At 60.6% G+C, this 66,074-nt stretch overlaps 7 protein-coding genes across 9 annotated transcripts; 4 read left to right on the forward strand and 3 right to left on the reverse strand.

The window, feature by feature from the left end:
• The first annotated feature begins 10,157 nt into the window (after positions 1 to 10,157).
• Positions 10,158 to 17,427, forward strand: LOC133776304 (olfactory receptor 6B9-like). Its single transcript, XM_062215147.1, has 3 exons — positions 10,158 to 11,095; positions 16,950 to 17,065; positions 17,369 to 17,427. Exons 1-3 carry the CDS (start codon positions 10,158 to 10,160, stop codon positions 17,425 to 17,427), a joined length of 1,113 nt encoding a protein of 370 aa, XP_062071131.1.
• A 263-nt stretch (positions 17,428 to 17,690) lies between these two features.
• Positions 17,691 to 18,125, forward strand: SPRN (shadow of prion protein). The gene has a single exon (XM_062214075.1). It carries the CDS (start codon positions 17,691 to 17,693, stop codon positions 18,123 to 18,125), a length of 435 nt encoding a protein of 144 aa, XP_062070059.1.
• Positions 18,126 to 20,590: 2,465 nt separating this feature from the next.
• Positions 20,591 to 31,070, reverse strand: MTG1 (mitochondrial ribosome associated GTPase 1). Of its 2 annotated transcripts, none has more exons than XM_062214503.1 (11): positions 30,895 to 31,070; positions 30,665 to 30,714; positions 29,106 to 29,177; positions 26,289 to 26,372; positions 25,424 to 25,480; positions 25,116 to 25,206; positions 24,771 to 24,832; positions 24,565 to 24,661; positions 24,152 to 24,233; positions 21,024 to 21,136; positions 20,591 to 20,793 (listed from the first exon to the last, which is right to left on the reverse strand). In XM_062214503.1, the coding sequence occupies exons 1-11, from the start codon at positions 31,004 to 31,006 to the stop codon at positions 20,654 to 20,656; spliced, it is 960 nt and encodes a 319-aa protein (XP_062070487.1). In that variant the 5' UTR covers positions 31,007 to 31,070; the 3' UTR covers positions 20,591 to 20,653. The 2 variants fall into 2 exon arrangements, with proteins under 2 accessions (XP_062070487.1, XP_062070486.1); XM_062214502.1 differs by having other exon boundaries at positions 29,106 to 29,208; positions 30,648 to 30,714.
• Positions 31,071 to 31,447: 377 nt separating this feature from the next.
• On the reverse strand, positions 31,448 to 37,453 carry PAOX (polyamine oxidase). The gene is made up of 7 exons (XM_062214585.1): positions 37,256 to 37,453; positions 36,444 to 36,930; positions 35,911 to 36,110; positions 33,239 to 33,491; positions 32,244 to 32,356; positions 31,863 to 32,020; positions 31,448 to 31,733 (listed from the first exon to the last, which is right to left on the reverse strand). Exons 1-7 carry the CDS (start codon positions 37,434 to 37,436, stop codon positions 31,590 to 31,592), a joined length of 1,536 nt encoding a protein of 511 aa, XP_062070569.1. The 5' UTR covers positions 37,437 to 37,453; the 3' UTR covers positions 31,448 to 31,589.
• Positions 37,454 to 38,030: 577 nt separating this feature from the next.
• On the forward strand, positions 38,031 to 43,969 carry ECHS1 (enoyl-CoA hydratase, short chain 1). The gene is made up of 8 exons (XM_062214857.1): positions 38,031 to 38,141; positions 39,338 to 39,535; positions 39,855 to 39,982; positions 40,260 to 40,359; positions 40,994 to 41,098; positions 41,387 to 41,506; positions 42,226 to 42,293; positions 43,665 to 43,969. Exons 1-8 carry the CDS (start codon positions 38,054 to 38,056, stop codon positions 43,728 to 43,730), a joined length of 873 nt encoding a protein of 290 aa, XP_062070841.1. The 5' UTR covers positions 38,031 to 38,053; the 3' UTR covers positions 43,731 to 43,969.
• Positions 43,970 to 48,658: 4,689 nt separating this feature from the next.
• FUOM (fucose mutarotase) lies at positions 48,659 to 51,035 on the forward strand. The gene is made up of 6 exons (XM_062214152.1): positions 48,659 to 48,780; positions 49,124 to 49,192; positions 49,338 to 49,408; positions 49,532 to 49,630; positions 50,210 to 50,283; positions 50,535 to 51,035. Exons 1-6 carry the CDS (start codon positions 48,696 to 48,698, stop codon positions 50,599 to 50,601), a joined length of 465 nt encoding a protein of 154 aa, XP_062070136.1. The 5' UTR covers positions 48,659 to 48,695; the 3' UTR covers positions 50,602 to 51,035.
• Positions 51,036 to 53,477: 2,442 nt separating this feature from the next.
• PRAP1 (proline rich acidic protein 1) lies at positions 53,478 to 56,755 on the reverse strand. 2 transcript variants are annotated; one of them, XM_062215311.1, is made up of 5 exons: positions 56,648 to 56,755; positions 54,758 to 54,824; positions 54,380 to 54,432; positions 53,909 to 54,018; positions 53,478 to 53,777 (listed from the first exon to the last, which is right to left on the reverse strand). In XM_062215311.1, the coding sequence occupies exons 2-5, from the start codon at positions 54,794 to 54,796 to the stop codon at positions 53,572 to 53,574; spliced, it is 408 nt and encodes a 135-aa protein (XP_062071295.1). In that variant the 5' UTR covers positions 54,797 to 54,824; positions 56,648 to 56,755; the 3' UTR covers positions 53,478 to 53,571. The 2 variants fall into 2 exon arrangements, with proteins under 2 accessions (XP_062071295.1, XP_062071294.1); XM_062215310.1 differs by lacking the exon at positions 56,648 to 56,755 and adding an exon at positions 56,180 to 56,254.
• Positions 56,756 to 66,074: the final 9,319 nt, after the last annotated feature.

The following is a 66,074-nucleotide window of genomic DNA, read 5'->3' on the forward strand; positions in this document are numbered from 1 at the left end:
GCTCCCCCCACCCGGCGCAGTCGTGGTGCCTAGAAGAGGAGCCGGTGTCGCGCTTAGCGGAAACGCCCGAGACCCGCGGACGCGGAACGTGCGCCGAGAGACATCCACGCGAAGCCGCCCACGCGAAGCCGTCCAAGTAAAGGAGATTACAGCGATCAGTGCAGAAGGCGGCGACGCGGACACCCGAGAGGCGGTGGTGGAGTCGGTGAAGCCAGAAGCTTGTTCCTGGAGACTGGCACTGAGGGATCGACTGCTCATCAGTCTGATCAGGAGAAAACGAACGGAAACAAGTTGCTGATCCCCGGAGCCGGCCTGGCCCCATCAGCTCTGAGTCTGCGGATCTCGAAATACTGTGTCAGCTTCGTGCCGCTGCATCGACAGAGTGCTGGAAAGACAAACCTCAGAAACGCAAGAAGTACCCCAAAAAGCCCTGTGTCTATGGAACTCCTATATTAAATTCATAAATAAAGGTTTCCCACAAAAGAGTACTTCAAAAGGAATGGCTTTTCTGGTAAATTATGCAAAAGAAATTAAGGAAAAAATAATTCATACTCTCCAGAAAAGTGAAGGCTGTTCTATGAAGTCAGCATTATTTTGACCCAGAAACAAAAAAAGGAAAACAAATCTCAAGAACAATTGCAGATAATATTTCTCATGAATATGCAAATTTTCTAAAGTTTTAAGCCTGCAGAATGCAATGATTCACACAAAGCATAATACGCCCTGACCCATGACCTATACCAGGGATGTATGACTGATTGACTTACCATTCTAACTAGGCATTCTAACTTACCCGGTTAGTTCACCCAGGAACAGGTTTAAAGAGACTGGCCAGAGCCGTGGCTCACTAGGCTAACCTCCGCCTGCGGCGCCGGCACCCCAGGTTCTAGTCCCAGTTGGGGTGCTGGATTCTGTCCCAGTTGCTCCTCTTCCAGTCCAGCTCTCTGCTGTGGCCCGGGAAGGCAGTGTAGGATGGTCCAAGTGCTTGGGCCCTGCACCCCATGGGAGACCAGGAGGAAGCACCTGGCTCCTGGCTTCAGATCAGCGCAGTGTGCCGGCCATAGCGGCCATTTGGGGGGTGAACCAACGAAAGGAAGACCTTTCTCTCTGTCTCTCTCTCTCACTGTCTAACTCCGCCTGTCAAAAAGAGAGAGAGAGAAAGAGAGAGAGAGAGAGACTGACCAATAGCAGTAGAAGCACAGACCAGGACCGGGGGTTCTCCTGGTTAAGAACACAGCCTGCTACAGGGCTCCCACAGGAAGCCTGGCTAACATCACACTTGACAGCAGCATCTCAGTACCTCCAGCCAAACACGGTGCTTCCTGGGCAGGCTGTGTGACCTCTGTGACCTGTAGACGCCACAAGGTGACAGCAGGTGACCTGGCTGAAGTTGCCACTCCCCAGAGAGCCCTGAGACCATTGGCCAGGAAGATGCTGGGTGAAAGATGTGCAAAGAGAGGCCAGCAGCTGGCCCCCTGGCCCTCCCTACGGCAAGGCCCTCTGACTCCATGTGTCCGGCTGGGCACCTGCTGATGGCAGCCGCGTGAGTGAGCCATGCCAGAGCAACCTGCAGAACCATTAGAAATGTTAAATCACCATCATCTTCAGAATCTAACCTCGGGAGCTGCTCATTGCGCAGCCCTCAGGAATACAGGTGGGAGCCACAGGAAGCACTCACAGCCTGCGTGGGGGCAGCACTTGCTCCATGGAGGCAGAATTGCCTCTGGGGCAGTGCCGGAGTCCACAGGGATACCCACAGTGTTCCCCCCAGCTAGGGTGTGGTTTCTGGGGTGTTCCCTTTATAACAGTCTTACATGGCATGCATTCCAACATGCATATTACAATTTGTTTCAAGTTTGAAAGTATTGTTGAAATAATAGCCTTTCAAAATAATAAATCTTTTAAAAAAAAAAAAAGAAAAGAAAGCAATGGGAAGGAAGGTGAAAGCAGTGGAGAGTGTGTGAAGTGTGGCAGGCGCACACGGAAGTACAGAGGATGAGGACACATGTTTAAAGTTATAGAACTACTTGCCTTACAGCCCATGAGTTAGCACAGAATGAAGTGGCCACATAACAGCCATTGAGTTAAGAAACAGAAATGCAGGCCGGCGCCGCGGCTCAACAGGCTAATCCTCCGCCTTGCGGCGCCGGCACACCGGGTTCTAGTCCCGGTCGGGGCACCGATTCTGTCCCAGTTGCCCCTCTTCCAGGCCAGCTCTCTGCTGTGGCCAGGGAGTGCAGTGGAGGATGGCCCAAGTGCTTGGGCCCTGCACCCCATGGGAGACCAGGAGAAGCACCTGGCTCCTGCCTTCGGATCAGCGCAGTGCACCGGCCGCAGGCGCCTACCGCGGCGGCCATTGGAGAGTGAACCAACGGCAAAAAGGAAGACCTTTCTCTCTGTCTCTCTCTCTCTCACTGTCCACTCTGCCTGTCAAAAAAAAAAAAGAAAAAAAAAGAAACAGAAGTGCTGGGGCCAGCACTGTGGTGTTGTGGGTAGGGCTGCCACCTGTGGTGCCTGCATCCCGTGTGGGCACCGGTTTAAGTCCGGCTGCTCCACTTCCAATCCAGCTCTCTACTGTGGCCTGGGAAAGCAGTAGGAGATGGCCCAAGTGCTTGGTCCCCTGCACCCACATGGGAGACTCAGAGGAAGCTCCTGGCTCCTGGCTTTGGATCGGTTCAGCTCTGGCCATTGCGGATCACTTGGAGAGTGAACTGGCAGATGAAGGACTCCTCCCCCCCGCCCCGCCTCTCCCTCTCTGTAATTCTGCCTTTCAAATAAATAAATAAATATTTAAAAAGAAAGAAAGAGGCTGGCACCGTGGCTCACTAGGCTAATCCTCCACCTGCAGCGCCGGCACACCGGGTTCTAGTCCCAGTCAGGGCGCCGGATTCTGTCCCAGTTGCTCCTCTTCCAGTCCAGCTCTCTGCTGTGGCCAGGGAAGGCAGTGGAGGATGGCCCAAGTCCTTGGGCCCTGCACCCACATGGGAGACCAGGAGAAGCACCTAGCTCCTGGTTTCGGATCAGCGTGGTGCGCCGGCCGCAGTGCGTCAGCCGCAGCGGCCATTGGAGGGTGAAAGGAAGACCTTTCTCTCTGTCTCTCTCTCTCACTGTCCACTCTGCCTGTCAAAAAAAAAAGGAAGGAAGGAAGGAAGGAAGGAAGGAAGGAAGGAAGGAAGGAAGGAATAGAAATGCTGAGGCATTGTGACAACACGTGATGCCCGCAATTGCTGGTTTCTGCAAAGCGGGAATTTCACTCTGTGCTGCTAAGAAGACATGACATGGCAGTGTGATGGCCAGGCTGCTGTGCAGGTGAGGAAGCCATGTGGCTCAGAGTCTCAGAGCTGCTGGGAGCTCAGAGCTGCTTCCCCCAGCCACGCACCCAGCCACAGAGGCCTGAAGCAGCCTGGAAAGCAGCCCAGGGTGTCAGAGGAGCCGCGGGCCAAGCGCATCCATTTCACGTGGAGAGCTCTCGCAGGCATGGCAGAGCCAGAGATGACACTGTCTGCACAGCCCGTGCCATCCCGGGCACCGTTGCAGGGCGGAGCGCCGGCCTCTCAGCTTCCCCTGAAGCTCTGCTCTGTTCCCGAGACCACGATCAGGGAGACTGACCCACGGCCCAGAAATGCTCAGCACGCTGGCCGTGGAGAAAGCCCAAACCCAGACCATGGCGCAAGGCCGGGGCTGGGCAGCGCGGAGTTAGCTGGCAAGGCGCGGGCACCGCCACACTCCTGGAGGCCCCGGGAGGCCCTCTCCTGGGTCGACTGTGCTGTCTCTGAAAGCTGAGCACGTGCACACCATGGCCCAGGAATTCCATCCTTGGGTGTGCAAGGGGGCATTCGGAAAGCTCTGGGAAGGTGAGCATTATGAAAAAATTATACATGAATTTTAAAAAAATTGCACCAAAATAAGGTTACTCTTTAATTTCATTCCCCATGAACCCTCTGAAGAACCTCACATACCCCAAATGCAAGCACATTTCCCCAAAGACACATCTGAGGGCACTTCAGACACCTGCGGGAGACAGAGTCAAAAGGCTTCACTGTGTCACCGAGAAGCTGGGCTCAGGCACACTCCTCACAGTCAACATCGCCATGAGCTTCTTGAGCACTGCTTGTATGCAAGGATTCAAGAATCTGCACCAGACACAGCGCTGCACACGGATGACTGAAACAGTGTTGTTTGTAATAACCGGGAATGGAAGCAGCACAGATGCCCACCGCAGCAGCATGGGGAAGCCCCGGTCGGAACACAACACCAGCAGAGGACGAGCGAGCTCTGTGTGGGGCCCCAGGCAGTGGCTGGCAAGCAGGCTCCGCACCTCCTGGGTGTGTCGGGATTAAGAAAACACCAAAAAGCACATGCTTATGACTTGGGCACCTCGATATGTGGGTGTTGCACGCCAGTGCAAAGTGTACACACCAAATGGGCGCGCAGCCCCTTCAAGGCAGACTGTGGAGCGCACAGCAGCTGAGCAAGGCCCCTCTGCACAGCGGTACAGGAGGGCCGCGGGGCTGGGGTCTCACACAGGGCAAGCTCACAGCTGGTTTTCAGGAAAAATCCCACGCCACAAAAGCAGGGGATGAAGAAGTCTCCGAGTAGGGCCTCCTCCCCACAGCCTCCCCTGGAGAGAATCTGGAAGGAGGAGCCTTGTCCAGGGTGCCCGAGCTCACCTCTCTCCTCAAAGTCTCCGCCGTGACACGTGTCCCCTGGGAGGGCAGACTCTTCCGTGCCTGATGGCTTCTCTGAAATTAATGGACTCCTCCGAGCTGAACTCCGTGGGGAATATGAAGTCAACGTTAATTGGGACCAACTTCAGCATCCGTGTTGATGCCTGCCTCAGTGGCTGCCTAACGAACTTGCTAACAGATCCCAGCCAAGCGAGGCCCCCACAGGCCTCCTGCCTTCTTGTTAGCCGCGCCCCGGGGGAAGCAAGCACTGGTCTCCTGGCTCCCCAGACTTCCCCAGCCAAGTTGGCTAGGATCCTAATTAGCAGTCAATGTGATTGGGCACCAGGAGGTTTGGGCGCTCTCTCCCAATGCCCCGGAGAGCACAGAGTTTCTCTCAAAAACTGGAAGCATTCCTCCCTCATGCAGCGCTGGGCCCCTGGGGTGCAGCAGAGCCAAGGGGGTGCCTGGGGCCAAGGTTGCTGTACCGGCAGAGGCCCAGAAACAGCCCCGGGAGGACGAGAGGTCTGTGACGTAGCCCCTCGCAGGGCAAGCCCAGCCGCCGTGCCCCAGAGGCCTGCGGGACAAGACAGCAGGGAGGCAGGGGTTCCACGGCATGAGAAGGGACCATGAAGACATGACAGGACCTGGCCGCCATCAAGGAGCAGGTGCCCCTCAGCCGGTGTCACCTCAGCAACTGTCCCCTGATGTGGGCAATGAGTGTGCTCCCGAGATGAGAGTGCTCAGAGACAGCTGGCATCAGAATGTGTCAAGCATGAGAATCAACACTCGTTCCCGCACATGTGTGGCCATCCCTGCCCCAGGTGGGAGCACGAGGCAGGTCAGAGGGGCGCGCCTCCAAGGTGGCCTGCAGTGGGAACAGAGCTCCAGTCGGATGTGACAGGTGCACCCTGGGGAGCTGGGCCACAGAGCCAACAGAGTCAAGCGTTACTGGAAACCATTTTCCACGGAAACCGAGCGCATGGGGCCGATGTAACCGCGGCCGCCGCTCAGGAAGGAGCCTGGGCGTCCCAGATTCCCGCGCAGCCTTGGGCTCTGCCCTGTGAAGATTCCAGAATCAGCAAATCCGCAGGGATGGCGCTCGCTACGGGGAGTGGGGAGGTGGGCATGCGCGGGCGGGTGGAGGTGTTGCGGTGGTGAACATGAGCAGCAACAAGACAGAGATGGGGCTGCGCTTCGCAGGTTCCCCACGCACCTCTGAGCCGCGCTCTTGGAATTGCCAATTTAACGCGATGTGCATTTCACCACAAGGAAAGAAAACCAGGAAGCAAACCGTGCAGCATTCCTGTGAACATGCGGTTGAGTGTCACTGACCCCAGAGCAGCCAGGAGTGCGGGTGCCCAGCAAGAAGGTGGGAAAGCTCAGTGGTCAGTGAAGACCCGCCAGGGACGCACCCAGCACGTGGTGCCTGGCAGCTCACACGCACTCGAGGTGGGCTGGGGTCCAGCCCTGCTTGGACTGCGTCAGCCTTGGCCCCAGGAGATGCTTCCTTCCTGGAAATGCTTGTCCACCGTCACCACATGCCCAGGCTCCCCTGTGTGTCTCCCGCCCCTGGGCTCAGCCATTTCTCAGGAAATGAACTGTGTCTCCTTTCAGATGGTGATGCTGGAAGCCAAGATCTGGGCACCAGGAGGGCCCCTGACCTGGGCAGGGCTGCTGCTTCCAGGCCAGCTGAGGGCCCGGCGGCACGGGGAGCAGGGCGGTCACCAGACCTGAGGGACTGTGCAGGGTGCCATCACGCCTGCAAGGCAATCTCTCTGTGCGTGCTCCCCGATTCTTCCCCCCACTTCCTTGGGGCCCCCCAGTCCCCAGGTAAAAGCCTAGCTCCCAAAATCTGCCCTGAGTTTCTTTAATTGTCCAATTCCAGGACACATGCAAAGCAGTATCAGAATTGCTAAGATGGACTCTATTAGGAATGTTCCAGAAAGCTCTGCAAAGCTGCCATTTCCAAAGCCACCTCCTACCCTCCTACCGGAGCCCTGAGGACCCGGGACCGGCCCGGAGACTCCTGAGCTTGGGACTCCCTGGGCCCATCAGACCTTCCTCCCTGAGGTGCCGTGTGTCACTGCCATCCCTGAATCGGAAGGAGTAGGGAGAAGGACTTCTGAAAGCTAGGATCTATTAGGTCAGAATTTTCGCTGACTTAAGAGGCAGAGAGAGAACTCCCGTCTGCTGGTTCAGTTCCCAGAGGCCCCAGCAGTTGGGCCTGAACCACGGCCAAAGCCGGGAGCCAGGAACTGAGTCCAAGTCTCCCAGGCGGGCAGCAGGGTCCCTGAAGAAGCTGGAGTTGGCGGCAGGGGCCAGGCTGGAGCCCCTGCTGTGGACGTAGGCACCTGAACTGGCACCTTCGTCACTGGGCTGAACACCTGCCCCATCTCAGATGCAAGTGTGCAACACAGCCAGCTCTGCATCTCAGGCTCCCAGGTAACCCCTCCAACTCTCAAGGACAGGGACCTGCTGGCCCGGGGTTCCTCCCCTTCTCGGCAGCAGCAGGGCCAGAGTCCAGGCGTCATGGAGGCCACCCCCATCCGCGGGGTCCGTCCCCGGACCTCTCCACCTGTCCCCTTCCCAGCGACATCAGCCAAGAAAGGGCTGCTCTGGTGTCAGAGGGAGACGGCCCCTTACAACACAGCAACACCCAGAACTCCCTCAGAAGGTGAGTGGCCAGGGGCTGGCGGGCTGCCTCCCCAGAACCCCCAGCCCCCTTGGCTGGGTCAGGCTCAGAGCAGAGTCAAGGCCCCAGAGGGTAGAAGCACCTTGCCTCAGGAAGGAGGTGTCACTGTTTTGGACACAGCTGCTGCTGCCTGGGACGCTTCCACCAGGGAAGTCCCCCAGGACGGTGACCTGCAAATCCTAGCCCGGGCTGGGGCTGCAGGCCATGGAGGGGGCAGTGTATGGGCCTGCAGCAGGAAGAAATGTCCCTTTCCAGTCTGTCTCCTAACTCCATCTCCCAGGAGTTGTAGATGAGGGCACTTCCAAAAGTTTGTGGGAAAATGTACATTATGAAAAAATTGTGCATGGTTTAAAAAATCGCATCGAAATATATCTTTTATTTTTTTTTAATTTATTTGACAGAATGAACTTGCATCTTCTGGTTCACTCCACAAATGCCCATGAGCCAGGACTTGGCTGGGCTGTCAGCTGGGAACTCAATCCAGGAAACCAGCGGCTTCGGCCTGGCCCGGCCCGGCCCTGGAGGAACCGCCATGGCCACCCCAGCCGCCTTCGTGGCTCACTGAACAAATGGGCATAAAACCGGCGCCGGGGTCCGCGCTCCAGGGGAGGACCCAGGAGAGAACCAGCAGGGGGCGCCGCGCTCCCGCAGCACCGTGCGGGCCTTTCGGAGTCCTGGGCTCTGCCGGCCCGCGCCCAGCCGGACTTGAAGGAGCAACGAGGAGCTGACGTGGCGCGCGGGAAGCAAGTCCAGCCGCCGCCCCGCACCGCCACGCGCCTGGCGTTCCCGGAGGAAAAGAAGGCGGCGGAGACTCGGGCCTCCCGGGAGACGGCGGAGCCCCCGGGGCCGCAGGGGCCGCGCGTCCCCACAGCCGCCCTGAGATGGGAGCGCGGGGCCTCGGGGGTCCCACGGTTGGAGCGGGCTGGGACAGAAGCCGCAGCGCTCAGCCCCACGATGCCAGCACGCCCGGGGCCTCGGCTCACCGCCGCGGGAGGGGCTGCGGCTGGGGAGGCGTAGGTGGGTCCGCGGGGACGCTGCCCGCCCGCGGGATGGAGCCAGGGAGGAGAGGCGGGAGCTGCACCTTGGCTGAGGCCGCCCCGGGCGCTCCTGGCGCCAGAACTTCCCAATGCAGGCTGATTGGAGCGCAGAGCCAACGGCTTACCCAGCCACTTAGAAACCACAGAAGGCCCTCAGAGGTGGGGCCTCCTCCCTTCTCCCTGCAGCCCCTCCTGAGCTGTGCTCACCCTGCAGAGGCCTGGCATCCCTCTCTCTCTCCCTCTCCCTGTCTCCCTGTCTCCCTGTCTCCCCCTCTCCCTGTCTCCCTCTCTCTCCCCCTCTCCTTGTCTCCCTCTCTCTCCCTCTCTCCCCCTCTCCCTGTCTCTCTTTCTCTCCTTCCTAAGGGCTGAGGGGGCGTCTAGACACAAAGAGCCCCAGCTGTCAACAGAGATGAGATCAGGGGCTGCCCCAGGTGATGGCCCCAAAAAGGCACAGCAGGCAAACTGGGTCTTCCGGGTGCTGTGTGTGCGTGTGTGCCCTGCGGGTGCCCTGAGTGTACACCTGGGGTGTGCGTGTGCCCTGCGGTGAGTGTGTGCCTGGGGTGTGTGCGCCCTGTGGTGAGTGTGCATATGGGGTGTGCATGTGCCCTGTGGTGAGTGTGTGCCTGGGGTGTGTGTGCGCCCTGTGGTGAGTGTGCATCTGGGGTGTGCATGTGCCCTGTGGTGAGTGTGTGCCTGGGGTGTGTGTGCGCCCTGTGGTGAGTGTTCATCTGGGGTGTGTGTGCGCCCTGTGGTGAGTGTTCATCTGGGGTGTGTGTGCGCCCTGTGGTGAGTATGTACCTGGGGTGTGCATGTGTGCCCTGCGGTGAGTGTGTGCCTGGTGTGTGTGTGCGCCCTGTGGTGAGTGTGCATCTCGGGTGTGTGTGCGCCCTGTGGTGAGTATGTACCTGGGGTGTGTGTGCACCCTGTGGTGAATGTGCACCTGGGGTGTGCATGTGCCCTGTGGTGAGTGTGCGCCTGGGGTGTGCATGTGCTCTGCAGTGAGTGTGCACCTGGGGTGTGCATGTGTGCCCTGCGGTGAGTGTGCGCCTGGGGTGTGCATGTGCTCTGCAGTGAGTGTTCATCTGGGGTGTGCATGTGCTCTGCGGTGAGTGTGTGCCTGGGGTGTGTGTGCGCCCTGTGGTGAGTGTGCACCTGGGGTGTGCATGTGCCCTGTGGTGAGTGTGCGCCTGGGGTGTGCATGTGCTCTGCAGTGAGTGTGCATCTGGGGTGTGCATGTGCCCTGTGGTGAGTGTGCACCTGGGGTGTGCATGTGCTCTGCAGTGAGTGTGCACCTGGGGTGTGCATGTGTGCCCTGTGGTGAGTGTGCACCTGGGGTGTGTGTGCACCCTGTGGTGAATGTGCACCTGGGGTGTGCATGTGCCCTGTGGTGAGTGTGCACCTGGGGTGTGCATGTGCTCTGTAGTGAGTGTGCACCTGGGGTGTGCATGTGTGCCCTGTGGTGAGTGTGCATGTCTGTGTGCACCTGGAAGTTGGGCACCTGGGATGTGTGTGTGTGCCTGGGGATGGGGCTGTGCCAGGGGTCTGTGTGTGCACCTGGGATGAGTGTGTGCTTGGGGTGTGCACCTGTTTGGCACCTGCGGTGTCTGGGTGTGATTGTGTGTGCCCACAGTGTGTGAGAGTGCTTCTGGGACATGCACCTGCAGCTCTCACCAGTGGAGCAGAAGGCCCAGCCTGCCAGGTCACATGGCTGTCTCTGCCATTCCAGGTGCTCAGAGGTGACTCTGCCCGCCCAGGAGGGCCATGAGCAACTCCAGCAGTGCCTTGGTGACCGAGTTTGTTCTGCTGGGCTTCCCAGAGCTGTGCCACCTGCAAGGGCTGCTGCTTGGGTCATTCCTCACCATCTATCTGGTGACTGTCCTGGAGAACCTGGTTGTCGTGGGAACCATCCGTGCCAGCCGCCAACTGCACACACCCATGTATTTCTTCCTGGGCAACCTGTCGGTGCTGGAGACCCTCTACACCTCAGTCACCGTCCCCAAGCTGCTGGCCATCCTTGCCGGGGCCAGAGCCATCTCCTTCTCCAGCTGCCTCACTCAGCTGTTCCTCTTCCTCTCTCTGGGCTCCTCAGAGTGCTTCCTCCTGGCCACCATGGCCTGTGACCGCTACCTGGCCATCTGTCGCCCACTACAGTACCCAGCCATCATGGGCTCCCGGCTCTGCCTGTGCCTGGCCCTCAGTGCCTGGCTTGGTGGCTTCCTGGCCTCCTGTGTGTCCACAGCACTCATCACTCGCCTCAGGTTCTGTGGCTCCAACATCCTCAACCACTTCTTCTGTGACATCTCACCCCTGCTGCAGCTCTCCTGCTCTGACACCACTGCCATTGAAATGCTGGACTTCGTGGCAGCCCTGGCAGTGCTCGCAAGCTCCCTTCTGGTGACCGCCTTCTCCTATGCCCACATCCTGGCCACAGTGGTGAGGGTTCGTGGAGGCGCCGGCCGCCGGAAGGCCTTCTCTACCTGTGCCTCCCACCTGGTGGTGGTGGCAATCTTCTACACCACCACCATCTTCATGTATGCCCGACCTCGCGCCATCAGCTCCTTTGCCCTCAACAAGCTGGTGTCTGTGGTCTATTCGGTCATGACTCCCCTGCTCAACCCCCTCATCTACTGCCTACGAAACCATGACATCAGGGAGGCCCTTGCCAAACTTCTCCGGGCCCCCAGCTCCTCAGCACAACTGTAAGAGGAATCCGGCTGACCCCTCGCCTGCTCTCCTCCCCACGCTGTCATCCACAAGTGCAGACAGCAAGGGCTTCTCTTGCTCAATTCACTCTGAGTCATAGCTTCCAAGAGTACAGTGGCCATGAGCAAGCTTGTGAAGGAACAAGAGAGTCAGAGACCTGGAGACTCAGACCTGGCTTCCAGAAGCTCTCCCAGCCAGCGTCAGCGCTGACCAGGGGACAGCTCCTCACCCCAGAGCCTTCCCGGCCAGCATCAGCACCAACCAGGGGACAGCTCCTCACCCCAGAGCCTGTCATTCCAGCATCAGTACCAACCAGGGGACAGCTCCTCACCCCAGAGCCTTCCTAGCCAGTGTCAGCACTGACCAGGGGACAGCTCCTCACCAGAGCCTGTCCAGCCAGGATCAGCACCGACCAGGGGACAGCTCCTCACCAGAGCCTGTCCAGCCAGCATCAGCACCGACCAGGGGACAGCTCCTCACCAGAGCCTGTCCAGCCAGTGTCAGCACCGACCAGGGGACAGCTCCTCACCCCAGAGCCTTCCCAGCCAGTGTCAGCACCGACCAGGGGACAGCTCCTCACCCCAGAGCCTTCCCAGCCAGTGTCAGCACCGACCAGGGGACAGCTCCTCAGCAGAGCCTGTCCAGCCAGGATCAGCACCGACCAGGGGACAGCTCCTCACCAGAGCCTTCCCAGCCAGTGTCAGCACTGACCAGGGGACAGCTCCTCACCCCAGAGCCTGTCCAGCCAGTGTCAGTACTGACCAGGGGACAGCTCCTCACCCCAGAGCCTTCCCAGCCAGTGTCAGCACCGACCAGGGGACAGCTCCTCACCACCGCCTTCCCAGCCAGCATCAGTACTGACCAGGGGACAGCTCCTCACCCCAGAGCCTGTCCAGTCAGTGTCAGTACTGATCAGGGCACAGCTCCTCACCCGCAGAGCTTGTCCCAGCCACCATCAGCACTGACCAGGGGACAGCTCCTCACCTGGGCAGCCAGACTTCAGCTTTGCAGAGTCCAGCCAGGGGCTCAGAGGATGGCTGCTGTCCAGAGTCACTCCCCTGACACCTGGGGTTAGGTTCTGGGACAGGGTGAAGGCCCCACAGGCCCAGGCAGCACCACCTAACATGGGGCCACCCTCCCCAGAGAGAAGAGTGTCCCCTGACTTAGAACTGGAGAGGTCTGTGGAGGAGATGATACCGCGGTGCCTCATTTTCTGCCTTCCTTTTCTGGTGCCGAGGGCTTCCTGTCGTTGGTCAGCACAAGGTCGGCTCTCACTTGATTTCTGAGTTTTTCCTCACTCCAATTCCATTCACTACCTCAGAGCCCCTGGGGGACGGGTTCCGCGTGTCCCTGGGATGCGTGGTGCGGCAGGTGCGGCTCCACGCGGCGCGAATGCCTACTCTCATGACTTTGAGGCTGTGTTATCAGGCACATCCAGATTTAGAATAACTACCATCTTGGCAGATTTAACCTCTTACCAGTAAAATGTGTTTTCTTTATCCAAGTAAATTTATTCTGCCTTAACGGCGAAGGTTTAAAGTCTCCTTTGACGTACGTGGCTGCAGCCGCTTCCCGCGAGCCAGTGTGTGCGGGACCTGCTTGTTCATCCTAGCCGATCGCCGGGCTGCTGCGCTCGGCTCCTGGCGCCCTCTGCTGGCAGCTCTGCGGTGCTGGCGCGGGGACCCGGGACGCCGCGTTTCTGAGTTGCCGGCTGTGCTCTCCCTGGGAAGGGGCCTCTCGGCTTCATTTTGCATCTTTCGGAAGCCACTTAGGCTCCTGAACTGGAAGCATCAGGGTGTGCTTGTGCTTGGTTTCCGCAGTCTTGCTTGCGAACCGTTCACTGCACTTGGTTTTCGACACGCTCCTCAGATTCACTGCTGCTTCCCTCGTGGGCTCCCTGGGCAGTCAGCACCCCTCAAACGTGCCCCTGCCGCCCCCTCCCACCCCTCTTCCTTTGACCCCAACACTGCACCTGCCGCACCTTCCTTGGGGTCCCCACTGCTCCCAGCACCCTCTTGGCCTCTTTTTCCTTCTAATCTTCTAGTTGCTAATTCTCCCTTTAGCTGTGTCTAATCTATTTTAAACGTTTGTTGTTGTCATTGTTCTAGAATTTCCATTTCATTCTTCTCCACGCTCAGTTTCTCCTGCACCTTGGGGGCTTCCTCCCCAGACCCCAGCAGGCAGTGGATGTTGTGCTGATGCCGCGGGGGGTGCTCTATCCAGTTCAGTTCCAGCATCGCCACCTGGAGACAGCACGGCAGCCACGGTGCCCACACAGCCCCAGATGCTTTCCTTGTGCTGTGGGTGGGGTCCCCACAGCCCCTCCTGGTAGCAGCTGGTAGCACCTGGGGAGCCTAGTTTGCTGATTTCTGGCAAGGGGTGCAGCTGCAGAAGCAGGGGTGAGGAGTGGGGGCATGGGCCTCCGTGCCCCTGGGGAACCCCACCCCCCTAGGAAGCCAGTGGTCCTTGCTATCCTGGGTTCGGCAGAAGCTTCGTGACACAGGCATGAATGGTGACACCGCTGGCCTCTGTCCCCTCCACAGAGGTGGGAGTGGACAGGAAGTCCCTACCCTGCAGTCCTGCCTCCGTCCTTCCTGGGGCCCGCCCACCATGAGGCTGGGCACCCACTCATTAAAACAAAAAGCACTTGAGTTTCAGAGATGCTAAGGGTTTCAGAGCTTGGGTGCCAGGAGGCAGGAGGACACCAAATACCTGTCTCACACGACCACAGCGCCCCCTTCCACACCCAGAACTTGAGACCAAGGGCTCACTGGAATACAAGGTTACTGACCCAGTCCAGACACTGCTCAGGAAAGGACCAGGCCCTGAGACGCTTCGACCAACATCATGGCGAAGCAGGTGGTGCTGCCGTCTGCAATGCCTGCAGGCTCGAGTCGCAGCTCCGCTCCTGATCCAGCTCCCCTAACGTACTTGGGAAGGCAGCAAAGCATGGCCCAGGTGCTTGTTCCCTGAACCCATGTGCAAGACCCACGTGGAATTCTGGGCTCCTGACTTCAACCTGGCGCAGCCTTGGCTGTTGCAGCCATTTGGGGAGTGAACCTGTGCATAGAATCTCTCTCCCTCTCCTTCTCTCTCCCTCTCTCTTTCTCTTTCATTCTCTCTCTGCCACTCTGACTTTTGAATAAATAAATGGAAAGAGAGAGGAAAAAAAGAAAGATGTACACAGACCTGGAGCTAAGAGCATCCTTGAAGGGAAGCTGGGGAGGGCTCCATGGTTTGCAAGGACCTCAAGCTGGCCACAGGGCAGAGGGCCAGGGGCATGAGCAGAGCACACGTGCAGCACAGGAGGCCTGGAGGGAGGGGCTTGCTCTGCACCAGGTGCGTCGGGAGCTGGTGTGGTGGCATCCGGGGGTTGTCCACTGGGGTTTGAGTCCAGGTTTTAACATAAATTCAGGAACAAGGAATGGGGTTTTTGTTGGCTTGGTCCACGGCTATTAACTGAGCAACTCCCTCATGTGTGCCCCTGCCCTGCAGCCCTTGGGGTACGCTTGGGGCATCTTGGAATTCCACTCCCTGTTGACTGAGCCAGGACCCCTCTTGGGCATGGACGGCCTTTACAGGGTCTCAGGTGTACTGTACACCCACTTGCCTGCCATCACCTCTGCCACTTTTCCAAAATTATTTTAGGCTCTTGTTTTTCCATACAGACTTGAGAATCCCTTGGTTCTATGTTAGTTTGCTACTACCATAAACAGCCAATGCTGGGGCCGGCGCTGTGGTGTAGCAGGTAAAGTCCTGGCCTGCAGTGCCAGCATCCCATATGGATGCCGGTTCAAGTCCTGGCTGCTGCACGTCTGATCCAGCTCTCTGCTGATGGCCTGAGAAAGCAGTAGAAGATGGCCCAGGTGCTTGGGCCCCTGCACCTGCATGGGAGACCTGGAAGAAGCTCCTGACTCCTGGCTTCAGATCTGCTCAGCTCTGGCCATTGTAGCCATCTGGGGAGTGAACCAGTAAGAAGATGGAAGACACACACACTCTCTCTCTCTCTCTCTCTCTCTCTCTCTCTCTCTCTCTGTCTTTCTCTCTGTAATTCTCTCAGATAAATGAAATGAATCTTTAAAAAAAAGAAAAAACTTATGTTCTCACTGTGGGGCCTCCTTCCATGGTGTCCCATCCTCACGTGGCCACCCCTGTGTGTCTCTGTGCTGACCCCAAGGACCCTAGTCAGGGGGGCTTAGGCCCAGCCTAGTGAGCTCATACCCCCCAATCACACTCTGAGGCCCTGGGGTTAAGACACCAACACAGACGCCGGTGCTGTGCCGTGACGGGCTAAGCTTCCATTGGCAACACCAGTATCCTAGGTTCCAGCTCTGGCTGCTCCACTTCTGATCCAGCTTCTGGCTAATGGCCTGGAAAAGCAGGAGATGGCCCAAGTGCTTGGGCCCCTGCACCACATGAGAGACCCAGATGAAGCTTCCTGGCTTAGGGGGATGAGTGCTGAGTGGCTCAACCACGGCGGGGCTCCAGCAGCCTCCTTGTCTCCTGGGGTTCGGCTGAGCCAGGCCACCTGTAGTGACCGTCTCTCAGTGTCGCCATCACAGCTGTGCCAGGTCCTTCACTACAGCCCCTCAGCACCCAATGGGCCGGCACCTCCTCCTTCAGCCCAGAAAGGAGAGGATTGACTCTCCTGTCTCCCCAGGACACCTCCCGCCTGTGGTCAGCGCCCTGCCTGGAATTCTCATCAGGTCCGGGGAGGGGGGACACTGAACCACCTGCTTGGCCAGCCTCCCAGGGCAGGGAGCCCTGCCACTCTCAGCACCGCCTTGCCCAGCTCTGCCGACAGGGGTTCAAAGCTCCCTACTGTCCACACCCACCCAGGAAGAGCTTTCTCCCCGAGCCTCAGCCGCCACTAATGAGACGTTTGTTTTTTATTCTCAGAATGTTTTTGTTTAACTCATCCAGGAAGTCAGACAGAAACTCACTCGTCACTCACTCATCAGATGTTCCGGACACTTCCATGTGGAAGAGCAGAGGTCAGCAGTAGCGCCCACACGAACGGACAAGGACCTCAGGCCCTGAAGGGCTGGGATAGTGTGGCCCGTGTGGGACCCAGCAGAGGGGCTGCCCAGGGGCCAGGTGGAGTCAGCTGGGGGACAGGGCGCAGAGGCGCCCAGAGCACATTCACCCCACAGCCACCTGTGTCCCTGGGAGCGCTGATCAGCAAGCCAGGAAGCCAGAGCCCAGCTGGGCAGGAGCCGGTGATCACTCAGCTTGCTAACCGCTGAGGGCCCTTTGGGGTCTGAGCAGTGGCCACGGCAGGGAACGGCCTCATCGAGGGTCCCCGTGGGGGCACAGCAGGGCTGCAGAGGGCATCTGTAGCGCCAGGCCGAGGAGTTGTCCACGGGTCTGCCCTGAAGACGGGACCAGAGCTGGCGCCAGGGCAATGCTGGCCGCTCAGGCCCGCGGCGAGGCCCCTGCGGGAAGCCTCTGCACCACCCGGCCCCGCTCTGCTACCAGAACTGAGAATCCGCGGCCCTGGAAGATGGCCGGCTCGCGGAAAACACGCCAAAACGCCCCAGCAGCAGGCTTAGGGAGGACAGGGTTGCAGGGCATGGGGCGGACACCGCGGGCCCCAGCCTCAGTCCCCACCCAGGTGCGACCCAGCCACCAGCTCCCTGCGGTAGGGGCAAGGGTGTGGGAAGGTGGGGAGGGGTCGCCGGGAGCGGCGAGGGCACCTGCGTGAGGCTGACGCGCGCGGGAGCGCGCAGGTTGGCAGCGAGGGCGAGGAAGGGGCGGGCGGCGAGAGGGGCTGCGCCTCCCCCGAGCCTGCCTGTCTCTCCTCCCTCCTGTCTCCGGGGATGCGCCTCCGTTCTGCCCGCCCCATCCTAGGGCGGAGGCCTCGCGCGCAGACCCCGGGACCCGGCTCCGTGCTCCGGAGAGGGGCTCGCCACCGCCCGCCCCTTGCCGCCGGGCCGCGGCCCCTGGAGCTACCGAGGCCTGCGTGGGTAAGGCCCAGCGGTGGGATCCAGGCGGGCTGGGAGGCTGGGAGAGGGCGGGCGCCCGGCGCGGAGAAGCAGCAGCGGCCGCGCGGATCGCCGCAACCCGAGCCCGCTCAGCCCCGCCTGCGTCTCCGCTCCCGGCGCCAAGCGAGACAGGAGAGCGGGGCAGGGGTGGGAAGGGACCATCCCGAGGTCCGGCCTGCGCGGTGGGTGAACGGTGTCCCCAGCCGGGTCCTCTGTGCGCCGGCGAGGCCCGAACCTAGCTCTGGCCCCGCGCCCGGCGCGCGCCGCCAGGGCCTCTGCCCGCAGGCTCCGAGCCAGAGAGCCAGGCGCACGACCCCTTCCGGGGACACCCGCGCCAAGTATGACCGCCGCCTCCTGAGCACCCGCGTGCAGGGTGTGGGGCTCCTTTCCCAGCTGGAGCGCTCCAGCCGCAGGCGTCCAGCACCCCCATCCCAGGCGCTCCCCGCACCCCTGCCCAGTATTGGACCCCCCAACTCCAAGTAAAAGCCCCTCCCCCATACCCCCTGTGCTGCCGGGTGCTGAGCTCTCTGCGGCCCCCTGCCCCGCCTCCACCCCGCGTGGAAGCTAAGCCCCTCCCCGCTCTGCCCGCAGGCTTCGCCGCCGCAACATGAACTGGACGGCCGCGACGTGCTGGGCCCTGCTGCTGGCCGCTGCGTTCCTCTGCGACGGCGGCGCGGCCAAGGGAGGCCGAGGCGGGGCGCGGGGCAGCGCCCGGGGCGGGCTCCGCGGGGGCGCGCGCGGGGCCTCAAGGGTGCGCGTGCGGCCGGCGCCCCGCTACGGCTCCTCCCCGCGCGTGGCAGCGGCGGGGGCTGCGGCCGGGGCGGCGGCGGGGGCAGCGGCGGGCTTGGCCGCGGGCCCTGGCTGGAGGCGCGCGGCGGGGCCGGGGGAGCGCGGCCCGGACGAGGAGGACTTGGCGTCCGGAGGTAACGGGACGGGCGTCTACAGCTACTGGACCTGGACTTCAGGCGCGGGGTGCTCGCGGGGCCCGCGCCTCTACCTGCTGCTGGGCGGCGCCCTCGCCCTGCGGCTGCCGCGGCCCTAGGACAAGCTGACTTGGGGTCCAGTTCCAACCAGGCCCACGCATCCCGTAGCCCGGCGGGCCCACCCCAGAGGCCCCCAGCGCTGAGCGCCCCTCCCCTCCGCTGCCCACCCTCTTGCCCAGGCCCGTCGCGAACCTCCCCACCAGGAGCCAAGATGTTAGGGTGCTCCCAGCCAGGAAGGCAGGTGGCCCTGGGAAGAGCAGGCACCAACCCCAAGTACCCAAACCCCTGCTGCCCTGGGGCACCCTGAACACAGGAGGTGTGGACTGCGCTGATCTCCAGGCAGAGACGACCTCCAGTAGGGCTGGCGGTGCCCCTGGGCATCCCTCCAGCAGACCTCAGCATGTGGGCAGGACAGGGGAGAGGCTCAGCCTCTGTAGTGGACGGCTCAGGGGCCTCTGCCCTCCCAGAGCAGGTGACAAAGAGGGTCTCAAGGCAGGCTCATCTGAAACGTGGGCTGTCAGGGTCCCCGGCACACGCCGTGCCCACCTACAGAGGCTTCTGCACCGGCGACTCCCTGCCCCTGAGCACTCGGCTCTAATGTTCATTTCACTTCCCTGGAACTGCTGGCCTGTGCTTGGGCAGCAGCGGCCCACGAGACGTCTCCCTGGGCATAGCCCAAGAGGCTCCCACATCACCAGGGGCAGCCCCTTTCCTGAAAGCAGGACCAGCCTGTGGCCAATGGGCCTGAGGCCAGGTGCGAGGCCCAGCTGAAAGGCTAAGGCCAGGCGCTCACCCAGGGCACAGAACCACCATGCCCTCCAGCAGGCTCTGGGAGGCGGCAGCAGTGGGGCCCAGGCCACAGCAGGTGCAGGGTGATGTGGGAACCAGCCTTGGCCCAGCACCACAACCACGACCACGACCATCACCACGGTGCCTGACCATTCAGGGACATGACAAGGCCAGGGCTGATGCCCCAAGTGGCCTCCCAGAGGCACATGTGCAAGGCTCCCCAGCTCCTGTCCCCTGGCCACTCTGAGGCAGGATGGGCAGCCCACAGCCCTGACCTCACTTCTGGTGCTGCGGCGAGCGCCTGCTCTCACTTGGCTCCTGGGACCCAGCCTCACCCCCAGGACCACGGGGCCTGGAGTCAGCTGGTGGACACAGCCTCTCCTCAGCCGGCTGTGGCTCTGGGCAGGAGGGGCTCTGAAGCTGCCAGCTGGACCCTGGGCCACTTCCTCCTCCAGGTGCCAGGACCCTGAGCTACAGGCCAGTGCCCTGCCCCGTCCCCCACATAACCAGCGCCTGGTGCCATGGCCGCAGCTTCTCCAGCCCTCCCAGACAAGCCGGATGCTACCCACGGCCAGCACCCAGGGACTTACACAGGGAGACCCCGCCCAACAACTGCACAGCACTGCGAGCCGTCAGTGTTCCAGACCAGTGGAAACACCACTCTCTGGTGACAGTTTTGCACAGCAGCCGGACGTCAGCATCTGGCACAGTCGCGAATCTGAGCACCTCCCTCTCCCCATGCTGGTCAGGGCAGGAGGACCAGCCAAGATGCAGACAGCCACCAGGTGGCCAGGCCACTTACTGGGCCAATGAGCCCAAAGGAACTGGCGAGGTCCAGGCCCCAGCAACACCGCTCCACCTCCTTGCTCTTCTCCTGGAGTGCAGGCTGCTACGAAACCAGGGTCCCACCGTCCGGGGCCACAAGTGCTCGCAGGCCTGTGGACTCTGCTGTCCGTGCTCACCCTCCCACCTGCAGGCAGCAGGGAGGCTGAGGCCCCAGGGCACCCAGGGGTCCCCATGTTCAGAGGCTCTGTCTGCTCTTGTGCACACTTCATAGTAACCTTGATCGTGAAATAAACTTGTGCTGGCGACTGGAGGACTGCTGGCCACAGGTCACAGCCGAGCCCCCACCCTGCTCCCTCCTGGCTGCCACTGCTGGGTGACGCGCACAGTGACAGGGCCCCCTGCTGGGTGACAAGTGCAGTGACAGGGCTGTCACTGCTGGGTGACAAGTGCAGTGACAGGGCCATCACTGCATGGTGATGCGCACAGTGACAGGGCCGTCACTGCTGGGTGACACGCACAGTGACAGGGTCCCCTGCTGGGTGACACGCACAGTGACAGGGTCCCCTGCTGGGTGACAAGTGCAGTGACAGGGCCCACACTGCAGGGTGACGCGCACAGTGACAGGGCCCACACTGCAGGGTGACGCGCACAGTGACAGGGCCCAGACTGCTGGGTGACGCGCACAGTGACAGGGCCATCACTGCAGGGTGACGCGCACAGTGACAGGGCCGTCACTGCTGGGTGACGCGTACAGTGACAGGGCCCACACTGCAGGGTGACGCGCACAGTGACAGGGCCATCACTGCAGGGTGACGCGCACAGTGACAGGGCCGTCACTGCAGGGTGACGCGCACAGTGACAGGGCCCACACTGCAGGGTGACGCGCACAGTGACAGGGCCGTCACTGCAGGGTGACGCGCACAGTGACAGGGCCAACAGGAGGCAGCACTCAGTTCAGAACTTTATGCGAGCAGGACCGCTCAGAGGGCTCATGGGCCAGCAGGAGCTCTAGTCAGGCCTCTGTCTCAGCCGGGGGACAGCCATGCAGGAGGTCCCGGTCCAGCATCACAGGACCCAGCTGCCCACTGCGGAAGGCCTGGAGGAAGTCACGGGCTGCGGCAGCATAGTTGGGCTGCACGACATTCACGTCACCTAAGGACAGGGAAGGGGGTGAGGGAGGACACCCCAGAGGGTGGGCTCAGCCCCTACGCACTGAGCCTGAGCGGGGCTCAGCCCCTACCCACTGAGCCTGGGGAGGCCCACAGGGCAGAGCCAGTCCCACCCTCTGAGGCTCACAGCACAACCCCTCCTCTCAAGAGCCACTCACAGCTCAGCCCCCCACAGCAGCCAGGGTCCCACTGGGTGACGGGGGCCCCACTCACCTGTGCCTGTGAGCGCCTTCACCTTCCGCGTCTTCCCCAGCCTCATGGCCACGCTCTTCAGCAGGTGCTCTGTGTCCTGGCAGGTGCCACCCAGCCCATAGTGCTGCACGTACCTGCACAGACACAGCCCAGTCAGCTGGCCCAGCCCCTGTCCCCAACACGCAGGAGGTGCTGGCCTGAGGCAGACTCCTGCTGACCACTCCCCAGACTTGGCAGCAGCCGGGTCTGCCATGAGGACCAGACTGTTTCCCAATACTCAGCTGTCCCGCTCCGGAACTCTACAGGTCAGGGATACCCCGCACTAACGAGTGCCTGGCATCCAATCAAGAATCACGAGACCTGGGGCCAGCACCGAGGCACGAGCTAAGCTGCGCCTGAGAAGCCCCCACCCCCCAGCAGAGTGCTGGTTCGACTGCTGGCTGCTCCACTTCCGATCCAGCTCCCTAATGGCCTGGGAAGGCAGCGGAGGACGGTGCAAGTGCTCGGGCCCTGCACCCGCGTGGCCTGGGAAGGCAGCGGAGGACGGTGCAAGTGCTCGGGCCCTGCACCCGCGTGGCCTGGGAAGGCAGCGGAGGACGGTGCAAGTGCTCGGGCCCTGCACCCGCGTGGCCTGGGAAGGCAGCGGAGGACGGTGCAAGTGCTCGGGCCCTGCACCCGCGTGGCCTGGGAAGGCAGCAGAGGACGGTGCAAGTGCTCGGGCCCTGCACCCGCGTGGCCTGGGAAGGCAGCGGAGGACGGCGCAAGTGCTCGGGCCCTGCACCCACGTGGCCTGGGAAGGCAGCGGAGGACGGTGCAAGTGCTCGGGCCCTGCACCCACGTGGGAGGCCAGAAAGAACCTCCAGGCTCCTGGCTTGGCCCTGGACCAACCCTGGCTGCTGTGGCCATGTGCGGGGTGAATCATCAGACAAAGATCCGCCCCCATCTCCCTCCCTCCCTCGATCTCTGCCTTCCAGATAAATCAATCAATCTTAGGAAAAATATTTCCAGGACACAAAGCAAGAAATCAGACGCGTAACGAGGAACAGCTCAGCCACTGATGTCGACCCAGAAGCGGCCCAGGCGTCGACAGACACCCGCCTGTCACTGTGTGCACCCCACACAATGATGCCATGCACCAAAGGCACTGTGGAAGACAACGGGGGCGGAACTCAGGCGTTCCAGGAGAGAACGAGCAGACCGAGGACAGCCCCAAAGGCAGGACGGGGAAGCTGTGGGGCACAAACGTGGTCAGGGTTCTCTAATCTGAGGAAGCCACGAGGCCACAGAGCCCAGAAACTCGGGAAACACAGAGAAAACCGCGCCGGGCCCAGGGTCCTCGAGCTGCTCACGCCGGGATGAAGAGAATCGAAGATAAAGAGAACATCTCAGAGGGGCCAGGCTTCCCGCCAGAAACAAACCACTGAGGGCGAGAAACCCGTCAATGTAGAATGTTCCACGAGAGAAAGTGCAGGGGAGCAGCAGAGGCACCAGTGGGCGGGCTCTCCCCAGGCAGCAGGGGCCCTGCAGGTGACATCAGGGCAGCTGCGTCTCAGGTCTTCCTGTGGCCTGGAGCTCTCTGACAGACTGCGTGGGGACCCCGGCACCCACAGCAGGGGCCTGGTCTGACTCCCGGCTCCTCTTCTCGCCCATTTCCGGCTTACAAGCATCCTGGGCAGCAGCAGGTGATGGTGGCCCCCGTACTGGGTCTCCCCCACCTTTCCTGCCTTCCTGTTCTGGCCTGGCCCAGCTCTGGCTGTGGTGTGAAGTGGGGAGGAAGCCAGCAGGTGGGGATCTCTCCCATCTGTCTCTGCCTCTCTGCCTTTCAAGCCAAACGAAAACCAATGAAGGAAAAGGAAGATAACTGTATCAACAAAGAAAAGTAACAAGATATCCGGGACTTAGAAACTATTACAGACAGCTGACCGCAACCCACCCCCACAAACAACTGTTCTCACACACACACACACACACACACAACTGACCTGTTTCTCAAAAGCAGCTCCAGATATGGAGGGGCAGGTGCACAGCCTAGCAATGATGCCGGCGTCCCCATCAGGTGCCTGGGGCAGTGCCCAGCTCAGCTCCTGCCGGTCCCCTCTAGCGCAGACCCTGAGGCCTGCACTGCCTTAGCTCCATCCACCTCTCCCCTGTGGGAGGCAGGGACCCAGCCTCTGAGCCATCACTGCTGCCCCCAGAGTCTGCACTGAGTCAGGAGCCAGACGGGACTCAGCTATGGGAGGTGGCATTGTGGCCGCTGGGCCCAACCTGCTCCCTAGGTGGGCGTGAGTGCCCTGTGTGCCTGCTTCTCCCTCTCTCAGCCTCTCAAATAGAGTACATGTTAAAAAAATAAATAAATAAATAAGAGCTACTGACTCAGAGAAAATATTTACAAATCATCCCTCTGATTAAGGACTCAAATCCAGACTGTATCCAGAACTCCAACAATTTAAGAAACAAAAACTTAGTTTAAAGGCAGGAAAAGACCGAGCATGTCCCCAGAGGGGATGTGGGTGCTCTCAATGGACAGACGCTGCCCCTCCTCTGGGGTCAGGGGCCGCACAGAAGCACAGGCCACACCAGTGCTGGGGGTGGGAGGAGGTGTGGGGAACCCACGTCCCAATTCCCTTCTGCTCTGCAAACAACTCGGCAGCTCTCCCCGTGATGCAGACACCCAGGGAGCAGGCTCTGGAGCCCCACAGCCTGGCGTTTACCCAGAGAGCGCCCCACCCGCACACAAACGGGCTGAGCTTGACTTGCAAGGTGAGTGGGCAGCAACTACGGGGACCCACAAGACCCTGAGAGCAGCGCCAAGGAGCTTCCAGCCCTGCACCAGCAGATGCCCGGGGGACAGAGCGCACCCTGTGTGCTCAGATCAAGTTCTAGAAAATGCAAATGACCCTGCAGCAACAGAAATGGAGCGGGGGCAGGCAGCAGCCAGCCCAAAGCAGCACAGACCTGGGGGCGGGGGGACTGTTTTCCACATAGTGTGATGGTTTCACAGCCGTGTCCCATGGTGAAAAACCTCTCAGGTTACAGATGTTAGTGTGCAGGTTACCGTATCAACGCAATGACCCGGAATGCTGTCTTAGTAAAAGTGCGTTTGTCCAGGACGGGAGAGGAGGGGCTGCCTGCCCCACGCAGCAACTCACCCTAGGAGCCGGTGTTCGTTGAGGGTGTGAAGGAGGTAGTCGGCCATGGTCTCCTCCCCGACCAGGTGATCCAGTAAGGTTCCTGGGAGCAGAGGTGAGTGTGTGAGACGGCCTGGCCCGGAGACACCACGCTCCAGAGGAAAAGGCTACGCAGGGCAGGAGGTGCTGTCTTCTGGAACCTTCTCCCTGGTGCCTGCCGTGGCCTCGTGGCATGACCCCTCTGCCCTGTGCTCTCTTGCCGGTGAGGCCACAACTGTGAGCACTTGGGGCAGCCCAAGCCACTTAAGCTCTCACCTTAAGCTCTGAGAAGCATTCCCACCGAGCAGGGCTAAGCGTCCCACGCCACAGTTGGCAGACAGAACCCTGAGGAGCGGAGAGGGACCCACCCTGGCCCTGCCCTGGTCCTGGCTCACCACACAGGGCCAGCTTCAAGCCCGTCGCCACACTCTCGATTCGAGGAGCCAGCACTCCAGGGGTGTCCAACAGGTACACCAGCGGCCGCTCAGACACCTGTGGGGGTGGGGGGAGCTGCTCAGCAGCAGGTGGCGGCTATGAGCAGTCGGCAGGCGTGGTGCCTGCACAGCTCCAGGCACGCCCCAAGCCTAGCCAAGGGACCCACCTGAATTCTGGAGGTCACAGCTCTGGTGATTCCAGGCTCACCACCCACCCGCGTGGCTTTTCCTGCAGGACAGAGGGCTGTGGCTGGGATCAAACCCACACAGCAGAACCTGCGCACCTACAGGCCAAAGCGCAAACTCCCAAAGTCCAGGGAGCTCCCAGGCTGTGGTCACTGCACACCCAGCCCCACACTCACTCACAGAGGGGCAGCTGCTCGAGCCAGGCACAGTGGCCACGGGGACTCAGCACACACACCACTCTCTCTGGTGGGCAGTGATGGCAGGCCAGGGCCGCTCCTCCCCCAGCACTGCACAGAGGAGGACCCAGCTGGGCGTGTCCCCACTACCTTTCCTGAGGTGCTGCCTCCGCAGGGAGTTGATGAGGGAGGACTTGCCCACGTTGGGGATCCCGGCCACCATGACGCAGTAGTCCGTGTTCTGCAGAGCGGAGACCAAGCTGCCCAGCCTCGCCCCGACAGGCCATGGAGCTCAGCCCCGGGACAGCAGCAGTCAGGGCTGGGGCCCTGGCAGCAAGACAGGACCTGGCCCTTTCCACGGAAGGAAGACGAGAGGGCAGGCAGGCTCCTGGCTGCTGCAGCATGTGCAGGGGAGGGGGACCCCTCGCACACCGCCCCCACCTCCCAGCCCCACCAACCTCTCCTCGGTGGTAGCGGTGGCTGCTCCCAATCAACTGCGAGACGGCTGGGATGACCTGCAGCAGAACAGACGCGCCCAGGGCCCCGAGTGAGGTCCCCAACTCTCCCCCTTCTCACCACACAGGGGACACAGACCCCACTTCTGGGATTCACCCTGCGCCTCGTATGGAAACACAGCTTCTTCCTCGAGTCCTGCCGTTCTTGTGCCCAGGTCACAGATGCCGGCCAGAGCCACGGGTGCTGGGCCTGCGTGTGCCGTCCCTGGCTGCCCACCAAGGACCAACAAGGCAGCTCCCCGGGGGCTACAGCTTCACCCTATCTTCTGACAGACACGTCACCCTGTGAAACTCCCCTGAGAAAAACCAGCTACTTGGCCAGCGCCGTGGCTCAACAGGCTAATCCTCCGCCTAGCGGCGTCGGCACACCAGGTTCTAGTCCTGGTCGGGGCACCGGATTCTGTCCCGGTTGCCCCTCTTCCAGGCCAGCTCTCTGCTGTGGCCCAGGAGTGTAGTGGAGGATGGCCCAAGTGCTTGGGCCCTGCACCCCATGGGAGACCAGGAGAAGCACCTGGCTCCTGCCTTCAGATCAGCGTGGTGCACCGGCCGTGGCGGCCATTGGAGGGTGAACCAACAGCAAAAAGGAAGACCTTTCTCTCTGTCTCTCTCTCACACTATCCACTCTGCCTGTCAAAAATACAATAAATAAATTAAAAAAAAAAAAAAAAAACAGCTACCAAACTGCAGAAGGTGCTGTCACGGCTGGACTCGGCCTGGTGTCTCACGTCCACCCCGCCCTCAGCACAGGAGACCCCTGCACCCCCGCAGTCACTGGAGGCTGTTCCTGGTGGGGCCCTGAGCAGCCCACCTGCCTCACGTTCTCATCCTTGATGCAGTTGGTGAAGATGACGTTTCTCAGGCCTTCTCCTTCTTCTAACTGTTGCACAATTTTCTGAAAGAAACAAGATATTCCCAGGGCCGACGCTGTGGCATAGCGGGTAAAGCTGCCGCCTGCAGTGTCAGCATCCCACATGGGCGCTGGTTCAAGTTCTGGCTGCTCCACTTCCAATCCAGCTCTGCTATGGCCTGGGAGAGCAGTAGAAAATGGCCCAAGTCCCTGGGCCCCTGCATCCGCATGGAGACCCCCAGGAAGCTCCTGGCTCCTGGCTTCATGTCAGCGCAGCTCCAGCTGTTGCAGCCATTTGGGGAACGAACCAGCAGATGGAAGACCTCTCTCTCTCTCTCTCTGCCTCTCTGTAACTCTTTCAAATCAATAAATCTTGAAAAAAAAAAGAAAATAAAAGAAACAAGGTGTTCCCGTTTTAAACACTGAATGAAACGTGTGTGGGCGACACACCACACCCAAGGGTCTGAGCTGGCAGAGACTCTGCGGCGACACACACACCCCCACCCAGAAAGGTGGGCAACAAGGGTGGGCAGTGTGGCAGCCAGGGGGTCCCAGGAGGACGGCAGGGAAGGGTCGGCCAGCCAGGCTGCCTGGCCTTGCTCTTCAGAGCGACCTCACTGCTGTCCTGCAGGCTGACCATGACTTGGAAAGTCCACACGTGAGTGAAGGCGCCCAGGAATCTGACAGCCGGACACTCAGGTTACGTGTGTCGTGTCCATCACTGATGCACCTGTCACTGGATACTGCACTGCTCTGGTCCATCAGGGGACAAAAGGCCTTTGTTATGTAGCTGCTTCTTCCCCACCAGGATGCCGAAGTCAGCCACAACCACACCCTAGCTCCGGCAGGCAGAGGGCGGGCGGCCGGTGCTGCTGCTCCCTCTTCCCAGCCTCAGAAGCCTCAGCCATAGGCGCCCTCTGCCCAGCTACAAAAATCTGCATTTTGAGGACAGAAGTCTTCATTTTTACTTTTTTTTAATTTATTTATTTGAAAGGCAAAGTTACAGTAAGAGGGAAAGACAAAGGCCTTCCATCTACTCTTTCACTCCCAAATGGCAGCAACGGCTGGAGCTGGGCCAGTCCAAAGCCAAGAGCCAGGATCCAGGAGCTTCTTCAGGGTCTCCCAGGTGGGTGCAGGGGCCCAGGGACTTGGGCCGTCTTCTACCTCTTTCCCAGGGGCATCGGCAGGGAGCTGGGTCAGAAGCGCAGCAGCCAGGTTTGAACCGTGTCCCTGAGATGCTGGCCCCGCAGGTGGCGACTTTACAGCACTTTGAGTGCTGGGCCAGCAGCAGGGGCGTGGGCCTCCCCCTGGGATTCTCCCAGAGGCTTCAGGATGTGCCCTGTGGCAGTCTGTGGCTGGGACTCGGAAGTCACCTGACGGCCAAAAGGCACCAGTGCACACTTCCACACAGCAGCAACTTGGGAAGAAACACGGCTTCAGCTCCAAAGATCCCGACACCTGTTCTTTGCCAAGGACTTCTTTAAAACAGAGCAAAAGCAAACTTACCCTTCAAAAACAAGTCCCAGGGCTGGGTGTCTGGCTCGGTGGCTGAGAAGCCCCTTGGGAGGCCCAGCCCCCTTCACACGAGTGCCTGGTGTGAGTCCCATCCTCTGACCCAGCTTCCTGCCAACGCACCCACAGGCAGCGGGTGACACTCAAGTGCTCAGGGCCCGGCCACCCACGGTGGGAGACCCAGATGGCGTTCTGGGCTTTTGGCTTCAGCCTAGCATTTGAGGAGTAAAACTGCTGATGGAGGACTTTTCTAAATCTCTATCTCTCTGCCTTTCAGATAAAACTTACTGTTTTCAAGATTTATTTATCCAAAAGTCAGATAATTAGAGATGAGACAGAGATAGAGATCTTCCATCCGCTGGTTCACTTCCCAGGTGACTGCAATGGCCTGGCAGGGCTGGGCCAGGAAAGCCAGGAGCTTCCTCCGGGTCTCCCACGTGGGTGCAGGGCCCAAACACTGGGGCCATCCTCTGCTGCTTTTCCCAGGCCATTAGGATGGAGCTGGGACATAAACCAGCACCCATATGGGATGTCAGCATTGAAGTGTGCAGCTCTACCAACTATGCCACAATGCCAGGCCCTAAATAAAACTTATTTTTAACTAAATAAGTAAAATAATAACAAAACAAAAAAGTTTAAAAAGTAAAACTAAGGGCCAGCAATGCGGTTCAGCGGGTTAAGCTGCCACCTGCAGTGCCGGCATCCAATATGGGCAATGCGTCAGTCCCGGCTGCTCCACTTCCAATGCAGCTCCCTGCTGTGGCCTGGGAGTGCAGTAGAGGATGGCCCAAGTCCTCGGGCCCCTGCACCCACATGGGAGACCCGGAAGCTCAAGGCTCCTGGCTTTGGATCAGTCCAGCTCTAGCTGTTGCAGCCATCTGGGGAGTGAAGCAGCAAATGGAAAACCTCTCTCTCTCTCTGCCTTTCAAATAAGTAAATAATTCTTAAAAAAAAAAAAAAAAAGAAAGAAAGAAAAAAGAAAAGGAATTCACTCCTCTTCCATATGGTAGGCAGAAGGCAGGCAGCAGCAGAGCCTGGGCCACATGGGGAGTGTGGACACTGGACGTCAGCCTCACGCAGCTACTGGAATTCATCACGTAAAATCTGAAAGTCAGCTCCTCCACAGAGTGGCCACACCAGGTCTCACAGCCGCAAGCGGACAGAGGCTGCCACGCGGGGGACAGCAAAGGTCTACCGGACTGGGCGCTGCGACAGGTCTGCGAGCCCGGGTGGTCGTCCCTGCCTTGCGCTGAGAGAGGGCTTTACCTGCCGCTCGGTCAGATCGGCCAAGTCCATCTTGTTGAGGACGAGCAGGTGGGGCTTCAGCCCAAGGGTCTCCTGAAACACAGGGTTGCGCCCTGAGAGCGGGATGTGACCAAGTTAAGGCAAAAACTCTTCAAAGCGTGAGCTCCTCTCGTCCTTGTCTCCCAGGAGGCGCAGGAAGCCAGTCTTGGGGCGAGTGCCCACACTAGCTGCCCTCGGCTGGGGACAGGGCAGCAAAGGCCACAAGAGGTGACGAGCAGGCGGTGGCTCTCGAAAAGTGATGGCAACAACGAAAGCTCAGTCTTGAATCGCCGAGACGCCGACTTCCCCACAAACCTGAGCACCTGGAGAGCTCTGCCCAGACCCAGCGAACCGCACACCACCCCCTCCTGCAACTGCCAGACATGGCCACACGAGAGCAGATCTGCTCTCCCAAGTCACCAAGGACCCTGAACTGGCCAAGAGGGAGACCAAGCACCGGCAGGCACAGCTTCCTGTCTCATTCCTGGGCTCTGGCTGCGACTTCCCTGCCCACCCCCCAGCACTGAAAGCAGCTGCGCCCCAGAGGGACCTGATGAAAAGCACCCCTGTGCCCGTTCAGGGGACCACGGCCCCAGACCCCTGCCCCAAGGCCAGGACTCAGCGATGGGGCTCCTTGTGCATCGCAGATAAGCCAGAATGTGCGGACGAAAGCGAGGGCTGTTTTCTGATCGTCACATGACAACTGCATGCTTCATGACTGCTTAACACACGGGCAGCTGTCAGTCAATGCCCTGCCCAGCACAGAAGCCCAGCATCGCGCCCTTGGAGCTGCAAGGTGCCCCGCGCTGCACAGCGGCTTTCCTCCAGGCAGTGGAAGAAACAGCCACACAGGCGGACCTGCCCAGGGAAGGGGTTGGCCCGCAGCTCTCCTGTGGTCACGCAGGTGGGGGGGGGGGGGTCCCACCGCTCTCCAGCAATGCCTGCGCCCCCGCCCCCGGGAGGAATCTGGCAGTAACCAACGGGGTCTGAGAAGTGCCCTCAGCTGCCAGCAAGGTGCTGACTCTGCAGGAGGAACGCCCGTGGGGGAGGACTTGGAGAAGGGGAGAGCGCCAGCCGGCCAGCCGGCCTGCTCCGGGAGCTTCCTCTGAGTTTCCCACGTGGGTGCGGGCCCCAAGCACGTGTGCGGTCGCCTGCCGCTTTCCCGGGCCCATTAGCAGGGAGCTGGGTCAGCAGTGGAGCAGCCGGGTCTGGAGGCCGGCGTCGGAGGCGGTGCTACCACGCCGCTGGCAAGGGCTTCTAACCTAAGGTCTCAGGTCCAGGTGAGCGCAGGTGAGCTGCCGGAGGCCGAGAGCAGCAGCGAGACGGCCGCACTCAAGTCCGCACCCCACTCGCGACCCAGCTGCCTGCTGCTGCAGCGGGGGCCCCGCAGCGGCTGTGGGGGGCGTCTGGGGAGCGAACCAGCGGGTGGGAATCTGCCTCCCTGCCGCACACACACGCATTTTAAAAAGAAACACGAAAAACAAAACCCGGACTCCGCCTAACGGGTCCGGCCCCCGAGAGGATATCCGGGCGTCGCGCACCTCGACGACGCAGTCCACGCGCGTCAGGCTGCTCTGCATCTTCTTCAGCCCTGCGAGACGGAGCCCGTGAGCCGCGCACCCACGCCCGCCAAGGAGCGCCCGGTGCCCCTCAGGACGCGGCCCCTGGCGCTGACGCCCAGGCTCCGGGAGGAGGGAACCGGCTCAGTCCTGCCGGGTACCCGGCGTGGGGCTCAAGGGGGCGCCGGGCCGGGGAACCCCCGGTACCTCACCCTTGGCCATGTGGCCCGGAAACCAGCGCGCCACATCCTGGCCGCGCAGAGCGACGCCCGCCCGCCAGGCGGCCCCGGTGACGCCGCTCAGCGCGCGCGCGGACAACCGCATGGCTCCGGGACCCCGGGCTCCTCGCCGGCCACCTCGGCAGCCGCGGCCGGCCAACCGCGCCGACCCGGAAACACTCCACGCTGACTTCCTCCGCGGCCGGAGCCCGCCCCCGGGATTCCGGTGCGCCCCGCGCCTGCGCACGACGCTCCCAGGGCCGCGGACGGGGGCGGGGCCGGTCAAGGGGCGGGGCCACTGCGCAGGCCCTAGCCCCGCATGCCGCCCTGCGGGAGCGGGAATTCCTCGCTATTAACAGGAGGGGGCGTTGGGCACCCGGGTTAAGACGTACCCAGGGGCGTCCGCATCCCATAGCCGCGTGTCCCCGCGGATGCGCACCTGGGGGGCACCTGCCGCCCTCGTGGGAGACCCAGGTGGCGCTCCACACCCCCTCCCCGCACCAGGGCAGCCTGGGAGCCTGGGAGCAAGGACCACACCGGACACACGGACATTTCAGAAGCTTTATGTGCGCGGTGGCGCCGCCAGGCCTAGCTTCTGGGCCAGGGCCACGCGGCTCAGGTCAGCCCCAGTAGGCTCCAGTGAGGACGGAGGGGGCGGCGGCTATAATTCCCCGGGGCCGAGAAGCCGCCTAGAGCCTGGGCCACGGCCGCGGCGCCTGCGGCTCCCACAGCCCAGCGAGGCGGTCGGCCTCCCGCCAGCCGGACAGCAGGGCTCCGTGCGTGGTGGAGTAGAACGTGCGGTGCGTGGCCTCCCCAGCAAACAGGACCTGCAGCTGCGGAGGAAGGCAGCGTCAGAACGGGGGTGCGGGGCCCCACGCGTGCACACACAGGGGAGCGCAGTGTGGACCCCGCGAGCAGCAGCACCCTGACACCGGCTGCGGCTCCACACTGCCACTGCCTACCTGGGCGCCGGCGCTGTCTGCAGGGAGGGGCTGGGCCAGCAGGTCGATATCGTCGCCGGTGCTGCCCACGGCCACGTAGCTGTAGGAGCCCCGAGTGTAGGGGGCACTGTGCCACCGCGACCGCAGCACGCTCTTGGGCGCGGGGAGCTCCGGATTCCCTGGGCAGCAGAGTGGCAGGCGTCCGCCCGGGTTCCACCACGCACCACCGGCCTCCCCGTGTGCACGGAGGTCTCTGGACGGGGTGGGGGACGGCCGAGCGGCTCCTCGGGGGCATTGCGACCCCACCGCCGGCCTCCCAGGGTGACCAAGCGCCCTTCCTGGCTGCCACTGTGACTGACAGCTGCAGCCCCTAACCCTGGCTGACCCCGCCTTGGGCTGCACCTGTTGCTCTCCGGAGCACGTGGGTTAGAGTCGTGAGCACCTCTTCATCTGACAGCGTCTCCATGAACTCGGACTCCAGCCCAGCGATGAAGCCACACAGCACATGGACAGACCTGCAGTGGACAGGGCGGTCAGCGCAGCTCCGCCCGCGGCTGCGCCAAGAGCCCGGTCCTGGGGGTGGAGTCCGCAGTGCCTCAGAGCCGCCTGATCCCCAGGTGAGGTCTGCACAGCATCTGGGCAGAAAACCCAGCGTCTGGTAAGCAGCAACGTCATGAATTTCCCTCCATCCCGGCCCGCGTGTTGCCCGGGACACAGGCGTGAGCCGGGCTTGGTGGTCACCGCGGCCTGGGCAGCCAGCAGGCGCCTGTCCCGTCCTGGATGGAGGCCCGTCGCGTGGGGTTAGAAACCCTGCGTCTGCCGGCGGCTCAGCAGTGACCAGAACGCCACTCGCGGAGACGGCACCAGCGCTACTTTCTGAGCGACCAGAACCACAGACCAGAGGTCCGAGAGCAGACGCCGGCCAGGCCGCCGGGCACCGCTTCCTGGCGAGGAGCAGGGTCAGGAGCGGCTCCTGCACCTCCCCCTCCCCCTCCCCCTGCTGCCCTCTGTCCGCGGAAGCCAGGACCAGTGCAGAGCGGCCCGGGAGACTCTGCCCTGAGATCTGAGGACAGAGCTGCCTTCAGCTTTGTAGGGAGACCGGAGAGGGTCTTTATGGGGGCGTGGCCCTGCAGGACTTCCCAAGCCCACGGGTGCTGCTTTATGGGGGCGCAGCCCTGCAGCTCCACCACCCAGGGCTCTGCTCTCAGCACCTTTCAAACTTCCCATGGACCCATGAGCCCCGGCTTCCCAAGAATCCAAATGCACCTGCTCCCTGACCAAACATCCCTCAAGTGCACAGCACCCCTGGGCCCTTGGTGTCAGAGGTGCCCGTGTGGGATCCCCACCCAGGCCGCCCCAGAAACATGGGCCAGGAGGGGCAGGGCCTTCAGACGCACCCACAGGGTGGCAGCACGAGAAAGCCGATGAGCTTCCGGTACCAGGTGTCGGGCAGCACGGGGGCGGCATCCTGCAGGGGCGAGCTGTCCTCCCACACCAGCTGGATGTGCTGGCAGGCAGGCTCCCAGAAGGGCTCCTCAAACTCCAGGAAGATTTTATTGTTGGTCCCAAAGCCCATCTTCTTGACAGCTTCTGCCTTGTCGGGAGGCAGCGGAGGCACAAAGAAGGTGTCTAGACGCTCCTTAAGGAAGCCTGGAATTCACAAGGGGCTCGGCTCCCACCACACAGACCTCTGCAGCCGGAACCCCGCAGGATGGCCTGGGCCCCTGCCGCCCACTCCTGGCTGTAGCCTGGCCCAGCCCTGGCTGTGGAGTGAACCAGCAGACAGAAAAATCTCTCTCTGCTTCTCAATAAATGGAAACAAATTTTAAACATTCTTTAAGAAGAAAAGCACAGTCAACCAGCAGAGGGGCCAGGATCTGTGGCCCCCTACGGCAGCTGTCCGTCCACACCTCCAGCCAGCAACTCCCGATGCCCATAGCTGGAAGTGGCCCTGCAGGTGTACCCACAAAAGCAACACCGTGTGGAACAGACAGTAATAAGCACCTCAATTACCAACAGATATATTTAAAAATGACCTTTTGACACAGAAAATACTATGCCACTTAACCAACCCTCAGCTCCTGCTGAGCCACAGGGACACGGCTGTAACCTCGTCACCAATGCCCTGACCCAGGAACACGGACAAGCAGGCCCCGGGGGAGCCACTGCAAATAAACCAACAGAACCAGTGGCATTTATTTTTAAAAAAATGCCCGGAGCTGTGGCGTGATGAGCTGGGCCTCTGCCTGCAGTGCCGGCTTCCCATATGGGTGCCGCTTCTAGTCCCGGCCACTCTTCTGACCCAGCTCTCTGCTGTCGCCTGGACAAGCAGTGGAGGATGGCCCAAGTGTTTGGGTCCCGGCACTCCCATGGGCGACCTGGAGGAGGCTCCCAGCTCCTGGCTTTAGATCAGCCCAGCTCCAGCTGTTGCAGCCATTTGGAGAGTGAACCAGCAGATGGAAGATCACTGTCTCTCCCTCTCTCTGTCGGTAACTCTACTTCCCAAAAAAATAAATAATGAAAAAAAACTAATAATAAGACAAATCTCTATGGGCTGATTTGGAGAAAGCAAACAGCCACAGAGGTTAGGGGTGTGGTGTGAGCACACCATGGGAACAGCACACAGAGGTTAGGGGTGTGGGGTGAATACACCATGGGAATAGCACACAGAGGTTAGGGGTGTGGTGTGAGCACACAGTGGGAACAGCACAGAAGTTAGGGGTGTGGTGTGAGCACACCATGGGAACAGCACACAGAGGTTAGGGGTGTGGTGTGAATATACCATGGGAATAGCACACAGAGGTTAGGGGTGTGGTTTGAGCACACCATGGGAACAGCACACAGAGGTTAGGGGTGTGGGGTGAGCACACCGTGGGAATAGCACACAGAGGTTAGGGGTGTGGTGTGAGCACACCGTGGGAACACCACAGAGGTTAGGGGTGTGGTGTGAGCACACCCTGGGAACAGCACACAGAGGTTAGGGGTGTGGTATGAGCACACCATGGGAACAGCACACAGAGGTTAGGGGTGTGGGGTGAATACACCATGGGAATAGCACACAGAGGTTAGGGGTGTGGGGTGAGCACACCGTGGGAACAGCACAGAGGTTAGGGGTGTGGTGTGAGCACACCATGGGAACAGCACACAGAGGTTAGGGGTGTGGTGTGAATACACCATGGGAATAGCACACAGAGGTTAGGGGTGTGGTGTGAGCACATAGTGGGAACAGCACAGAGGTTAGGGGTGTGGTGTGAGCACACCATGGGAACAGCACACAGAGGTTAGGGGTGTGGGGTGAGCACACCGTGGGAATAGCACACAGAGGTTAGGGGTGTGGTGTGAGCACACCATGGGAACAGCACACAGAGGTTAGGGGTGTGGGGTGAGCACACTGTGGGAACAGCACAGAGGTTAGGGGTGTGGTGTGAATACCCTGTGGGAATGGCACAGACGTTAGGGGTGTAGTGTGAGCACACCCTGGGAACAGCACAGAGGTTAGAGGTATGGTGTGAGCACACCCTGGGAACAGGATGGGTGCTGTGATCCTGGCCCTCTCAGCACCTCCTGGAAGGGCAGAGGACACAGCAACCCTAGGCAGACTCCCAGCCCAGCCACACCTGGACGCCCACGTCAGCTCAGTGCAGCACCAGCTTTGGGAACTGAGGGAGTTTTCTCCACTGTCTCACCAGGGCAGAGGGACGGTCACCATCTCGGGCCCTGGGAGCAGTCACTGTGAGAAGCCAGCAGCCAGCACCCCGGCTATGTTGTTCCCAGCCTCATCTCGCCAAAGCTCAGAAGGCTGCCACCCCGACAGCTCCCTCCGACGCTCCTGGCTGCTCCCTCAGGCCACTGACGAGCCTGTCCAGCCCCAGGCCCACCTGCAGAGGCCGCCCCAGTCGCCTCCAGGTAAGCACAACAGGCGCTGAGTGGTGCGTTCTCTTACTGCCAAGCCCGGCACTCCCAGACAGGAAGCTGCTACAAAACCTGAACACAGACGTGAGCTCAGCGGCCAAGCAAGGGGCTGGGGGCCGTGGAACCGGGGCAGGGGCCTGGCCGGAGCAGGGGCTACCTAGGGGCACGGTGATGATGACATGATGGGCAGGGAAGCGGTCTCCATCCTCACATTCCACCAACACCGGGAAGGTCTCGCCGGGAGATGCCGCCTCCTGGAAGGCCCCGGCCCAGTGCACCGTCTTCACGGGCTTGTTAAAGACCATCACGTCCTTCGGCAAGGAGGCCACTAAGTGGTCTGTGAGTCCCTGGTAGCCCCTGGGAGACACAAGGTGCACAGGTGCACAGCAGGTAAGCCCTGGCCCCCACCCCAGGAGGGACTCCTCGGGCTGCTGTGGAGCAAGCTGAGGCCTCCGGGAGACCCCTGGGCCACTGCAGGACAGGGCTGGCCCTGACCACACCCAAGCACCAGCTCTGTGCATTTGACTCCACAGGGCTCATACCAGGGACCCTGGGGGGAGAGGGGTCAGCACCTGGCCTGCAGGTAACAAGGACCCCCGGACCCTACACCTCCTGTGCCTCCACGCCCAGAGCCCAGAGTCCAGTGCCCCCAGCCTGGCCTGGGGTGGGGGGGGGGAGGGGCCCACATACCCAGCGAAGGTGCAGTCCAGCCCCGGCAGCACCGTGTACTCCCCGAAGGGCGCGAGGGCCACCAGGTCCATGCTGTGGGTGCCACTCACGCAGCACTCCACGTTCAAGAAGGTGTTCAGGATGGCCAGCTTCAGCTTCCTGGTGTCCTCGTCCTCTGTCCAGCCGGCCGCCAGCTGGCTGATCTCCCGCTTGAGGAACTGCCCGACGCTGGGCACAGGGGTCTTGGTGGAATGCAGGAACTCTCGCGTCTGGTCTATGAGGCCGTAGAACAGACTGGCCATCTCGGCCACCAGCTGCAGGCTCACGCAGGCCCCGGAGCTACTGTAGCACACGGAGGGCAGGCCCACGTGGCCGCCCGTCTCCAGCAGCTGGTTCTCCTCGGACAGCTCCCTCTCCCCCAGGAGCCCGTACCTGGCCGCCAGCTGGAACACAGGGTTGCCCTGCGAGGGGCCATGGATCCAGTGCGCGCCCACCTCCACCACGCCACCTGGGAGGGGACAGGAGACGCCACCTGCAGGTGCCCTCCCAGAAAGGCCAGCTTCTCCGAGGAATGCCCCAAGAGCAGCCTGCGGCCGGGCGGCCCCCGACCTGGGAAGGACCCCAGGGCTGACAGAGGGGCAGGCTACCTCCCTGGGAAGGTGAACCCCCACGCCCTGCAGGCCCCGGGAACTCTGCTTAGGAGGCCAAGGCGGGGAGCCGGGGAAGGCCTTGGGCCAGTAACCGAGGGCGCAGGCCGCGAGCTCGGACAGGGCCGGTTAGTTCGGGCGGAGCGTTGGGAATGGGTCAGAGGGAGGCCCCGGAGGGGCGGTTACCGAAGCTGCGCTCGGAGCGGATGCGGCCGCCGGCACGGGCCGTGGCCTCCAGGACCCGCAGGTGCGGGGAGGCGGGGTGGCGGCAGAGCCGCTGCGCCGCGCCCAGCCCCGCGATGCCGCCGCCCACCACCAGCACCCGCGGGCCGCCCGAGGCCTCCGCGCCGCCGCCCCTCGACTCCATCGCGTAGCCCCGGGCAGCACCCGCGGGTCGCCGCCGCGCCGAGGCCCGGAGTTCGCCTAGGAGGCCGGAGGCGGAGCGAGAGGCGGCGCCGGAGCGGGGCGGGGCGGGCGCGAGGCTGGGCGCGGCCGGCGGGGACCGGCAGGTGCAGGCGTCAGGCCTCGGGTGGTCTGAGCGGCGGTGCCGGCGGTGCAGTGGCCGCCGCCGGAGCCCCACCTGCGGGACTGCGCGCGCCGCGCGGGAACAGGAACGGCCCGCACTCGAAGGCGCCCTGAGCGCCGGAGCGGGGCCCTGTGTGCTAGCGGGGCCCCGTGCTGAGCCACCGCGCGCCGGCGCGTCCCCTCCCGGCGACTGCGGTCCCGCACCCGCACCGGCGGGCAGGGGAGGACCCGGGCGTCCGGGCGCTCGGCCACGCACCCTCCGACTAACACCAGGGCAGCCGGCCCTGCACCTGCGGGTACCGCCCTCCCCGCACGCCTGCCAGTCCCGCCCACTGCGCGTCCGCGCGGCTCTCGCGATGGCTGCGGCTCTCGCGGCGCCCGCCTGCGGGCGGGGAGAGCCCTGAGTGGCGCGCTCGGGGGCGGGGCGGGGCGGGGCGGGGCCAGTCGTCCGAAAGTGCCATGGCCGCCCTGCGCGCACTGCTGCCCGCTGTCCGTCACCCGCTGCGCGTCCTGGCCCGCAGCCCCGCGCTGCGCGCCTTCGCCTCGGGTGAGTGCGGGACCGCGGCGCACGGGATCCCGCCGTCACTCTGACCTGAACCGGTCCGCCCCGCACCTGAACCCGGCCCACACCGCCACCTGACCCCTGACCCCGCCATGCGCAAACCCTCACCTGATCCCGCAACCCAGCCTGACCCCCCTATGCCCACCCCCCTACCTGATCCCGCAACCCAGCCTGACCCCACCATGCGCACCCCCCTACCTGTTCCCGGAACCCAGCCTGACCCTGCATGCCCACCCCCCACCCCCCACGGTGATTCCGGACCCCCAGCCTGGCTCTGCCTACACCTCATTTGCCACAGGTGTCTACTGGAGCCCCTCGCCCGGTTCGCTGAGCTGGCTGGGGGCTGGGTGGAGGGAGTCACTGGCTACTTTTCAGCTCAGTACCTGGATAGAGTGCCAAGGCCACGGGCCAGATGGGTGCTGGGTGGTTGGTTGTGCAACTCCGGGGCAGCAGGGGTCCCGGGCACTGGGGGTACAGGTACCACCCACACTGTCCACTGCCTCTGCCCGCCTCTGAGACCCCCTCCAGGCCACCCCGCCCCTCCCCGCCAGCCCCCATGGCGAGGATTCTTGCTGGGGCTGGAAGATCCCTCACCCCATCCTCGCCCTGTGTTTCTGGTGGTGTTGGTGTCGTCCCCACCGCTGTCTACACCCACCTGGGAGCAACCATTTCCTGGCCTTGTGCAGGCGGCACTCACGGGAGGCCCAGTGACTCCCGCACAGGTCACCGAGGCCCCTGCCTTACTGCTGAAGCTGCTGGCTGCTCACTTTGCCTGTTGGTTCCACTGTCTCGAGCCAGCTCCCGAGGCCCGGGGACAGCTGGTTCTGCCTCCGGCTCCATCCTGTTTGCACCTTCACTCCCTTACCTTGGCGACTCCCATAGCCCTCGCTGTCAGAACACCAGACCATCTCTGCTGTGTCCTGGGGCCCTGGGGGAGCCGACCTGGCACGCAGGAGGAGGAAAGCTCTGGCAGCGCCGTGCGGGACATCAGGAAGTGTTCATTCAGCCAAGGCCAGCCGTGTGCCAAAGCCATCTCCAGGCCGAGGGCCTCTCAGAGCCACCTGTGTCTATCCCCCACCCCCAGCACAGGACATGTGCACAAGTGGGGTGCTAGCACCACAGGCCTTGGCTCATCCCACTGCGCCACAGCACCGGCCCCATGACCCCTCTGTCTCCCCCAGGTGCCAAGTTTGAGTACATCATCACCGACAAGAGGGGCCGGGGCGGCAGCGTGGGGCTGATCCAGCTGAACCGCCCCAAGGCACTGAACGCCCTGTGCAATGGCCTCATTGAAGAGCTGAACCAGGCGCTGGGGGCCTTTGAAGAGGACCCAGCCGTGGGGGCCATCGTGCTGACGGGCGGGGACAAGGCGTTTGCAGGCGAGTGGGCAGTGGTGGCACCAGATCGGGGGACGCACACCTCAGGGACCCCCTTAAACATGGAGCGGAGATGCCGGGGGACCGCCTGGGGGAGAGGTTTTGTGTACCGTGGGGACACGGATTCTGGTAGACACAGCCGCCTTGAGTGTGTCCCGTCCTCAGCCTGTCATGAGGCGTGTCGGCGCACTGCCGTGGTACGCCTGCCTACCCACACGTCACCCCAGCACTCGCCCGGGGCCCCACGAGCTGCGGCTGGTTGGGAGGTGCAGAGCTGTGGGGTCAGTGCTCCTGGTGGCTGAAGCCTCGGTTCCATCCCCAGCCGGAGCCGACATCAAGGAGATGCAGAACCACACTTTCCAGGACTGCTACTCCAGCGGGTTCCTGAGCCACTGGGACCAGCTCACCAGGGTCAAGAAGCCGGTCATCGCTGCCGTCAATGGCTACGCCGTGAGTATCTGACGGGAGCCACCTCGGCCAGGAGCACAGCTGGGCCGGGGGATCCACGAGGCCAAGGCCCCTGCTCCGCCCGCCCTGGGTTCCAGCCTCACCTACCCCTGCCCACAGCATCAGCCGTTTGGGGAAAACCCATCCAGACGCTCAGCTCACCTGGTGCCGCAGTCTGGATTTTGTTTTCTTTTGGTGGAAAACTTGGGGAACAGATGGAGTGCTTTTTCTGGCGGGTTCTTTGCCAAAACTGGTACTGAAGCCAGATGTTGGTTTGCAGCTCGGTGGGGGCTGTGAGCTCGCCATGATGTGCGACGTCATCTATGCCGGCGAGAAGGCCCAGTTTGGACAGCCAGAGATTCTGCTGGGCACCATCCCAGGTGAGCCTCCGGGCTGGGCCCGTCAGTGTTGCCTGGGGGCTCCTGGCTGCCTGTCACCTGTGATGTGGCTGGGTCCCACGCCAACAGTGCCACAGAGAGCCGATGCTGGTCTGTACCACAGAGGTTCTAGCATTCACACCGTGGAGCCTTGTGGGTCTGGAACCTGAAAGAGCTCAGTGACTCCTGGCTGGTTCTGCAGGCTCTGCGCCGTGTGCGCCGGCCCCGCCCACTCCCACTTCTCTGGCCCTGGGCCACACAGCCTTGATGAGCTCAGCCCAGCAAGGAGTCCGGCCGCCTGGAGGAGCGGGCCGAGACTGAGGCGCTGGACCACACAGGTTCTCCGTGCGTCCTCGCAGGGTCTGAGCCCACGCGAGAGTTGCCGACATGAGGGACCCCAGCTCACGGAGCAGGGAGATCTGGAAACTTCTAGAGTGTTGGAAGAGCCCATGGAGGGGCTGGCAGACACCATGTGACTCAGTCCTGGGAAGAGAGTGCAGGGGGCCCTGAGGCTCCAGGCCCTTCTGTTGCTTGCCCACCTGCTGGCCAGCTGTCCCCTGTGCCCCTGAGGACTGGCCAGCAGCGTGCTCCAGGCTTTCCGTGGAGCCAGTGTAGCCAGCAGCCCCTCTCCCTGCAGGTGCAGGGGGCACCCAGAGACTCACCCGCGCCGTGGGGAAGTCGCTGGCAATGGAAATGGTGCTCACAGGTGACCGGATCTCAGCCCAGGAAGCCAAGCAGGCAGGTATGGCCGGGCAGAGACTGGGGCTGCGTCCAGGGTCCCCTGAGCCTGTGAGTCCCGGGAAACTGGGAGCGATGGCCTTGGAATCCCCATGTGTGAGTGCAGAGCTGAGCTCTGGTGTAGGTTAGAGGACAGCGCCCCTACCCCATCAGCACCCCATCACAGGAGCAGCCTCCCCCTGCTCCGTGTGGGTACCTCGGAGGCCTGGCCGTGGGCTTCCCGGCATAGCTCTCCAGGCAGTCGGGGGAGGGGCCAGCGCTGTTGCTCATCAGTGGCCACCTTGTGTTCCAGGTCTCGTGAGCAAGGTTTTCCCTGTCGAGACGCTGGTGGAAGAAGCCATCCGGTGTGCCGAGAAAATTGCCAGCAATTCTAAAATTATAACAGCCATAGCCAAAGAGTCGGTGAACGCAGGTGAGCATTCTGCCAGGAATGGGGCGGGGGGGCTGCTCTGAGGCTTCTGCCAGGAACGGCGGTGGGGAGGGTCTCTACTCTGAGGCTTCAGATGTTGGGGCTGTGAGTGACCCTCAGAGATGCTGGGGTTCACAGAGTTCTGCTTTCTGGCCACTCCCAGAATCTGTTGCTGTCCCAAGCTTCCCTGGGGCCTGGCAAGGTTGGAGGGTGGGAGGTCTCTGCCCCGGGCACGCTTGGTGTTGGGGTGGCCTCCTGGGGCTGAGCTGGACCTGGTTCCTGTGTTCTGTGCCAGTGAAGTGGACCTGACCTGCCCCCTCCTCAGAACTGTGCCTGGCGTTTGGAATTCGGCTGTGGTTTGCTGGCTGCTGCCTGGGAAGCCACAGCCCCGGGAGCGGCCTCAGGCAGGTCACTCAGCCCTCATGGTCCCCCGGGCTGTTGCTTGGCCATCGCCCAGGCCACCTGTCTGAGGGTGCCAGCGACGGTGGCGCCCGCCCTTCAACCTTGAGCGTGGGATTTCCCGGTGTCCCTGGAAGGATCAGGACCAGGCCCAGAGCAGATGGCAGCCCCCTTCTCTGGGTGCCATCCGTGCTCCCCAGATGCTCTCATCACTGGGCGGGGAGCTCCCGTGCCTCTGTCCAGTCCCCTGCCCCTCCCTCTTGGCCGGGAGCTGCAGCCGAGGAGGGCTGGGCTAAGGTCGTAACTCAGGGTTTCTTTTTCAGCATTTGAGATGACGCTGACAGAAGGAAATAAGCTGGAGAAGAAGCTCTTCTACTCCACTTTTGCCACTGTGAGTACCCGGCTCAGACCCAGGATCACGCGGGCCCCTGTGGGGGCTGCCGCCTTTTCTGATTATGGCACGGGCTCCCATTGCTCTGTGGTCAGAGCCCTGGCTCGGGCTCCCGTTGCTCTGTGGTCAGAGCCCTTAGCTTTCCCACAGCCGGGTCAGGTTGTTTGTTCTATCAGGGAGTCTTGACTGTGGCCCGGATGTACTGGAAGCCGTGGGTGACTTCCCAGGGCTGAGTTTCCCTGTGGTCCTCCTGACATGTGCCGCGTGGCCTGGAGCATCCCCCAGGGTTTCTACCATCGACCGAGGTGGAACAGGCTCTTGTCTGTACCCCAGAGAGAGCTCAGGTGTGATAATGAGAGGTGTGGAGAGCCTGGCCGCGAGGTCCACGTGCACAGCAGACGGCGTCTGCAGACAGAAGCTGAGCGCCCAGCCACCCAGGCCGGGGAGCGAGGTGGCGTCATAGGGAGAACATGCCAGGAGGGAAAGGCAGTGGCGTGGAGAGAACCTGCCGGGCGGGGGTCCGGGTAGAGCGAGAGCAGGCTCAGTCTTCTCAGACTGGGGCTCCAGTCTGCTCCACCCACCTTCCTCCTCCCCTCCCCCTTCCTGCTGCGCCCGCCTTCCTCCTTCCCTCCCCACTCCTGGACCGAGGTTTGCTGAGCCTGAGTCCCCAGGTTTCACTGCTTGGCGCTGTCAGGCTGGGAGCCCACCTGGGCCGGGCAGGGGGGGGTCGCCGTGTGGGGGAGGGGCTGCCTTGGGGGGATTGCGAGGTCTCCTTGCCCAGCGTTCCCAGGCTGGGTCACCCCGAGCGGTACTCCTGGGAGCTGTCACTGAGGGAAGCCGGGACCTCCTGTCACCTCTCGTCACCCCATCACGTGTCAGGTCTGGGCGGGACTTTGCTGTACAGAATCCTGGGATGCTTCCAAAGCGAGCTCTGAGCTTTCCTTTCCATGGAAGCTTTGTTTTTCCTGAGGCCCTGTCACACGCACAGACACACGTGTATACATGCACACACACACACACAGGCTGATTTCTGACTTCCTACCTGACACAGTCTCTCTTCTGCTTCCCATTGTAATTCCTCTTTCGCTATCAAAGACGTCTGGATGTTTTATGGAAGAAAATTGATGTGGGCTCTTTAAGAAGAAATGCATGTGTACCTGCACACAAGCAGGTCACCCAGAGTCCCCGCCTGTGTGCTCTGGGGCTCCCTCTAGCCGCTACTCCCCTGCGGCTGCCACCTGCAGGAAGAAGGTGTAAAATTCCTCATCCTGGTAGGTCCGGGGTCTGGCCAAGCGGCCCTGGCCCCTGCGTGCGTGAAGAGCAGGCTCGGGGGAGGCATTAGCATCACCTCTGCTCTCCCTTCCCCACCAGGATGACCGGAAGGAAGGGATGACCGCCTTTGTGGAGAAGAGAAAGGCCAACTTCAGAGACCAGTGAGGCCGGGCGGGGCCTGGGAAGGGCAGCGGGGGTGAGCCCGAGGCCACCAGTGTCAGTGATCCCACTGAGCCCTCGGCACACTCAAGTCCTCGCCTCACGTGGAGACACGTCTGCTTGCCGTGCCGTGGGAGGTGGGCGCCCACCAGGCTGCTGGGCCACTCCCGTCCACTGGCTGTACACGCTCTGCTGATTAAAGCGATGGCTCAGACGGGGTGTCCCCCTGTCTAGAGGTAGAGTCATCTGTCGGCTCATGTTTCAGTGTTGTCGGCGCAGGCGTCTGCAGGACCTGTCGCCCACTCGTCACACTCCCGGCTGCCGCCAGCAGTTGAGTTCACAGCTCTCTAGAGACTTTACTGTGTCCAGAAGCATGTGCACACGCACATGTGCACATGAACATGTCATACACATGCACACAGCACACGTGCATGCGTGAGCACATATGCACAACCACACAGGCAACACATACATGCACACGCGCATGTGAACACAAGCATGCACACATCCACCCACACAGCATGTATTTACACACCCATCCCCAGTCACACCCACACACATGAACACATGTACACACACATCTACACAGCACACACGTGAACACATGCATGAAAGTGCACCCATCAACCCTGCACACTGGCACATGGGTACACACATGCACAAGTCTTGTGTGTGCATGAACGTGGGCAGTCACCCATTGTGTACACACGTGCACAAATGGGCACACTGACTCATAGGTCATGTGTGCACATGGACACAGCACACTCATGGACACATGCACTCATGTGTGGATGGGAAGTTCTGTGCGCGTTCCACAAAATTCCTCCCACAAAAGAACACACCATGGTTTTCTCGCTCCATGTGCTGGTTCACTGCCGGTCTCAGGTGTGGTGAAATCCACCCAAGGTAGGATGTGCTGCCTGCCTTGGGCCACGGCTGAGCCACCCCCATCTCCTCCCAGACGGGAACCCTCCCATCCCACTCTGGACCTGCGCCCCCTGGGGTTCATGGGGAGACACATCCCAGGGGCACAGCATTGGAGGCGGGGCCTTCAGGAGCCCATGACGTCGTGAGGGTGGGCCTGAGCTCTCTGTCTACACGGGGCAACCTCGGTGGCGAGTCAGGCCCTTCTGTGTCGGGCCCCACGTCTGCCTGGGCCTTGGACCTCCAACCTCCAGAACCAATGGAGATGTTGAAAGCCACCATCTTGGGCTCAGCTGCCACGGCCGCCCAAGCCGGGCGAGGGGTCCTGCTTGTCATTGCCGAGCGGTGCCCAGCCCTGTGCACTGTAGATGCATTGTAACTCGCCTATTCCCCTGCTGGTTTCTTGACACCAGAGCGGCCACCGGCCGTGCCGCAGTGGGCTCGGCGGCCTGACCCTCACTCAGTGGGGCACACAGTGTTGGGAAGGGAGCCTGCCTGCAGGGCTGCTCACACTCGTCCGTCCGCAGGAGGCCTTGGGAGTCGAGGCTGGTGCTGAGCTGCTGGCCTCTGACCCCTGGGTCTTCACTGCTCCAGCAGCTCCTGGAGCCTGGTGCTAGGATGCGCCAGGCCACAAACAGCACGGCCACGCTCAGTGCCGCCTGCCTGTGAGGTCGGGAGCGCAGAAGCAGCAGGAAGCTGCCACATTCCTGCCAAGCGCCTCTGGTGGCCTCAGGGCAGGGCCTGGGCTGACCGAGGAGATTCAGGAAGATTGAGGTGGCCTCTGACAGCTGAGGCGCCGTGGGGCCCGCTTGCCACGCAGGCATCAGGGCCGTGGTCCCAGGTGTGCCCTGGCCAGCAGCTCACAGAAGGTGGCAGCGTCCTCAGATAAGCTGCAGGGCCTTGAGCTATTTTTTGTTTGTTTTTTAAGAGTGATTTGTTTGAGAGGTAAAGTTACAGAGAGGGAGAGAGAGGTCTTCCATCCACTGGTTCACTCCCCGGATGGCTGCAACATTGGAGCTGAGCCCGTCAGAACCCAAGCACCAGGAGCTTCCTCTGGTTCTCCCACGTGGGTACAGGGGCCCAAGGACTTGGGCCATCTTCAGCTCTCCCAGGCCATAGCAGAGAGCTGGATCGGAAGTGGAGCAGCTGGGATGCTGGCACTGGCTCCACCCGCTAAACCACAACTACTGGCCCCAAAGCCTCAGGTTTTGAAACGTGCTTATTTACAGCAAGGTGTACAAAGGGAGCTTGACTGAGGCCCAGTGGGGTGGAACAGACTGGCCGAGGAGCATGGAGTCCCGGAAGGCAGGCATTCCCCCTGGGAGCAGATGTGGAAATACTTGGGGCTCGTTCACTGACCCTGGGTGCTCACACAGGTGGGTTGTGTTCAACTCTAGAGTCTGGAACCAACACTGAGTATCCCAGGCGAGAAATCTAGAGGCTGAGAAAACCCATTTAACAGTCCGGATGCCTCTGCGCACTGGGCACCAGCATCCCCAGTTTAATCGACACATTCTCCATCATTGGTTCATTCTGCAAGCACCACAGCTGGGCTGGGCCGGGCCAAAGCCAGGAGCCCAGAACAGAGTCAGGTCTCCCATGCCTGCAGCAGGGATCTAACTAGCTGCTACCTGCTCCTCCCAGGGCAGTGTCAGCAGGAAAGGAAAGGGACCAGGCCTGAAGGCCGCTGAGCCAAACGCCCACCCCGCTGGTCGATTTTGAGCAAGATACCCTCAGGTTGTGTGGGCTGGTTTTAAAGCTTGGGGGAGACTCGCGGTCCTGCTGGGCCAGGAGCAGAGAGGGCTCAGCACGGGGGCACCATGGGAGCCCCCCTTGGCCTAGTGCGGCTGGGTCAGCTGCAGGGAGACAGTATGTGTGACGGTCCCCGGAGGGTACCCCCACCTGCTGCAGGTGGATGCTGTGGCTTTGTCTTGTGCTTGTACACTGATTTCCAGACCTTTCTGAGCATTTCTCATCACCATGGCAACAGCACAGCCCACAGGGCCCAGTACAGAGGAAGACGGTGGGTCCAAGGGGCAGAGGCCCTGGAAGGCAGGCAGGGCAGGCTTGCAGGCCGGCCAGGAGGCTGGCCACCTTGTTTGCCCCAACCTCAGCTCATGAGGCATCATTCCACCATTGTGCCGGTGGGGGCATCACCCGGTCTGCTGGGCTCCCTGGAAGGTAACAGCCCCACCATGTTCACCTCCCCTAGGGCCACCTGGGGGGGGTGGGGCTGGCAGTCCCGTGGTGGACACAGGGTCAGCCTCCCATGGGAAGTGCCCAGAGCAGTTTCACTTCCTGGGGAAGCAGTTTGCAGGGCTGTTAGGGCCAGGGTCAGGGGAGTGTCCCAGGCAGAGCCAGGGAGACAAGGGGCCAGAAGTCTGGGGAGAGGTGGACACCTTGGTCTCAGCTCGTGCCCCTCCTGCCTCGCAGGTCACAGGACTTCTCAGTGGTTGTGCTGGGGTTGGGCAGTATCTCTGGGACCCGAGGCTGGACAGTGACAGCAGTGGCCCCTTCATTGGGGTGGACAACTCCATCCATCTCCCCACAGTGAGTCCCTCGAATGCTTTTTGCTTTCAGTTCAAACTCATTCCCGTTTTGTTGAAAGTCCAAGTCACCATCGCCTGGTTTTGCGTTTGATTAAGGAGAACTTGTTCAGTAAGGTGGCCTGTGACTAAACCCCGGGCTCACGCGTGTGCAGTAAGGTCACATGTGACTAAGCCTTGGGGTCACACCTGTGCAGTAAGGTCCCGTGTGATGAGCATTTACAACCGGGCACAGCATCGGTAAACCCCAGGTGTTCGTCTGCCAGGTCCTGTGTGCAGGTCCAGCTGCTGGGGGCAGCCCCTCCTGGTCTGAGGTTTGGACCCCGTGGTAGAGGTAGGTTTCCTTAGGGGGCCCCTTCGGCCTGGAACGCGTGACCCCACAATCACTTCACCATGTGCAGGTCCACAGGCAGCACCCGTGTCCATCTGCCCAGTGAGCCGCAGGCTCCTCCCCGGCCCAGGTGAGCGCTCCAGGCCCCTGGAAGTGCCAGGTGGGAATCAGAAATTAGCCTGAGGAGGACAAAGCAGCTGGATTTCACCCCACAAAGTCCACCTGTGCCTGATAGCCTCCCCCAGGGACAGCTCCCGGGGGGATCCTCTGCCCAGCACCACCTGGGGTGACCCAGCCTGGCAACGCTGGGCAAGGGACCTCGCAACCCCCAAGGCAGCCCCCTCGAGGGCGGCGCCCCTGCCCGGCCAGGTGGGCTCCCAGCCTGGCCGCAGTGAAACCTGCTCAGGCTCAGCAAACCTCGGTCGAGGAGGGGGAAGGGGGAGGAAGGCGGGCGCAGCAGGACCCCGCCCCTGGAGCCCCGGTCTGAGTGACTGGCAGCTCTCAGATCCCATCCGTTCTGACGGTCGCCCAGCCCACTACCCACCCCCCACCCCCGCGCTGACTCCTGCTCTGTCTCGGTCGGCATTCTCCCTTGCGCGAAGACAAGAGCCCACCCCATCATCCCCACTAACGGGCGAGTGTGGCCCGCGGACGAGGAGGCGGCGCTCACCGCCGGTGGGGGGGAGTCCTGGGAGCAGGGGGCGCTCCCGCCGGGTTGTCACCTCCGGTCCTTGATGCCCCGCCCCCCGTTCTCCACACACCCCGTACCGACCACAGGCGCAGGGTCTCAGCCCCTGGCTCCGAAGGGGTCAACCCCATCCCAGACCCCGGACCCCGGTGCAGGTTCCGCCCTCCCAATCCTGCTCCCGGGGAGCTCCGGGGGTCAGAGGTCAACATCGCTGTCCGGAGCGGGGGTGGGGGGGGTGGGGTGCGCTCCGGCGCTGGGGGACGGGCTGGGGAGGGGCACTGAAGCGCCTCCGTCGCCAACACCTGGGGCTGGGGCCTGGCGTGGCTCGCGAGGCCTGGAAGCTCTGGGTGTGCGGCGCGGAGGACCCTGGTCCGGGTCCGTCCTGCCCGTCAGGCCCCGCCCCGCCCTCCCGGAGGCCCCGCCCCACTTCCGGCCCCGCCACGCCCCCGGCCACGCCACGCCCTCCCCGGCTGGCCCGGGCCATGGTGGCGCTCAAGGGTGTCCCCGCGCTGCTGTCCCCCGAGCTGCTGTACGCCCTGGCGCGGATGGGGCACGGGGACGAGATCGGTGAGTGCGCACCGAAGCCACGGGCCCCACGGGTCGGGAGAGAGCTGAGGGCCCCGCCAGTGCCCTGGGGAGAGAGAGGCCCGGCCCGGCCCCCAGCCTGGGTGTCTGGGCAAGTCTGATCCTTGACCCCCAGCAGCCAACGCTGGGGATCATCCTTGGGGGGTAGGGACCACCCTCCCCCTCCCCCACCTCCCAGGACTCTGGGGTGGGGGTGGTGGCAGGTGGCCCAGCAGGGTTGACCGCTGACAGCTGGGAGGGCCCAGGGTCTCTGAGGGTGAGGCAGGGTCCCCTTCTCACGAGGTGGGGGCTGGGCTGGGCTGTGCCAGCCCCGGCCGCTGTGCAGTTCTTGCAGACGTGAACTTCCCCACCTCGTCCGTGTGCAGGAGTGGCCCGGTGGAGATCCGGGCAGATGGTGAGCGCCTCCCACACAGCCGGGGTGGGGAGGGCGGGCAGGGTCCGGCCATGCGCTGGGAGGGGCTGAGGACTGAGGGGCGGGGGCGGGCAGGATCCGGCCATGCGCTGGGAGGGGCTGAGGACTGAGGCAGCTCTGCCCCTAGGCCTGCGTGTCCCACAGCTCCTGGAGGCCGTGCTGCAGCTCCTGCCCCTGGACACCTACGTCCCCAGCCCGGTGAGGCCTGAGTGCCCTCAGTGTCCCCTCTGCGACCCCTTGGGACCATTTGCCAGGAGTGTGGGGAGGCCCTGAGTCCCCAGGGGAGACCCAGCCCTGACCCTGCCCCCTGCCCCCATGCAGGCTGCTGTCATGGAGCTGGAGCCCAGTGATATGGAGAGGGGCCTGCAGACCCCCGTGTGGCAGGACTACGAGTCCATCCTGTCCAGGGCCGGCTGCACAGTGAGCCTGCAACCCCACAGCCGGGAGGGGCGGGGACCCCCTGCAGCTCCTGGCAGCTCGAGGGGAGCAGGAGATGGGGGGGAATCCCCAAACTGTACCCTGCACCATGTGTACCCTCAGGAGATGTGGGCTTGGGCTGTGTGGCTGCCACCCCTCTGCCCTGGGATTCCCACCCCTCTCCCAGGAGCCTGGCCCATCTGCCCCAGGTCCCCCATCCCACTGCTGGCCAAGATGGGGGCTTGGCGGGGTGGGGGGAGGCCTCGGTCACACAGCCACACCTCTGCCTGGCCAGGGGACACGCCCATTCTGGAGTGAGCAGAGGGCTTGCTGAGACGGCTGAGCAACCCTAGGCCAAGCAGATACCAGGGGCAGCAGGAGCCCTGTCCACCACAGCCCCCATGAGGGGACATGAGGTGCACCCCACGTCCACCCCCCGCCCAGTGCTTAGAGTTGGAGGCTGTGTCATTGGGGTGTCATAGAGATGTCACAGAGGTGAAGCCCACAGGGCCACACCTCCTGCTGTCTCTACCAGGGCCTGGTGCCCGGCTGTGAGGGTTTCTGTGCCATTTTGCCTTCCAGAAAGCCCTGGCGAAGATAGAGAGATTTGAGTTCTACGAGCGAGCTAGGAAGGCTTTTGCTGTTGTGGCAACTGGGTGAGTTCTGACTGGTCCAGCCCAGGTCCCCAAGGAGCTCCCCCCAGGGAGCCCAGACAGCCCAGACAGCCCACCAAGTAGGGGGAATGAGGTTTGGGTGGACAGGGTCCCTGTCGGCCTGAGGCAGCTGGTCCCTGGACCTGTGTCCTTGGAGGGGGCTGAAAATGGACAGCCTCTGGGCCGTCCCCAGGAGGGTGAGGCGGGGTCCCTAGTGCCCCGCCGGCTGCCACTCAACACCCCTCATCCTGCAGGGAGACCGCCCTCTATGGAAACCTCATTCTCAAGAAGGGGGTGCTGGCCCTGGACTCGCTGTCCTAGGCCTGGAGACCCCCCTGGACCCGAAGAGGATCCAGAATGCCCACAGCAGCACCTGGGCCCCAGCCAGGGCTCCCAGGGGCAGCAGGACATAGGAGCCTGTGAGGGTGACGGCGACACATGGCCCTGGGCAGCAGCTCTTTCTCCCTCAGGCTCCCCAGAGCCAGGGGCGGGCAGCAGGGTCTGGCCCGGACATCTTGGAGGGGCTGTGTCAGTGCTGGTGAGGGGGTTGGGGCCATACTGGGCAGGGCTGGGGTGGTAGCAGCCGTGGCTCAGGTGTTGGATTCCTGCCACTCACGTTGGAAGACCTGGATGGCATTCCCGTCTCCCAGCTGTTGTGGGCATTTGGGGAGTGGACCAGCAATGGAAGACCTCTCTCTCTCTCTCAAATAAAATGACAATAAATGAATAAATAAGATGTTGCATTTGGTGCAGAAGATGTGAAGCCCGTGTCTAGTTTCTCCCGTGAACTTTTTGGAGATCAGCGTATGCGTGGATTTCACATTTTTTGCACCAGAATTAGTGTTGTTTATTTCATGCCGTTGTGGGCTTTCTGACATGACCACACACTGGCAGGTGAGCTCTCGGGCTCCCGTGCACACGCGTGAGCCTCACCACACTCACGCTGGGCATCTCCTGCCCCTCTGTCACCTGGGCACTGTGCACCCTTGCCCAGGGTCTCACCCGTGGAATCGCATTGGGGCGGTGTGACTGCATGGACGCTGCCCTCAGTGTGACTGCATGGACGCTGCCTTTAGTATGACCATGTGGATGCTGCCCTCAGTGTGACTGCATAGACGCTGCCCTCTGTGACTGCGTGGACACTGCCCTCAGTGTGACTGTGTGGATGCCACCATCAGCTTGACCACGTGGACGCCACCCTCGGTGTGACTGCATGGACACCACGTGGTGTGAATTGTGCTGAGCCGAGTCCCAGTGTGCGAGCTGCCTTCTCTTGCCCGCCTGCCGTGACGCTGTGGCTCGTGGTTGTGGGCTCCTGCAGGCAAAGCTGCTGTGAGCCCTCCCGTCCCAGCATGGCTGGGGCTGTCGTCTCGGGTAAATGCCGAGAGGAGTGGCTGGGCCGTGCGTCAGGTGCAGGTGTAAATTTTAGCTCCCAGGCTGTTCTCCATGTGGCCGCACCGGGTCACAACCACCAGCAGCGGCTTGGGGCCCACCTGGGTCATCACTGCCGTCTTCCCCCTTGGGTGACCCTGAGGTCATCTCACACTGCCCAGGAAGAGCCATCACCAAGATGACTACCAGGTCCAGAAGCCCCTGACCTCGTGTGCCTCCTGGGACAGTCAGAGCTCCAGGCTGGCCACAGGCCCCTCCCCCAAAGCCCTGTCCCTCCTGGGCTTAGGGAGCCAGCAGGGACCCTGCTGTCCATGACTGTCACACGCCAGGCTTTCAAACAAGCGGCGACTAGGTGCTGGTCTCCCAGGGTCAGCCTGGCTGTGGGTGTTAGCGATGGCCACAGGGGTGCCTTCGTCTCTGATGATTGACAGAGCTGAGCAGCTGTCCATGGGCCCACGTGCCTGCCTCCTGCTTCCTTTTTCTTTTTTAAAGGCTCATCCATCTACCTACCTATCTATCTACCTATCAGTCATCTCTGTATTTATCTATCTGTCATTTATTTATCTATTTATTTAAAGGCAGAGAGACAGGGAGACATACACATACACACATATATACAAACATACACTCACATACATACACATATACATACATACATGCACACACATATACACTCACACACATACATACACATACACCCATACACATTCGTACACATACACAAATACACTCACACTTACACACATGCACACACATACACAAATACACTCACACACATACACAAACATACACACAAATGCACACACACTCACATGCGCACACACATACACAAATACATACATGCATACACAAATGCACATGCACACTCACACACATACACAAATATATATGCATACACACATGCACACGCATACACACTCTCTCACACACACACACACAGCTCGCCCATCTGCTCATTCACTCCCCACGTGGCCGGTCTGGGCCAGGCGAAGGCTGGGAGCCAGGAGCCTGAGCTGCTCAGGTGGAAGCAGGGGCCCAGGCCCTGGGGCCGTCCCCCGCCTTCTCAGCTGCACCAGCCGGGAGCACGTGGGCCGCGCCCCGCCTCCTCCGCGAGTGCTCAGCTGGTGCCGGTTCTCGCCAGTACCAGAGCTGTGAATGCTCACACCGGAAGCTTCTGCCCAGCCGCGGGCTCTAGGGGTCCAACTCGATATCCAGTCTCTGCCAGCACAAGCCCCCCAAACCCCAGCGCTGGCTGTGGTCCCCTCAGCCACACCGACCCACAGGCCCCGGCCCACCTGTTCTCAACAGCACGGAAGCGTGGACCCAGCTGAGGTCACTCCTGGGCCCCAGCCGACTCACCGCCCGCTGCCTGTGCTGCAGAGCTGGGGTGCGCGGGGCGGCTGCGTGTGCCCTTCGGGGATGCTGGGGACCCCGCAAGGTCCAGGCTCGTGAGAGCAGTGCCCTCTCCAGGGTGCCTTTCGGGCAGGCCAGAGCTGGCCCCGCCCACAGGGTTTGGCACCAAGTGGTGCAGCAGCTGCCCCCACTCTCACCTCAGTGGCTGGTGCCCCAGAGCCTGCTCAGCGTCTGAGACGCCTGCCTCAGCCCACGGCGGCCACAGTGCAGGGTTGTCTGGCCTCCCAGACACAGCCAGAAAAGTGGGACACAAAGTCCCCTGTGCACCTGCCCGGCTGACCACCGCACACCCGGGAAGGGGGGGGGGGGGTTCTGGGCTCTCCTGACAGAGCAAGCCAGGCCCAGGCCCGGGGACTCAACACCTACACAGCCTGAGCCTTTTTTTGCTGATGTTTATTTTTCTACTTGGGGTAGGAGCAGGGGCCAGCAGCCCCCGCAGCGCGGCCTTGGGCCATGGAGGGGAGGGTGGTCAGGGCCCCGGGGAGCCTATGCCGGGTGGTGGATGTGGTCCCGGTCCTCCTCCGGGCCCGGGAGCACCTGGCGAGGTGGCAGCACCCAGAGCCGGGGCCCTTCCTCGCCCAAGGCCTCCTTGGGGTGGGGGTGGTGCTGGTCGTCCAGGTCAGGCTCAGGATCCAGCTTTGGCACCCGGAAACGGCGCAGGATGTCCTGGGTCCCTGCCCAGGCGTTGGCACCTAGGGACAGGCAGAGGGGGGCGCGGCCTCAGTCTCCCTCCTGAGATCTTACTCCCGGGGGCACATCCACGGGGTGGACTCCTCTGCTGTGGCCTTGCTCCCGCCTGGAGGGACAGGGCGCCCACCCTTACCTGGCAGCTTTTTCTCAGCAGCAGCTGCAAGCTTCAGCCTCGGTCTGGGGAGCGGCCACAGCAGCTGGCCACCCTTCTCCGGAGGGTCCAGAGCTCGGGCGCCCCAGGCCCTGCGACACAGCCGGGTCAGCGCCATGTGAGGGCAGAGGTGGACAGTGCCTCTGGGACATGAGGTGACCAGAAGCCTCTCCAGCCCACTGCCCACTGGCTACCCCTGGGCCCAGGACAAGCCCTGGCCAGTGTCTGCACCACCCCCCTGAGCCACTGGGGACAGGCAGGGGCCTGGCAGGGTGGGTGCAGCCGTGAGAAAGCGGAGACCACCCTGGAGACTGGGCTGGGGGCTGAGCAGGGGGTGGCCGAGCCCCCAGGCCCTGTGGCTCTGCTGTCTGCTCCCTCCTGGCGTGGGCTCCGGGTGGCCCGAGTGTCCCCTCCTCCGACAGCTGAGGGCAGCAGGGTATGTGGGTCACTTACTTCTCTGTGTCCTGCTCGGAGACCTCCTGCTTGCCTCTGGTCTTGACGAGGACCTGGAAGAGTGAGTCAGGTGTGGGCTGGCCCCAGTCCACAGGGTTCCTCGGCTCTAAGGCCCAGGGGAGTGTCCAAGGGACTCAGGTGAGTGTCGTGGACCTGGGGTCCCCTGAGCGCAAGATTTGTCCATCAGACCCCAACCCAGGACTGCTCCTCCCCACCCTGAGGTCCTGCCTCAGTGTCCGGAGGCACTAGCCCTCGGGCACCTGCACCCACACTGTGTCCCCCCACCTTCCTCCTGGACCAGCTCAGGGGTTCTTGGGGAATAACATCCCCTGCCAGGGTAACAGATGGCGGGGTGGGCCAGAAGGGGCACACACGTACCTGGGGTGCTGGAGCCACAGCTGCCTCGCACAGCAGCATGGACACCAGGCAGGTGGCTACGAGGAGCCTGGGGACAAACAGGGGTGTGAGGAAATGGACATGGGCTCCACTGACCTTTGGTGAGAGCTGGTGACCCACAGGTGGGCTCTCAGATCCCTGCCCCAGGCCAGGACACAGGCGAGATGGCCCAGGCCCACACCTGCTCCCACCCTTTGGGCCAAGACCCACAACCTCGCCTGTGACCACTGCTCCCTATGCTCTGGGCTGACCCCCTGCAGCAGGACAAAGGGTGTGTATAACACATGTGTGTGCTATGTAATATGTGTAGCATGTAATGTGTGTATGCTGTGTAGTGTGTAGTATGTGTGGTGTGAGTATGTGTGTGCTATGTATGTGTGGTATGTGTATGTGGTGTGTAGTGTGTGTGTGTACTATGGGGCGCGTGGGGTGTGTAGCATGTAGCATGTAATGTGTGCATGGTGTGTAGTGTGTAGTGTATGTGCTTGTGTATGAATGTGTGTGCTATGTATATGTCGTATGTATATGTGGTTTGTGTGCTGCGTAGTACGTGGGGTGCAAAGTGTATAGCGTGTAACGTGTGCATGATGTATTGTGTTTTCTGCATATGAGTGTGTATATAATGCATGTGTGTGCTATGTAATGTGTGTAGCGTGTAATGTGTGGGTGGCGTGTAGTATGTAGTATGTGTGGTATGTATGTGTGCTGTGGGGTATGTGGGGTGTGTAGCATGTAACATGTGCTGGTATGTCATGATTTCTGCATGTGAGGGTGTGTCTAACCCACATATGTGCTATATAATGTGCGGATGGCGTGTAGTATGTAGTATGTGTATGTGTGGTATGTGTGTGTGTGCTGTGGGGTATGTGGGGTGTGTAACATGTAGCATGTTTTCTGCCTGTGAGAGTGTGGCCTGCAGCCCCACAGGGACCTTTGTTCTTCCCCTGGCTGACTCAGTGCTGGAGGGTGGGGCCCTGACCGTGGGGTTCGGCTGCCTGCCCCTCCTTGGGACCCCAGAGGGAGCCAATCCTAATGAAGGGCAGGGGGTGGACGCGAGGTCCTTGTGCAGCACCATGCAGATCTGGGGTCTGGCAGGACCCCCCAGGAGCTCCCTGAACCCCAGGCCAGGCTCCTGGGGGGTGTCCCTGCCCAGCATGGCACTGTCACACCCAGTCCCCAGCGGCTGCCTTGGGGAAGCCTGGATGCAGACCCCAGACGGCAGCCAGAGGCCGGGGCAAGAGCGTGTCCTGTCGCTCACCATGGAAGGGCCATGTCCTTGGGGGCCCCTCCCTCCCGGACACCCCTCAGAGCCAAGCCCCAGAAAGGACAGTCTGAGCCAAGGTCCCCAGACCCGGCTGGTGGCTGAGACACCAGGGTTTGGTGGGGGTGGGGTGGGGGTGTCACCTCTTCATGGCAGGTGTCCCTTCTCAGGTCAGGGGTGTTCTGGGGGAACCGCAGCCGTCAGTCCAGGACTCCGGGTGCCTGGCGCTGCCCCAGCATGGGCTGCTCAGGGTTTTATTGTCCCCATGTGGGTGTGTCTGGGGCAAGGATCCTGGAACGCACTGCCCAGCTGATTGAGTCAGCTCCCAGCCCTACTGTAGCCTGGTGCTGGGCCTGACCCCCTAGCTGTCCCCCACCTGAGGGACCCGGTCACCCCAGCTACCCCTCCCAAAGGACCTGGTCACACCAGCTGATGCCCTGAGGGGCCCGGTCACCCCAGCTGCTCCCCCAAGGGACCTGGTCACCCTAACGGTCCCCCCCAAGGGACCCAGTCACCCCAGCTGCTCCCCTCCGAGGGACCTGGTCACCCCAACTGTCCCCTGAGGGACCTGGTCACCACAGCTGCTCTCTCCAAGGGATCCAGCCACCCACCTGGCCGCTTCACACCTGTCCAGACCCTGGGCTCCTCACCTCCACCAGATAACACCCACTCCCTGCTCTCCACCACACCGGCGCTGCTGGCCAGGCTGGAGGCCCAGGGCTGGGCCGTGGGTTTCTGATCACAGGACTCTGCCTGGGACTGAGTGTGGGAGGCGGGGTTTTCAGACACAGCCCTCTCGGGCTCCCGATGACAGCAGAGGGCCTGTGGCCTTGCCTGCAGCTCCCCCAGCCCAGCCCATGATGGGCAGGCACCGTGGCCTCTCAGAGGAGCCAGGGGGAGGGCCACAGCCCGAGGGACCCTGGGGGCCGCAGTGACTGGCTGGCAGCCCGGGCTGCCTGCAAGCAAGGCCCCAACCACCCCCAGCCTGGGCCCCTGAACTCACAGAGGAGACCGGAGGCCCCATGGGAAGTAAATTCAGGGACCCCGGCTCTGACTGTGCCCTGATCCACACACAGGCCCAGAAGCAGGGGGCCCCTCCATCTTGGGGGACGCGAGCATAGCCTGCAACCAGCACAGGCCGGGGCCACCCCCAGAACCAGGGACATCAGTGCCACCCCCACAGGGGACACAGACAGGGAGCACTCAACAAAAGCAAAAGCAGCAGGAAGGAGGTACCAGGATCCAGCACCTGCAGCTCTTCTTCTATTCTATTCTATCCTGGCTTTAAGTGACTGGACTACCACTACCGAGCAGGTTCAGGTTCAGGGTTCGAGGGAAGTAGGCAGAAGCTCAGGGACCCCTGGCTATCACCCTGTTTGCTCTGTTGGCCTCATCTTGCACTAGCGTGGTACACTTGTTACAGCTGACAAGCCGGCTGAAACACCTGTCTCACCACAAGTTACTGTGAAGAAGCAAGAAAACTGACCGACACTTGGAGGGAGCTTAAATGTTGGGCTGACATCAAACATTCACGGAAGTTATGTTTAAAGAATTGCAGGGAAGGTGGGTGCTGTGGTGCAGTGGGTTAAAGCCTCAGCTACAGCGCCAGCATGGCACCCCATATGAGTCCCAGCTACTCCACTCTCGATCCAGCTCCGTGCTGTGGCCTGGGAAAGCAGTGGAAGGTGGCCCAAGTGCTTGGGCCCCTGCACCCACGTGGCCCAGCTCTAGCCATTGCGGCCATTTGGAGAGTGAACCAATGGATGGAAGACCTCTCTCTCTCTCTCTCTCTCTCTCTGTAACTCTGCCTCTCAAATAAATAAAATAAATGTTAAAAAAAAAAAAAAAGCATTGCAAGGGCCTGGTGGGTAAGGTGACAGCTAGGACATCTGCTCCCACATCAGTGTACCTGGGGTGGAGTCCAGGCTCCAGCTTCCTGCTACTGCCTGAGGCAGACCTGGGCCCCTGCTGTCCACTGGGAGACCCGGAAGCAGCTCCCAGCCCCAGCTTCCACTGGCCCAGCCCTGGCAGTTGTGGGAATTTGGGAGTGAGCCCCTGGATGGGAGCAGTGGCTTTTATAATAATAAAATAATTAAGAGAAAGTATGAGAATGACAATTTCAATAAACAAAGGAATCAACTGAGAATTCTGGAACTGACAGATATAACTGAAATTCAAAATTCACTAAGAGATTAATAAAAAAGATGTTTAAGCATATAATACCATTATTATAATACCATTAAGTTATAGATTTGAAGACATCGATAGAAATTGTGCAGCCTGAAGAGATGAGAAGTGCCCAGCAGCTCGGAGCACACGCGCGTGGCTCACACCGTCCCCGGGGCCCTCACGCAGCCAGAACGCAGCTTTGGGAAAGCTACGCACGGGTTTCTAAAAGGTTGTGCACCACCAAAATAAATTTAGCTTTTAATTCCATTTTTCACAGCTTTTTTTTTTTTTAAAGATTTATTTGAAAGAGTTACAGAGAGAGAGAGAGATCTTCAATCCTCTGGTTCACTCTCCAATTAGTCACAACAGCCAGGGCTGGGCCAAATCAAAGCCAGGAGCTTCTTCCTGCTTTCCCACGTGGGTGAAGGGGACCAAGCACTTGGGCCATCTTCTGCTGCTTTCCCAGGCCACAGCAGAGAGCTGGATGGGAAGCAGAGCAGCCAGGACTTGAACCGGTACCCATATGGGATGCCAGCACTGCAGGTGGTGGCTTTACCCGCTGTACCACAGTGCCAGCCTCCACAGCTTTCAGAGTGTTACCGGTGAATGGCAGGGTTCTTGTATTTGCACAAGAAAGAATTCAGGCGTGAGACAGAGAGTAGTGGAAAGTAAAAGTAGCAAAGTTTACTAGGGAAGGGGCATCAGTAAGAGTGGATGGGCACCTCTCCAGACAGAACCTGAGAGAGTGTGCCCAGTCTCTCGGACTAGGGGGCAGGGAACGAGGTTATATGGTTGAGTGGAAAGAATACACCTGACCAGGCCAGGCCGGCGGCTCAGCAGCAAGGCAGAGGGCTGAGCGTGCCGTCCGGTTGAGGCTGGGGGTTTTTAAGGAGATGAGTCTTTGTCTTCACACATCTCCTTCTGAAACAAAGGATTTTATGGATGTAAATATTAATAAGCTCCTATCTGAGATTTCCCCTGAAGGCATCAGACAGGAGGAAGCCCAGCTGGCACCATCCTAACCCAGGATTGGAGCAGGTCCGGAGCAGGGTGTTTGAAATCCAGACACTGGGCTGCATCTGGGAGATTGTGGAAGATGGTCAGGCAGAAGGGGCGGGGTCCCCTACCTGGCAGGTTATCAGGTAGGAGGGGGCAGGGCAGGATGCGAATACTGGGCTGCCCCTGAAAGGTTATCGGGATGACTTTGAGATGCAGATGCAATTACTGGACATAGATGTCTTTTTTTTAAGCCTTTGTCACACACACATAAACTCATATCTGACTTCTTACCTAACAAGAGTACCATAGTACATGCAGTCCCAGAAGGAAATAAATAAGAAAGGGACAGAAAAAAAAAAATTTGAAGACATAATGGCCTGACATTTTTCTTTATTTTTTAAAAAAGATTTTTAATTTATTTACTTGAAAGTCAGAGTGGCACAGACAGAGAAGGAGAGGCAGAGAGAGGCGGGGGGTGGGGTGGAGAGGTGTTCCATCCGCTGATTCATTCCCCAGATGGTCACAATGGCCAGAACTGCGCTGATCCAAAGCCAGGAGTCAGGAGCTTCCTCCAGGTCTCCCACGTGGGTGCAGGGGCCCAAGGACTTGGGCCATCTTCTACTGCTTTCTCAGGCCACAACAGAGAGCTAGATTGGAAGTGGGGCAGCCGGCACTGCAGGCGGCGGCTTTACCCTCTATGCCACAGAGCCGGCCCCCTGACATTTTTTCTTTATTTTTTTTAAAGGTGTATTTAGTTATTTGAAAGGCAGAGTTACAGAGAGAGAGTGTGTGTGAGACAGAGACAGAGGTCTTTCATCCTCTGGTTCACTCCCCAAATGGCTGCAACAGCTGGAGCTGCGCCCATCCGAAGCCAGGAGCCAGGAGCTTCTTCCAGGTCTCCCACGCGGGTGCAGGGGCCCAAGGACGTGGGCCATCTTCCACTGCTTTCCCAAGAGCATCAGCAGTGAGCTGGATTGGAAGTGGAGCAGCCAGGGCTGGAACCAGGCCCATGTGGGATGCTGGTGTTGCAGGCGGTAGCCTCACCCGCTACGCCACAGTGCCGGCCCCTGAAATTTTTCAAATTTGGTGAAAAGCATTAATTTGCAGAGCCAGTGAGTTCAGTGAACCCCTGTAGGAGGAACGTACCCAAAGACAAAGGGAGCAGAGGAGGGAGGGGCGCCGCGACCTCTGTTCCCCATCTCAGGAACAAAGTTCTTCGCAAACGCCATGAAATGTTACTAAGTTCAGCCCCATGTGCACCGGGCACTGGGTGTGGCCGGGACGCAAAGTTCAGGGCCAGCTCTGTGCTGCTGAGCCGGGGGGGGGGGGGGGGGGGGGGGGGGGGCGCGCGGGGGCGGGGGGGCCTGCTTCCAGAAGCTCACGCACAGCGGGACTGAAAGCCGGGCTCATACGGTGCTGTTTGAAATTCAAGCCGATTTTTTTTAAACACTAATTTTCTATCAACTTTTTGAAAACCCTTTGTAGACACAAAAAGCATTTGAAAAAATCCAATACCCACTCGGGATAAAAAAATGACCTAGGAATGAAAGGGAATCCATTAAACCTGGTAACAAGGCTTCTACAAAACGTACAGCAAGCACTGGTTAAGCGGCAAGACTGGCAGCTGGACGAGGCTGCCCACGCCCGCTGACCCACCCAGCACCGGGCTGCAGGGGCCTGCACTGGACAAGAAGATGGATTGGAAAACAGCGAAATGGGAAGGGCCTCGTCAAACGTCAGTCCCGGCTGCACACTTCCAATCCAGCTCCCTGGTGATGCACCAGCTACGATGCCAGTCCCCTGCCACCCAGGAGGAGACCCAGACGGAGCTCCCAGCTCCTGGCTTCAGCCCGGCCCAGCTCAGGCTGTCGCAGGCATTGAGGGGAGTGAACCAGAGGTTCCCTCTCTCTCTGTCTCTCCCTCTCAAATAAATAAATACATAATTTCTTTAAAAAAGGCAAAGCTGTCTTTATACGCAGATGACATGTCTTATATTGGGAAAATTCCAAGGACTCCAAATGGAAATTACCGGAACTAATAAATGGGTTTAGAAGGATACAAGGTTAATATACAAAACCCAGTGTTTCTGTGTATTAGCAATGAGCACTTTAAAGTGAAATTAGGAAGACAATTCATTTCATCATAGCATGGAAAATAACAAAATACTTGGGAGTAAACGCAGCTAAAGAAACAGAAGACTTGGCCGGCGCCACAGCTCACTTGGCTAATCGTCCAACTGCGGCACCGGCATCCTGGGTTCTAGTCCCAGCTGGGGCTCCGGATTCTGTCCCGGTTGCTCCTCTTCCAGTCCAGCTCTCTGCTGTGGCCCGGGAAGGCAGTGGAGGATGGCCCAAGTCCTTGGGCACCTGCACTCGTGTGGGAGACCAGGAGGAAGCACCTGGCTCCTGGCTTCAGATCAGCGCAGCGCCGGCTACAGCAGCCATTTGGGGGATGAACCAACAGAAGGAAGACCTTTCTCTCTGTCTCTCTCTCTCTAACTCTGCCTGTCAAAAAAAAAAAAAAAAAAAGAAAAAAAAAGAAAAGAAAAGAAAGAAAGAAAAAGAAAGAAAAGAAACAGAAGACTTACACGGGGAGAATTAAACAGGTCCCATGTTCGATGGACAGCCGCCAACAACATGCAAGTGGCTGAGGGACACGGGCACAAGGGTGCGGGAAGGTGCCGTGGAACATGACCCCTAAGGTCAGAGGTCAACATTCCTGTTACCCCTCAGAGGGGAGGGCGGGTTCTTTTCCTCAGCCTAGTATAGAAATAAAAAACCGGGAAACAATTTGCAAAGAGGCAGAAACTTTTAATTGACAGAAAAGCGCCTGGTCGGAGAGGACAGGTGGAGAGGAGCCCAGGCGGAGTGCCCGCGCAGACGCTGGCTTGGCGGAGCCGCCAGGATTTGAAGGCGCTACTGTCTGCACACAGGGTTATCCTGTGGGGGTGCCCATTGGACAGGGGTTCACATATGCACGTCGACTGGCTTGGGGCTCTTGTAGATAGCGGGGGGGGGGGGGTCTCCTGGAGCCAGTCTGCCTCTCCCCAGGGGCTCTGCCCACTCCCCTGCCAGCTCTGGGTGAAAGGTTGAGACCACCCTGGAGGTGTGACTTAAAGCCGCAAGGCCGCACATGCAGCACAAGAAGCTACGGTGGGGGAGAAGCTGCCGGTCTGGAGACAGCTTTCCAGCCACAGCGGGCAGCCTGCTCTGTAGGACATTCTACCTGCGCCTGAGGGGCTGCAGACCCCAGCCCCACTGGACGGCCTCAGAGGGTCCCCAGCTAGACTTCCTGCAGGTTCTCCCCTCCATGCGTGGAAGAATTCAGAGTGGAGACATACAGATGCACAGGAGAGCAGGATGTATTTGGAGCAACACAGAAGTGCAAGGTCAGGAACCAAGTCGGGAACAAACAGCCAAGAATGCAAAAAAGCTCCACCTCACGAACAGCCCCTCCAAGGAAAAACTCCAACAGCGGAAGAAGCCGTCTATGGAGGACGAAGCCCACCAGGGTCAGGCCCAGCCTTTGCGCCTCCAGAGGCACGGCGGTGCCAGCCCAGGTGGAACCCAGTTGAACATTCTAAAGGGGGCAGACTTAGGGGAGGAGCTTGGGCATCACCCTTTCTGGCACCCATTTTAGGAACTATCAGAAGCGTCAGGTGCAGGATGGCAGTGGCATGCCCCCCTGGTAGTTTGTTACAAGAACCTAAAGGTCTTGGGAAACATCCTGGAACCATGTTGATTGGACACTTGAGGAACTTGGGGTTTCCACCACTCAGAAAGGGGCGGGAGCTTGCTGGGACCTGGGAGTGGGGCTTGCACGGGGCACAGAGAGGGAGGCTTGGCTTGCACACACAGAGAGAAGGGAGTTCGGATGGTGCATGGAAGGGGACTTGCTGTGCAGGCTGGCCAGGCTGTTACATGGGCTGGTCACAGTGACGTGTGGCAAGTCTGTCATAACTGTCAAAATGCAAATTGTCAGGGCCGGCAGTGTGGAGCAGCAAGTTAAAGCCCTGGCCTGCACTGCTGGCATCCAGCTTGTGTCCCAGCTGCTCCACTTCCGATCCAGCTCTCTGCTATGGCCTGGGAAAGCAGTACAAGATGGCCCAAGTTCTTGGGCCCCCGCACCTGTGTGAGAGACCCGGAAGAAGCTCCTGGCTTCAGATCAGCTCAGCTCTGGCCATTGCAGTCACTGGGGGAATAGAGCAGCAGATGCAAGATCTCTCTCTCTCTGGCTCTACCTTGCTCTGTAACTCTATCTTTCAAATAAATTAAATAAATCTTTTTTAAAAAATAAGCAAATTGCCTAGAGCTGTCAATCAAGGACATCCTCAATGAGGAGCTGTCAACAGTGGTTTCCAACCTGCACTGTCCAGCAGGTCAGTGAGGAGCCATTCAGGAGCAGTTTGGCCGCAGCTTAGCTGGAGCTTTCAAACCTCAGCTTGGGGGCCGGCACTGTGGCTCCAGGTTAAGCCACTACCTGCAGTGCCGGCATCTCAAATGGGTGAGGGTCGGAGACCTGGCTGCTCCACTTCTGATCCAGCTCCCTGCTAACACACCTGGTAAAGCAGCAGAAGATGGCCCAAGTGCTTGGGCCCCTGCCACCCAGGTGGGAGACCTGGAAGAAGCTCCTGACTCCTGGCTTCAGCCTGGCCTAGCCCATACCATTGAGGCCATCTGTAACTCTGACTTTCAAAATAAATAAATAAATCTTTAAAAATAAGCCAAAAAAATCAATCACAATATTAAGGCTTTGGAAATGGCATGCAGACTGTGACAAATGAATGTAAACATATTGCAAATGTAGGCTAGAATCTCAGTAAAGGAGGCAGTAAAGCTGAGCTGACCCAAGTGACTCTGGAATTGATGTTTTCACAAGATTCTGTAAGGCTAAACGCACATAAAGACAGCACAGCTGCTGCACAATTAGCTTCTCAAAGGGGTGTGGAGCAGAAACAACGCAGACCCCGCAGGCGACCAGAGCAGTGAGGAGACAGTGGGTCTGCAGCAGACTTCTCAGCATTTGAGCCCGGGGTTGCTCCTAAGTAAGAGAAAGAGCTGGAAGGGACCTGTGGAGTTGGGTCAGAGTGAGATACAGGTGCGCGCACGTGGATGAGCGTGTGCAGGAGTGAGTCAACACGGAGGTGTGCCTGGTGCCTGGGAATGGACGTGTTTCCCAGCTCCGCCTGTGCAGGGAGCCTGGAGGCCACAGCCTCCCAGCAGCAGTGAGCACACTCAGTACCCACATGCTGGCTTTAAGCACCGCTCTTCCAAGGGACCCCGGCTGGTGCTGGGCCGGAGCAGGCGCCAGCAGATGAACCGAGGCTGCACTGGGGGAGGGGAGCTCACAGAGAAAGAGGAGGGCAGAGCACGCGACACAGCAGCTGACTTGGGGTGGTTTGGGCAGTGAAACAAATGATGGCAATGTTGGGTGGTAATCCACAGAATAAAAATAAATACCCACTAATCTAGACCAGTAGAAATAAGTGCCCAGTAAATACATCAGTGGAACAGAACAGGGAGCTCCCTTACACAAGCGGTGCTGGTGGGTGCCGACCCCGCCGTCCAGCGGTGCAGCTGCTCTGGGCGCACAGAGCGAGGACAGGAAGCTGCAGCCATGGGTCACAGGAGGCCTTGTTGACACCTCCCTCACCGAATGATCACCGTTAACTTCACCAGGCCCAGGCAAGCTGACGTCATACATGCCCAGCCTAAGTACGAGAGCACGTCAGGGAATTTCTCCACGGTAAGTGACCACTGCCCTTCGAAAGAGTGGAAGTCCTGAAAAGATAGGAGACTGAGAAGCTGTCACAAATCACAGGAGACTGCACATATTTGGAGATTAAATGCAACGTATACCCTGGATTGCACCCTGCTCCAGAAACAGGGTGACTGTGGAAAAACTGGCAGAACCTGTAGTTTGCTCGATAGGATTACACTGGTTGTGAGACCTGAGCCTGGATCAAGGTGTAACCTTTTAATTAGGCCTCCATCTTGTAACTTGGGCCTGACCAGGCCCTGAACCCTAAGCCAGAAGCTCCTAAAAGTAAACAAATGAACTCCCCTTGCAATAAACTCTCCTAGCAACAGCCAATTAACAGATAACAGAGAAACACCTAGAGTTCCTGGTGTCTTCTCAGGGCAGATAAGGTGATTGATAGCTACCCGAGACCCTGCAGTTCGGCAAGTACACCCCAGCAGCTCGGACCCTATGCTTCAGCCAATCAACTCAAAAGGCATCAACTCCAAAGCCATCCAACCACCTTTAGTAGGTCCGTTCCCGCCACTGGATGCACTAATCAATTCTAGGAGATGTCCTTGGAATTTCCCGCGGGATGAGATGATTTGCTAAATGGTACCATGATGTATAGAATGTCTCTGAAAACCCTATAAAAGCCCTGTTAACTGAGGGTCTCAATTCAGACCCTCTGTGTCAGTGTTGATTGAGAGACCAGGCCCGGACCTGCAATAAAACTCTCGTGTGCTTTACAGCGGTATCGGCTCCTTGGTGGTCTTTGGGGACGACTGAACTGGGCATAACACTTTGTTAAGTTTAGATTGATAAAAAACATTAAATATTAAAAGGTTATGTTAAATATCATTATAATTAAATCTGGTCTAAAAGTTTTAAAATCATCCTAATTAAATAAATAGCTGTCATTTCAGGATGTTAAATTCTATTCTAGCCGAATACTCTAAGTTCTCTTGGCACCTTTAACAGACTTTCTAAAAATCAAAGTTCTAAATTCTCTAAACTTTTGGTATCTCCAGAAAGGCCCCTGGAGATGTCAAAAGATATATCTCTCATCTTGCAGAGATAATAACCAATTGGAATGTTTAAATTAAAAATGCTGCCAAGATGTAAAATAAT

This window comes from Lepus europaeus, chromosome 17 (assembly GCF_033115175.1).
Source record: "Lepus europaeus isolate LE1 chromosome 17, mLepTim1.pri, whole genome shotgun sequence".
NCBI classification, from domain to species: Eukaryota; Metazoa; Chordata; class Mammalia; order Lagomorpha; family Leporidae; genus Lepus; species Lepus europaeus.

Bases quoted from the DNA above. Each gene is read 5' to 3' on its own strand.
- LOC133776304 (XM_062215147.1), top strand. From the start codon at position 10,158: ATGAGCAACTCCAGCAGTGCCTTGGTGACCGAGTTTGTTCTGCTGGGC. The intron at 11,096-16,949 runs GTAAGAGGAATC...GCCCCATCCTAG, and splicing joins CCCAGCTCCTCAGCACAACT to GGCGGAGGCCTCGCGCGCAG. The intron at 17,066-17,368 runs GTAAGGCCCAGC...CTCTGCCCGCAG, and splicing joins AGCTACCGAGGCCTGCGTGG to GCTCCGAGCCAGAGAGCCAG.
- FUOM (XM_062214152.1), top strand. From the start codon at position 48,696: ATGGTGGCGCTCAAGGGTGTCCCCGCGCTGCTGTCCCCCGAGCTGCTG. The intron at 48,781-49,123 runs GTGAGTGCGCAC...GCCGCTGTGCAG, and splicing joins GGGGCACGGGGACGAGATCG to TTCTTGCAGACGTGAACTTC. The intron at 49,409-49,531 runs GTGAGGCCTGAG...GCCCCCATGCAG, and splicing joins ACACCTACGTCCCCAGCCCG to GCTGCTGTCATGGAGCTGGA.
- MTG1 (XM_062214502.1), bottom strand. From the start codon at position 31,006: ATGCGGTTGTCCGCGCGCGCGCTGAGCGGCGTCACCGGGGCCGCCTGG. The intron at 25,481-26,288 runs GTGGGCTGCTCA...GTTCTGCTGCAG, and splicing joins AGGATGAGAACGTGAGGCAG to GTCATCCCAGCCGTCTCGCA. The intron at 24,662-24,770 runs GTGGGTCCCTTG...CCACCCCCACAG, and splicing joins CTGTGACCTCCAGAATTCAG to GTGTCTGAGCGGCCGCTGGT.
- PAOX (XM_062214585.1), bottom strand. From the start codon at position 37,436: ATGGAGTCGAGGGGCGGCGGCGCGGAGGCCTCGGGCGGCCCGCGGGTG. The intron at 36,111-36,443 runs GTATGTGGGCCC...TGTGTCTCCCAG, and splicing joins CTGGACTGCACCTTCGCTGG to GGGCTACCAGGGACTCACAG. The intron at 31,734-31,862 runs GTAGGCAGTGGC...CTTCCTCCGCAG, and splicing joins CAGACAGCGCCGGCGCCCAG to CTGCAGGTCCTGTTTGCTGG.
- ECHS1 (XM_062214857.1), top strand. From the start codon at position 38,054: ATGGCCGCCCTGCGCGCACTGCTGCCCGCTGTCCGTCACCCGCTGCGC. The intron at 41,099-41,386 runs GTATGGCCGGGC...CTTGTGTTCCAG, and splicing joins CCAGGAAGCCAAGCAGGCAG to GTCTCGTGAGCAAGGTTTTC. The intron at 42,294-43,664 runs GTGAGTACCCGG...CTTCCCCACCAG, and splicing joins TCTACTCCACTTTTGCCACT to GATGACCGGAAGGAAGGGAT.
- PRAP1 (XM_062215310.1), bottom strand. The intron at 54,019-54,379 runs GTAAGTGACCCA...GCTGTGTCGCAG, and splicing joins TCCGAGCAGGACACAGAGAA to GGCCTGGGGCGCCCGAGCTC. The intron at 53,778-53,908 runs GTAAGGGTGGGC...GCCTGTCCCTAG, and splicing joins TGCTGAGAAAAAGCTGCCAG to GTGCCAACGCCTGGGCAGGG.
- SPRN (XM_062214075.1), top strand. From the start codon at position 17,691: ATGAACTGGACGGCCGCGACGTGCTGGGCCCTGCTGCTGGCCGCTGCG.